Source organism: Falco peregrinus, chromosome 12 (genome assembly GCF_023634155.1).
Source record: "Falco peregrinus isolate bFalPer1 chromosome 12, bFalPer1.pri, whole genome shotgun sequence".
NCBI classification, from domain to species: Eukaryota; Metazoa; Chordata; class Aves; order Falconiformes; family Falconidae; genus Falco; species Falco peregrinus.
The window spans coordinates 17,656,418-17,725,881 of record NC_073732.1 but is presented as its reverse complement, the minus strand read 5'-3'; the positions used below and the strand labels follow the sequence as shown (position 1 = coordinate 17,725,881).

Genomic DNA, 69,464 nt, shown 5'->3' with positions numbered 1-69,464 from the left:
TTGTATTGGATAGAGTCATACCAGGAGAAGGGAGATGATAATCAGCTGTAACCCTAAAAGAGGTGGCCAGAAAAGCTTTACAGTTTTTTATGAAAAAAAGAGGCTATTTTAATTTAAATGAAAATCTTTTTCAAAACACAACAATTTCAGCATAATATTGTCTAGGAAAAAAAGGCTCAAATTATCCTGTATTCATATGCTGGCATTGGATGACTTCCGTTTTTCATCTGTTTTAATTCAAAAACAAACCCAGAGTTTGTAAGAGAGAGAGATATATCTATCTCATATAGCATTAAAGGTCAAAGCAAAACAAAGCTTGAATTCACTGAAACTGAACATTTCAATTAAAACAGTTTTTACAAGTTAATAACATTGTACAAGTTTAAAACTTTGGTGTTTTCTACTAGAGAACTGGAGAAAAAGAGAAGGATTTGTCAAATTTTAATGAAAAAACCAAGGGGTTCCCACCCCACTCTGCTACTGAGAAACTGACATGAGGAACGCAGGAAACTTGGGTTCACATCCCTCATCTGCTTGATTTGGACTAGAGACTTGGATGTGACTTTTCTACAAAAAAAGCCTTACTTATCTCTCATGGGCTTCTGTCATTGCCTGCCGCTCAAATTGTTCCACTTTTCCACAAGGTAAATAGAATAGACCTGTTAGGCTTTGCCTGGATTAGGGCAGCATCTCTCCATCAGTTTGTTTGCCTTGGCCTGACTCACTTTAAATACTCTGTGATGAAGATAGCATTGCTTTTTCTAGGTGAAGTTTGCTTGATCTTCCTGAAAAACAAACCCATTCCTTGATAAGTGGTTTCCTTCTCAGCCTCTGATCATTCCTCCTGTTGTGCCTGCCTTGGTGCCCCTTGCTTAGCAGAAAGTCTCTGCTTCCCAGCATTGCAAAGCCTGGCTCACAACTGCAGGCATCTGCTCTTTTCTCTTTTGTACCAAGATCTCAGTTACCTTAATGCCAGCTACTGAGGTTTTCCTGTGTTTATAGAAGATGGTGAAAGCTGTATGGTGTTGTTGAGAAAGCTTCAATTTCTCAGCCCAGGCAAATGCCCCCTTGACTTTTGCAATGGAGCAGAGACACGTTCTCTGCTGCACAATAAGCAGACAAATAATTCCCATGCAGTTTATTGCAGATCTCTTGATCCAGTCTTTGAGTTTGGGAGCCCTGTATCATGTAAATACATATGAAAGCCTATTAGCTCCTTTGATCATATTAACTTGCTGCTGTGCACAATTAGTTTGAAATCTTTGAAAAGCTCTGTATCAGTGTAAGAAGAGGTGCAGGGGAGGGATTCAGCATGTCAGAAGAAAACTATTGTTGAGAAGATGAAAATTGTGTACAGTTAGGTGATTCAAACATAGTTCTTTCTAGTCTAACATGAAAACCAAGTCCAGATTTATCATGAAGAGCTCTAGGATGCACTGATCCCTCTGCTAGGCTTGTGTTGGGGCAGACACCATCCCTGGCTGTAGGCGGACACAGCATATGAAATAGTGGGGTGACAAATGGTGACAGCACAGAAGAAAAGATGGTATCAGAGCCTTGATATTAAAGAATTTATGATCTAAATAGACACAGTGTTTTGGGGAAACAAGCATAATGTTGTTCCTATTTCAAAGATCTTATCTGTGGCTGGTATATATATATATATATATATATGTAAAAAAAAAAAAATCCAGATTAAATGCTGAGTTTCCAGTCCAATATATTCTCTTACCCGTGGGGTGATCAGTCCCTCTCTGGAGGGACCCAGTTTTCTGTTCTTTGAAAATGTGTTGATCAGCTCATGAGACAGAAGATTTTGCATCCTGCAGTTTCACCTTGACTGTTGACCGTATCAGTTTCATTCTCTTGAATACTCTTGTCCAGAAGGGATGTCCATCCTGTTTTCTCCAAAAATTGCCTGACATCATCATCCATTGAGTAAGCTGTTCAGGAAACTCGCTATCCTTGTGAGATCAGTCTGGCCTCTGCTGGAACCCATCCATCTCCTCTCTCCTACATGGGCTGTTCACCTGACAATTTGTCATTTTTAGCCTCTCCAATTAGCTGAAAGGATGAAGACAATGACAGCTTTGTTTCTCCTATACAAGGCATGGGAATTACTGCTTCTATTCATAGATTTCTGCCCCTGCCTTGGTCTTACAGCTCAAGGTGGCTGGACCTGCAGCCTCCCAAATGAGATACAACCTCCCTAAAAGCCACTTCTCCACCTGTGCGATAGCAGCAGTGTCTCTTATCTGCAAAGATCACATAAGCAGTAAAACACTCCATCCGAGCCAGGCACAGCCAGGTTTCCAGTGTAATTAAATATAAGGATCAGTTATAGGGGGAAGGGAAGAAGTCTAACCCTGTTCAATGAAGGTATTCCAGAGGGAGCTGGTTAAAGTAATCCATGAGGCTAATTAGCCACATTATTTTCTTGTTATTTCTGGGTCCCCTGCATGGTGTCAGATGCTTGATAGTGGCTATTCTCCAATCACCAGCAAAGGGAAACAAAGAGCATCCTCTAAACACTATGCTGGAAGAAAGTTCGCTATATCACGTCTTCATCTGTGCAAGACCCAGTGAGATCAGCATCTCTACCCAGCTCCTTGGTCTGTCAGTGCTACCAAAACACAGCGGTTCTCCTTGTTGCATGTGTCTGGCAGTGCTGGTATGCTCTGGTCTTCCTGGAAAAAGCCCACCCCACACTGCTTGAAAAATCTGCTAAGCTCCTTGCTTTGCAACTCACACTGCTGACATACTCTTTGCTGGAGTCACTCTACACAATTAGAGTTAAGTGCTTTGTTTTTCAAAAGGGAGACGGAGGCAGAGACGAAAGAGCTACACATGCCACATGTTTTATATTTGCACACATGCTGATTTAGCCTCTTGCAAAGGTTTAAGTGGAGCAGCAAAGAGGCTCTTCTGGCCACTGAAGGACCTTGTTGGTGAAGGGACCTGGGTCCTCCCGTTGCCTCACTGTGCCCTCTACGCATTTTGTGCGGCAGGAGTGCACCAAGTTGGTTAGAGGAGAATGTGAGTCCTCTTGCAAACCTAACTAGATTTTGGGAAATGTTCACCTGAATATGGCATCCTGGTTTGTGTCAGACAGCAAACTGTTGGCTTAAAATACCCCAGCCAAATGTTTTGGTGCGCAGAGCTAAACCTTCAGAAGAGGGAGGAACTGGGCATACAAAAGATGGTCATCAGTTACTTGGCACCTGCTCTTTCAGAGGATGTGAGACCTCACCTTAGTCAGAAAACATGCATATTACAGAATAAGCTCAATTTCAGACCTGTTATTGCCCTCCTAGACACAAATACAGTGTCACACCAGGCAGCGAGCAGCAGCGGGGAGACGGGGATTGCTCCTGTTCATAAAGGTACAGGAGGTGCTTCCCTAGTCGCACCCCCTTTCAACAAAATCATTGCAACTTTGGGTAGGCTGTAGGATAGCTGTATTCCTTGGGCAGTTTGAAGTGGGATGATACCAGGAATAATGATAACATCTAAGCATTGTCATGCTTGTCTTCTGATTGAGCTGGGTGACCCATATGCTTTTTGGCACTGTGGGGGAGTGTTTGCTAAATGAGATGACAGCTAGGCATTTCCAGGCTTGTGATAATTTGGGGAATTGTAAAGAAATAAATTGTTTACCAGTTGGATAGAGAAAAGAGAGGAAAATAGCAGGGAATGCAAATACTTGAGATATCTTTTCTCTGCTCCCCTCTTAGTAATGGTTCTCTGAGCAGTGATAATTCAGGAGCAGCCTTTTACCTCCACAGCCAGCTGAGATGATTTTCCAATTAGCCAAACTTTTAGGTTACCTCCCGTGAGCTCTGTGGAGAACTTGCTGATGCATTATGCAGCCCTGCTTGCCATTTCTACTCTTTCAGCTCACCTACCTACCTACCTAACTGTTCCTCCTTGCAAAAACCATGAAAGCCAGGCACAGGTTCGTACCTGTACATGTCCTTGTATCCAGGAAAATGCCAGAGAGCAGCTTTGCAACAGTTGTGGCAATGAAGAACAAACAAAGGGAGCTCTGCTTTTCTCCTCATCCCCCAGTGGGTTTTGGTTCAAGCCCTGCAGGTCACTTTGATGAAGAGACAGTGCTGCTCTGCAGACCCCAGAGAGTAAGTGGTTTCTCCAATGGACTATTTGCTGTGGTGGCATTTAGCCACATTTCTCACACTGGCAGAACGTTCAGCCTGACCTGATCAGGAACCTGTTTTGAAGAGCATCACTGCATACATACTGTAAATCACATTGTCCCCAGCAATGGGACTTGCATGGACAAGGATGGGTGTATGCTGTGGGAAGGCAGAGTTTGGGAGAAGCATTGGAAAGCCAGGCTGCAGGTACGCTGTAAGTCCCATTACTAAAGACTTTGCCTGAGTTTCTCGGCTGTAATGGCATGCTTCCCAGTCATGATGACTTCTTTCCATGGGTTCCCAGAGCTGTGAGCCATGCCAGGTACCTCAAATGCTCTCAGATCTGCATATTGAAGTTTCTCAGAGACGAATTACCATGTGTAATTGCCATGATGGATAACGCGACAAGGTATTGAACGGGGCCCTGGAGTTATTCGGGACCTACATTTGCCCATTTTGTTCAGATGGAAAATTAAATGATTCTTAAAATAATAAATGTGCACCCTGGAGAGAAGTACTCAGCTGCTCCCTCATGAGGTGCTGTGCTGTTCTTGTGTTGAGCAAGGAATAATGAAGGTAATTGAAAAGTTATTACTTTGGGGGCAAATTTATCTTGGCTTGTATAGCCTTGCAAATACACTTGGCTGGTGAAGCAATCCATGCCCTGCAACAGGGAGAACAGCCGTGTTTCAGGAAACCAGGCCATCAGTTCTGGGGTCAGATTCTGCGCTGCCTTGTTCTTTGTGTGCTCACAAAGGTCTTGAACGAATCCCATGCTAACCGGCTGCATGGTGCTGCCTGATGTGACCCAGGTGGGAGTGTGCAAGTTAATGTGTGTCACCCGGGCTGGGCAGGCTGAGACCTCCACCAGCCAGGCTGTGGTGCAGAACTCCCTAAGCTGCAGGATGCTGGGCAGGGAAACTCTGTGCTTGGATATAAACGGCAGCGTAAGTGCTGTATGGGAGAGGTTGGCCCTAGCCCGCCCATCGGCATTACTGAGTCACATCACAGCAGACCGCCAGGATTTGGCCATGATTCCTCTTGCTGGTATCAGCCATTTGGTCTCTTCCATATAATCTTATCTTCTCCATAGCCACATGACGGAGGGGGAAGTGGGATGGGAGAACCAGTGGGTGCAGGGAGGATTGGCTGGACCATCCAGCTTGAAGGACAGTTGGCTGGAGGAAGCCTGTGAGAAGCCACGGGGGTGGCGGGAGTGGATGTATGAGGTGAGGGGGAAGGGTTGGGTTTGTTTGAGCCTGAAGATGAGAAAGACAAGGAGGATCTCACTGCTGGCTTCATCTACTGGTGGGGGAACTGAGAGGCTGGAGCCAGACTGTCCTTAGAGATGCACAGCAAAAGGACAAGAGGCCACGGGCACAGGCTGCAGCAGGGGCAATGCCAACAAGGTGTAATAAGAATCACCTTTGTAACAAATGGTATGGTCCCAAGTCAGGGCAGTGGTGTGGGAATCTCTGTCCTTGGAGATACTAAAAAACCTCAGCAAGACAAGGCCTGGAACAACATGACCTAACTTTGAAGTTGCCCCCTTTGTGCTGGGGGAAGGACCAGAGACCTCCAGAGGTCCCATCCTGCCTCAGTTGTGCTGCTGCTTTGGTGCTGCTTTGAAAAAGAAGAGGAATTAAACCTTGTTAGTTCTGCAAAGGCAAGGGAGCTGTGGGAGCTGCACTGCCTCACCAGAGAGCTGCAGCTCAGATGAAGGAACAGCTGAGGGGGTTTTTGGATGTTTTAGACCAGGCAATGACAGTGTCCCCTGCAGCTCAGGGACGGGTGGCACGCTGCTACGAGGCAGTGCATTGATTCCTTGAGGTGTTTCCAGAGATGGTGTAGAGGAATTGCAGAGGAATGAAGGCAGGTTAACGAACATCGATAATATACAGCTGTGGGCTGGCTTCAGGGGCGGTGGGTTGGCTGATGTGGATAAGGTGCAGCTGTGGCTGGTTCCTGTTAAGTAGTTAAATAGCTCTAAGGGGAAGGGAAGAGAGGTACTGGATGAGGAAGGGCATAGGCTGGGGCAAGACCCAGAAGAAGCAGAGGGAGGAGAGAGAGTGTGCCCTGCATGTAAGAGAGGCCCTGGGGGAAGCAGGGGTCCTGGATGAAGAGGGGCTGGCTGGAAAAGGAGCTGGAGAAGGGAGAATCCAGACACAGTAGATGCAAGAAGCAGGGTGGACTGCTCTGAAGAGGATGAGGAACCATCATGGACAGTAGAATCTGACCAATGGTAAAAGCCTTGTTGCAGCCGTGCTAGTTTTGCTAGTGCTGTGACAGTGCAGGAGCATCCAGTGTGTGAGTGGTCCCCCCTGCCCCACACACGCTGAAGAGAGAAAAGCAAGAGGAAAACAAAAGGGAGAATTTGCTCCTCACTGCTTGCCTGGGACCTGGCCTGCCTGCCGTAAATTTCAAAGCAACACTTCAAAAAAGGGGTTCTGTTTCTTTTTTCTTCTGTTTGTTTTTATAAAACAAACTTAAATGAAATGAAAGTTTTCACATGTTTTTTTTTTCTTTTTAAAAGCTCTCAAATAATTAGAGTACTCAAAGTAAACAGGCTCTTCATGCTTTATTACCTGATGTGTATTATGGCTCCATTAATGCACTGTGGCACTTCTGCCATTTTCCATATTTCAAAATGTTTTAAAGACGGGGCTCAAATCATCAACATTAATTGCCAGCAAAACAGAAATGAACCTTCTAAAAGGGAAATAATTTTACAGCTCTAATTTGATTAAGTAGTAAAACTCATTGTTTCCATCTTAGGTGGACAGTAAAAACACAAGTAAAGTTAATATTTATTAATCTTAATGTGCAGGCCAGGTAATTACGTTGCCCATTGCGGCAGTGCGGACTGTGTGACTCTCACTTGCTCTCTCACTGTATGTTTGCACACCCTTCTGGTAAACAGAAAAGAAAGGAGGGTTTGGTGCTAATTAGATTAAATTCCCTTTCCGAAGGGCTCCTGATTTTAGTCATGTGCTCTGGACTATGGATGTAGGTAGATAACTGCGTGTGGTGACAGTGGCCAAAATCCATTTTTTTGGGTGGTGAGCAGCTCCGTAAAGAGCCGTGACTTACGCACGCAGAAGTACGTGTGCAGGCACGCACACACACAGTCACACATATGCTCTTGCTGCATGGCGTTAATTTCCTACACAGAAATCTTTCTACTTCCAAAACTACTTTTCTTGCAGATTTTTTTTTTCATCTTCTCTCTTTTCTTGCAGCCTAGAAGCAAATCCAGCTGAGATGTGGAGCATCCCAACGCTGTGAGCAGGACCCACACTGCTCTGTCACCAGCCTGAGCTGCAGAACTTGTGTCAGGGGCACCGCTGGAAGCAGAGTCTTGAGTTTAGAAACTTTTGGGGCAGTTTCTACCCAGCTGTGACTCTCCCTGTGTGGACTGTGACAAAGGGGCAGAGCAAAGGCAGGGGCAGGGCAGAGCTGAGCATGCTGGCTGGCAGGGAGGAGAGGGCTTCTGCAGCCAGTGAGGAATTGCCTCTCCTTGGCTGCTGGTTCAAACGCACCTCAGGAGAGCCATGTCTAGAAGGTTTTGCCTTCAACAGTTTTGCTTGCCATGTGTCTGTAAATCTGCTGGCTTCCGTCATTGCACTGAACACTTGTCAGCGTCTTGGCTGGTAGACGCTGGGCTCTTGTGCAGGAAAGATGCTTTTACAGGGCAGGTGTAGATACATATGTGGAAGAAAGATGACAGTTGCCCAGAGCGGATCAGACCCATCGCTTTGCTAAGTCAGACCCATGCCAGGTGCAGAGAGCTTTTGTGTCTCTGATTTGCCTGTGCCTGCGTCAAGCCCCCTCTAACCACGGGGGCTTCACATGGCAAGCTGAGCGCTGCCTTCAGCTACACCATGCCTGTTGGAGTGCCAAGCCTGGCTGGGACCTGCCCAGCCGAGGCAACATTGGCCCCACGGCTCTGCAGACGGCACTAGCTGGTGGTACTAAACCTGTAATATCTGGATCAGCACTGACCTGAATTAACATGAGCTACTTCTAAGGCCATTTGTGCTGGGCAGGAGCAGATGTAGAAATTTTCTAGCCTTGTCTCAATCAACCCAGTGAAGAAGAAAAGAGCCCCAGTGCATCACAAGTCTACCATTTGATTTCCCCACCAAGACTGCTCAGCATCTTGCAGGATTGGCCCTCCTGCATCCTGCCTTTTAATTGCTGACTGATTGTAATATAGGTTTTTATTTTCCCTATAATGACTCTTGGGGCCCCCAGATGTTCTCCTCAAGTGTGGTTGCGTCAGCACTAGAGAGTGAATGACTGATACCAGCAATTTTTACAGCTTGAAAGAGGAGAAATATGTGAAGGGGATTTAATTTAGCTCCAATATTGTGTCTTCATCTTCAAGACTCTACAAGAAAATGACACCAAAAGGTTATTTTACAATGAGAGGAGGGAGAATTAGCCTGAGAGAGGAAGAGATCACCAAGCTGGCTTTCTAATATCAGTTCATTACAGATAACACGTTTGCACAGCCACTTTGCTGCTGCTGTTAATTTAAACCTGGATGATTAAAAGCTGTAATTGCACCATTTTAAATAAATGTCCGCTATCTAGATTATTATATTTTTAATTAGTGTGGCTCTGTCAAATGTTTTTATCCCTCTGATTGATCTGTTTATACTGTATTTATTTATAATTCATTGATCTCCCTGACCCTGCTATCTCCTGAGCATGCAGTTTGGTCATGATTCCGGCAAATGGAAGAGGACTGAACCAGAAAAGAGCAAAAGGTACCACCAGGTCAGCTCTCCCTTATGAGCTCTTCGCTGCTCGCCACCTTCGCCTCGTGACCCAAGTGCTCTTTTGGTCTTTGCTTTTTCCCTCCTGTGAGGGAGAAAGAACAGCTTGGAGGACTGGCTGTCTGGGAGGCAGGATGGGGGAAAACTGAATTGCCATCCAGCAAACCTCAGGATGTGTTGCTGGTAGGAGCATCCCTGGACCCCAAAGTCTTATCATGTGTGTTAGGACCCATTTCTTAACCCTTGCTTCACAGGCAGGAACCTGCTCCTCTGTCTCTGGGGGACTCTCTAAAATTACAAAATGTCCCTGACGGAAGGCATGATTTCCTGGCAGGCTGGGTTACATGTGCTGGAAATGGGTCTTCCAGGACGCAGGCCTCCACCATCCAGATCTGAGTACAAAGCATATTTCTAAGCCTTGCTCTCTTTCTTAATACTACCCAAATGTAGCTGGTATTGGGAAAAATCCAGAACAAGCACCTAGATCCTTACTGGAGTATGATGCCCCATTGCATGCTGTTCTCTGCCAGGAGCAAGGAGATGCAAGCAAGAATAACTTGCAAATCATGATCTTCCTGTTCAGGGCACTCCTTATTGCTGCTCAGGGGCTGTGCTGAGTGGCACCTGTGAGAACACACTGAGAATATTCAAGAGGCCACTTGCTCCTGTAGGACTCCAGGACATCTCTGCTGATGCACTTACCTCCTATCACATGTAATATCTACAGGACAGGGACTATCACTTGCTCTGACTTTGTGCTGCACCCATTACAGGAGGTTTCTGCCTGCTGGCAAGGGCCCCGAGGCACTCTAAAAATGTGATGCATCATGATGAATAGTCTGCCTGCCTGGCAAATACCCCAAGGCTTCCAAACACATAACTTTCCCCCATTTCCTATAGTCTCTGGAATCCTTAAGGAATGTATTAGGCCTTCAGCATTATAGGAGAGGCGTCTGCCTGTGTCCTCTGACTACAACATAATGTGTGGCCTCACCATATCAGTGCTGTCTGATGGTCGGTGGCTTTTCCTCTAGCAGTGTGTCAGATGCAGCACTGCAGCTGCTGCATGGGTCAGGAGAACAGACTGGTGATAGCACCTTGCCAGAGAGGCTTTTGCAAGGGGAACACTATTATTGGGCAAGTTTGAGTGTGAACTGAGTGACAGGGCAATAAATGGACAGCCCTCCTAGGTAGCTGTGCTGGAATGATGTTTGTGCATCTGTACAGAACATTTCCAGGACTCGGTGGAGAGGAAGCTATAAAAGCAGCTGCTCATGGGGCACTGGCTACCAGAAAAAAGGGAGCACAGCCCTGAAGGAAACCTCCTGGAACAGCGTGTCCGGTCACCTGATCTCAGAGCTCAACATGGATATGAATTTACTTTTGGAAGACCACACAAATGACACCCAATTGCATTGCATGTAAGCTACACAGCTCCACTCCAGCCTCAAAGCTTGTGTCTAGCAAAAAAAAAGGGAGGGTGTCCCAAGGACAGAGCAGGAAGGAGTTGAAGAAAAGAAACTGCAGAGGTGTCAGCCATGTTCTCATTGTGAATCCTCCAGCTACCCAGTCAGAAAAAAGGGCAGAAACTAGATATGGATGTACCAGAGCATAATTTCATGGGTACTGGGGCAGCCTCTGGGCAGGTGCAACACTGGAAGAAAGGGGTAGGTGAGGGGGTGGCTGTGGCTTTGTAAGCAGCATTAGAGAGAATTATAGTGTGCAGCAAACTAATAATTTTGGCCACTCAGAAAGGGTAATTACACTTTGAGATCTCTGGGGTGTATTTTTCTTGTTGTCCAGTAATCAGACTGTGTATTCCTTTTTTCTTATTTTAATTAAAAATACTGCTTTTCCATGTTCACCAGGCAGCTAGTCACCCTGCCTGAGTATGAATGCTTAATAGCATTTTGTAATTGGCTGAATTGTCTATTATCAAGTAAGCCTTGCAATTTTGTGATCATCCTTGAAGTGCTTACTGTCGTACCTGACACAAAGCTGAGGACTCCTACCTTCAGGAACTTGCAGACAAGAGGAGTGTTAAAGACAAATCAAGGTGGTTTTACATGAGAATAACAGCGCGCTCCTATTTAAAACATGGGAGGGATGGGCTGGGATGAGGCACTGGCATTCTGCAGTTGTCCATAGCAACTCTGCTTTCCTGAACTCTTCCAGTTTGACAAGTGGAAATGGATTTGAAAGCCTATGTCTTACTGGTTTTACCTAACAGAAAACAGAAACTTCAGCCTTTGCCCTTGGTAGGCTCATTGGGCAGCTGATGGTCATTGTGCGGACAGGCAGAGATGCTGTTTGGAAGCCCAGATCTCTTCAGGCAGCTCCCAGCTGGGAGCCTGGGCACTGGTGGTCTGATACCTTACTGACCATGAATGTTTTGACTGCTAGAAAATCCCACATCAGAAGGACCCCTGTGGAGGTTGTCCAGGCAGGGTCAGCACCCTGGCTGGTTCTCTGCCCTGTGCACTGCCTGGATTTGTGTGCTCTGGGTTCAGTTTTCTCTTAAGGCATTGGTCTCACCCACTTACATTTTTTTAAAGACTAAAAAGGTGTACTGTGACATGGAAGCACGAAGACTGTGAGCTCTGGAAAAAAGCAAACCCTATAGCTGTTCCCTGAAATGCAGAGGGAACCTGGAAGACCCTCTTCCCTTTGCCTGGATTGCCCATCTCCTGGTCTTAAGACTTGTCTCCTCTTTGGAAAGAGCAACAATTTGCTCTTTTATTTACCTGCACCCCTGGGGAAGGGATCAGCCTCTGCAAGCGCACTCAAGGAGCCAGCCTGAGCTGGAGTGACATCTCCCTAGGTAAGCACATGCTTTTAACACGCTCCCCAGCTGAGTACCTGTGCCCCAGCACTACCTGCCCCACTCTCTTCTGAACGACAGCAACAGAGACATCAACCAGAAACCAGGACTGGCGCCGGGGGGCTGCAGCCCTGGGGTGCCAGCCCACAGATAACTCACCTGGTATTCATGCTGGAGATTTTTCTTTATTGATCCGTGGTTCGTGCCATCTGCCCATTGATGTGTGTGTGGAGGAGGGCTGGCTGGTTCTGAGGTCCCAGTGCTATTTCTGCTGGTGGTTCTTCATGTCCCTTGGGACATCACTGTTGTGCAGCCATGGAAAGAAGGGAGAAGCATGACATTGGCATCTTTCGAGGGGAGCTGGCTGGCGGGGAGCCTGCTGTGCGTTGCTTTTCTTTCAAGGCTGTGTTGCTGCTGCAGGTGAATGGCAGGTTTTCCAGCTGGCAGGATGGCATCACCTTCTTTCCCTTTATGGTCCCTCTTGGGATTCCTGTTGATCTAAGGGGAGATGCTTCCATTTCAGGGTACATCCCCAAGGGAGGAGGAAAACGCTCTCTGGTGTCCTGTTCTGCCTGGATGATGGCCAGGCTTTGCTTCACACAGCTCTGAAAGTAGAGTGAGAGGTTTTCTAGGAAAGATTCCAACTTCCCCTTGGACTGTTTTTTCTTGCATTCATATAACTCCTCTAAACCCTCCCTCAAACTCTCCTTGGAGCAAATTTTCTAGAAGATGCTCTCTAAAACCTGCTTTGTCCTTTGCAACCCTGCAAGTTGCCTAGGGGACCTCCTCCCCTGCTCCTACTTCGGTTTTGTTTGCCACGTGCTTGGCAGTAGGACTAACTGTCTTTTGGAGGTAAGCTTCCACCTCAGAGCCAGCTGTGTCCTCAATCAGGGTGAAGCGGTCCAGGATCCTCACTCCTTTCAGCCTGCAAAACTTTTACAGCAGAGTTTTCAGGGTCCACAGTGGAGTTTGTTTGTGTGCTGCCTCAGTTTTTCCTTTGCGAGAGCCTTCATGAGTACGCGGGCATCCAGAGGATTTCATCCAGGTTGATGGTGCTGATGGTGCCTGGGAGAAGCCTGGTGGTCCTCCTCTACAGGCAGTTGGCCAACAGGTCAGAAAATTTATCTGGGCTGCCCTCAGCAGTCAGGCTGCCTTGGAGCAGCTTCAGCAAGGCACAAAAAAAATCTGTGTCTGGTCAGATTTTTCCATCACCCTCTTCACCAAGACATTAATGGTCTGCATTCAGGATGTCTGGCTTTAAGGTAAAGAGATTGTTCGTTACATCCTTAAGCACTTCCACTGAGGCCTGCTGACCCAGTTCCTTCTCCTGGAAGACATAGTTACATCACAGAACAATTTGTTCCTTCCCCTATTTCTTATCTGCTTCCTGTTGCTGGTTGATAAATTTGAGTCATTGAAAGCTGGCTATAAGGAACTCATTAATGTGACCAGACATGGCTTCTACTTTGTTCTTCTGTCTCAGGATGTCCTCAGTTTCTGTCATTGCCTGGATGCTGGTGTCAGTATCACCACAGCTAATGTGACAAGTAAGGGAATTAATGGTGGAGGTGGTGTTATGACATGTGTCATCAGTGTCGGAGATAGGCAGGGTTTAGAATTCAGGGATCTTTTCTAACTGAATTATATCCCTCAGTCCAAAGTGATAGTATTTTCCGGAGACCAGGCTGTTCATTTTCTCACCTGCACGTGGGGGCAGCCTCTGGGGAGCCACATCCACCATGCTGAAGTTTCCTCCCGGAGAGCAGGTGGGCCCTAGCTTTGAGGGAGCATCTCCTGCACGCTGACAGGTGACTTCAGATCTTGTGTTTGAATCATGCTGAGGTTTCTTACTGAAACGCTTTCCTAAAGAAACTCTTGACCTGCCAGATTCCTGTTTTGTGATTTGTTTTGGGAGCAGTGAAGTTCCACTGCAGAACTTTGCTGCCTTTCTCATCCCTCATTCTCTGCTCTTTCCCCTTGGGGACAATGATGAAGATAGGTCCCAGTTTGCTGGCCCCATCCTCCAGAATGGAATTCATTTGTGCTTTTCCCTTGGCTGCACCTATGTCTTTCAGGACTGCTTCTCCTGACTTGAGTTCTCTGGGACGCTGCTTCTCATCTTCACTGGTTTTGGGTGCTGGCTCTTTAGCTGATGCTTGTGAAGACAAGGCTGTTGCTGCAAGTGGTGTGGTTAGAACAGAGGGGAAAGCAGCCATGGTGGTGACTCTAGGGTGTCTGGAAAGAGGTTTAGCAGCAGCAGTGGACTGGGCGGACAGATTGTCGTTGGCATTCTTTAGTATTGCAAGTACATGGTCCTTTGCAGCTGCCTTCAGCTCACTGGTGGCTTCTGTCATCCTCTCAAAGCCAAGGTGCATTATGAAGAAAGGCAGGGCTGCCTGCGAGGCTGGCTGCACGTCCCTGTTGCTGTCCTGTAGGGAAGAGCAGAGGCGAGGCACACACTGAAGCAGGTCTGAGGGAGCTGACTTGAGGGCTGGCAGCTGTTCAGCCAGCCACTGCATCAGTTCTTGCTTCTGTAATGGTATTTCTTCACCTAGATCTTCTGAAATGTCCTGCCTAGCCAGCTACTCCAATATGCTGATCTGTGCAGCCCAGGCGTTCACGGCAGCCGGGGCTGCAGCTCTCATGCTACTCTTGCTTTCCCTAAACAGAGCAATGAGGGGAAAGCCCAAGTCCTTCATGTGTTGTTTGGTGTTTGAACCCATGGCTGTGGACAGCTGCTGGAGGATCCTCAGGGTCATCTCTAACAGGGTGGGGTTTGGGTTGTGGAGACAAACCCTCAGGGCTCTTGGGAGCTCTCCTATGTTTGGCTGGATGAATCTGGCTTCCTGAAGGATGCCTGCAACCTCTTTCAGGTCCTCCTTCTGGATGGTCCAGTTCTTCTCCTGCAGCTTTGGTACCAGCTCTGGTGTGATCCTGTCACCAGTGTCTATGGCTTCAGTCCTTCTGTGATCCCCTGGGTCCTCCTGGGACCTGTCATCTAGGCATGGCTTGGGGTTGGCGTGACTGGGAATTGGTGGGACCTGTCCATGCAGCTTCTCCAGTTCAGCATCTATCTGGGGAAGAAGGGGCAGCTCTTCACTCTCAATCAGTGCTCTCAGTCAGCCATGGAAGTTGCAGTCTCCTGCAGCCTGGAGCTCTCACTTCTGGGAAACAATGACTGCCACACATTGTGACAAAGTGCTGCCACCACGGGCCATCTGATCCCCTGTCTTTAACTGGACATAGCCTTTCCTCCCTCTGCCCCTGCCATTGCTGCTTAGACTGTGAAGTTTCAGAAGAGCTGAGCGAATAAGGAATTGTTTGGATGCTGAAAAACAACAAAGAATGCCAGGGGAAAGAAGATGTGCATGGAAGCAGTTTCTTACAGGTTTGCCATTAGAACAAACGTCACTGCATTTAACCTTAGACCAGTTCACTTAGTTTCACATTATTTAACTTTCTTCTAATCCATTAAAAATTGGCATCTCTGACATGAAAAATGCCCTTTAGAAATGGAAAGCAGGCACTTAGGTTGGGGGGCGGGGAATCTTGGTCAGTGCAGCAGCACTGCCTGCAGCCTCTCACACACAACCCTGGCTCCCCAAGAGTGCCGCTCCATGGGGAGCCCCCCTCTCTGCAGGACTCCTGTCTCCAGCCCATCTGCTTGTGGTGAGGTCGTAGCCAGAGCCCAGGCAGCCCCTTGCACAGGGGACACCCACCCTAAGCACCTGCTCACAGATCCAGCCATCAAGAGGGCAATCTGCGCTCTTTGGCTCTCTCTGCTGGCTGCAGCGCACCCCGTCCCTGGGCTCGTGCTCAGCGATGTCCCCCCACATTGCACCCTTTGGGGAACAGGCTGGGGCACAGGGAAAGAAATACTGTATTTGAGCCTCTGGGAAGAATCACAAACCCTGACAGGCACAAGAAGTGAAACAGGGAAGAGAAGAGGTGGCAGCGAAGATTTACATAAAAGCCTTGCAAATGTGACAGCCAATTTCCAGGGGGTTCCTTTTTCTTCCTTAAACCTCAGTCCCGAGCAAGAGGAGAGATTTTCCTTGCAGGCAGAACACAGATCTGTGTAAGGGAGCAAACGCTCTGCCTCGGGGCATAGCAGCACCAGGCTTGTTGCCAGCCGGTGGGATTCAGTGCCTTCTGCTCTGTGCCCAGGGTGATCTAACAAGGGGTGAGGGACGAGCAAGGGAGGGCTCGGAGCGTCTCTCAGGTCCCCTCCTGGGAATGCTTTGCCAGGGCTGGAGGCCAGGAGCGCTTCCTTCCTCCGCACCACGGAGCACAGCAGGCTGCTGGCTGCAAGAGCCAGCTGCATGGGAGGGGGAGGCAAGCAGCAGAGAGCATCGGGAGGGATGCTCTGGCGTTGTGTGGAGGACCAAATCCCTCTCTCTCTGGTCCAACAGCCAACCCAGGTGATGAACACTGTCTGGGTTTGAGTGCATCATTTTATGCTTTCTCAGGGAACCTCTCCGTAGGAAATACTGGGGACCTTCATTAAACTGATGTTGTTAATTGAATGACCAGGTGGGTTTCGATGTCAGATGATGTTGGAAATACTAGTTCATGGCACAAACTGACATTTGTACTATACGTATGAGAAAAAAACTGAACATGGTGATTTTTTGTGACCTTGTTAATTTTATATTTTTTTGTGTGTGTTCTACAAGTCGTTTATGGGGTAAATCTCCAAAGGCTGGGATCCAAAACGGTCTTCTGAGGTACTCACAGCATCTGGCCAAACAGCTATTCTCCGAAGTGCAATTAGGTGTTGACAAAAACTAACAAATAATTGCCTAATAGAACAAAGACAAAGGAGAAGAAAATGCTCAGTGTAAGTGAGTTTTATTGCATTATTCTGGTAAGAGGCTGTCAAAGAGTCAGGAGGTATTCAGAGAGCAGAGTACAGTCTGTTCCTTTATCATAATAACTTTTATTACCTAGGTATAGCTTTTCTCACCCTGGTCAATAAACAAGCTGCTGCTTTGCTTTCAGAGAATTAGGACTCAGTTGCAGTAGCAAGTGCTTCTTTCCAGATGCCTGGTGCAGACCCATATGGGGGCTGGGGTTGCTCTGATGCTCCCCAGAGATGCTTGGAGCTGGCAGCGTGAAAGGGATGAAGTTCCTGTGGTGAGAGCAGAGGTCTGAGAATCTGAGATGCTCCCGGTGGCTGTGGATCAGTGTGATGGTGTAATGCTTTTTAAGAGCCACAGAGGCAGAGTAAAGGCAAAGGCAGCACAGAGCATCTTACAGGCTGTTCTGGGTGAAGAGTAGTTGTGCCCATGGGTCCAGGCTCTTGATCTTTTCTGCAGAGCCGAAAGGAGTTAGCGGGTGCAAGAATAGACTCAGGCTATGAAATCTGGATCCCGCAGGTATTTCCTCTGCACCACAGGTAGGATTGCTTCAAGCTATCTGTCACCAACAAGCCTGCTGGCCCAAGGAAGACTTGCCTTTTTTTACCAATTTGGGCTGCACGTAAAAAAAATCCCGTCCTGCTTGCTAGAGTGAATGAGTCCCCCTGGAATCGTTAGTTGGAGAGTTTGCTGCTGGGGATGGCTGAAAAGCTTGCCACTGACTTCCCATCAGGGGATGTGTGTTTCCAGGCCTATACAACCTTTTCTAGTTTTCATTAAAAGCAACTCTTCAGACAGCAGTTTCAATCCCTTTTATGTGGTTCCTCACAGACATTTCTCTGGACTGCCTCAGATGAATCACCAGGTTGAAGGCACCTGCTAGAATAGGGATTGCTCTGGGTCTGCCCGTGACACTGAGTTTAAAAGGGGAGATGAATCAGCTGCGTGTGGATCATCACAGCCCCTAACCTCCCTCAGGCCCATGCCGAGGCTGCTCCTCCATGGAGACTCGGCTCCGAGCTGCAGAGAACATCACTTGCAAACCTCTCACAATAACTGCTCTCCCCTTTTGGCAGCTCTGGCCCATGGGAGCTGACCTGCGTGCACATCCCAAATTCAGCCTTGCCCAGGAAGAGTCTTCCCAGCCTGGAACACTGTTTTGTAGCTGCGTGGCCAAGGACTAAATATAGTCATTTAATCTCTTTACCCCACAATGTTCACCTGTCAAAGAGAAACAATAAATATTTCTTTGTGTTTCTAGTCTTTTTAGCTCAGCAGGGCAAGATCGCCTCTTGCATTGTGTTTGTGTGGCTCCTAGCACCTGGGATTGCTGGCGCCGCTGCAGTGCAATTACATGTGGTGATGCTGTATTTAATGCCCTGGGACCCATCTCCCCAAACTCCAGGCGCTGCTGAGTTGATGGAAGGAGCAGGTTTGTCTTTCTGCCTCTGAACCGAGGATGTTCGCACATGCCTCCACCAGTATATCTTCATTAAGCTTTGCAGAAGCTGCCGTGCCGTGTCGCCAGCTGTATTGCTGAAACAGCCTGGTGTAGCAAGTGAATCACTCTGTCTTTAATTCCTGCTTGTGCTTGAGGATCATCTACATCCTTATTTGTGATGGCTTTCACTCCTGCAATTGGCAGGATTAAATGCCTTTCAGAAGCACTGGCTGAGCATAGTGACCAAGAGGAAAAACCTCAGGTGAGTAGTGATCTATTTATATCCCATGAAAGACAGACTCTGTGCATAAGAATATTCAAGCCCCTGGCACCTCCACCCCCTTTCTGTTCTTAGTTGCTGCCTTGAGACTGTCTCTGCACTGAAGAATTAGCTGCTTTTGGAAAGCTAAGTGGAAGCTCAGTCAAGACAGGAACGAGGAGCCAGGGGTAGGGAGGTCTTTGCTTTACTGAATTGCCTAAAACCCGGCTCCCTTGATGATGCATGGCACCAAAGGAATCAGATGTGAGCTAGGACTGTTGCTCTCTCTTCAGGGAGTTTGTCTCCACACTTTCAAATGGGGTCCCATTCTCACTCTGCTTTTAGGGCTGAGAAATGATCTACCTTACCTGTGTTTCTCAAAGGTCTTTTTGTTGGAGGCTCCCCCCCCCCAGCAGTGCCAGGCCTGCTCCTCTCCCAGGGGTGAGTTAATCCTGCACCTTCCACAGCTGCACCAGTCACAGAAAACCAGGGAATGAAAAAGGGTGCCCTGTGTGCCAGGGCCCCCCCTGTCCCCCGAAGCACCAGGAGGATCACCGTTCCCTGCCCAGTCTGCAATGCAGCCAGCTCGGGTAAGGAGGACAGAGCCCCTAACCCCACCGCACCACGTGGGGGACAGTAGGGGCCAGGGACCCCACATTTCCCCGGGTCACACCACGAAACCTATCCCTCTTACAAGGGAGAAGGAGGAGAGGCTCCCAGGGGCTGGGGACATGCAGCATCATGCCACTGCAAGGCTTCTGCAGTGGGTGCAGGATTCAGCTCCCTCGGCAGCAGCAGGCAGAGATCAGGCAGCACCCAGTCCTGCCTCTGGGATCGGAGGGGGTGATGCCAGCATCTCCCCTCCCCGTGCATGTCCCCGCTGCCCTTGCCTGTTGCCAGTTAGCTGTGGAGCAGCCCAGCCAAGCTCAGTTGTGAGGAGCGTGGCAGGGCTTGGATTTCACATGGGCACTGTCATAGTTCCCAGTGACAAGGAATTCACCTGCCCCCCATCGGAATCTAACAAAACCCTGCCCACAGGGAAAGCAGGGCAGGCACAGACCAAGAATAAAGGCAACGGCTCATGAGCCATCAAGGGTGATGTCTCACAGAGAGCTACACTCAGCGCAGACCAGAGGCAACTTAACATGCCCTCAGTTAGGGAATCCTCCTCCACTGGGGTCGTGCTCAGTCCTCCACCTATGAACATCTCTAAGATCCCCCATTTTTCACCTTTCCTCCACTTATGATGGCTACAAAATGTTGGTTAACCTTTAACCCTGAATAATGAATTTTGCATCAGTGATACCCACCCCCTATGCAGGATCCATACTCTTCGGCTCCAGCTCACCCACAACCGCATGTCACAAATCAGCACAGCCAGAAAAGGAAGAGACTCTGCAAAAGCATGAAGAATTTCCCTGCCATTGGGAGAAGCATGCCTTTTCCCCAATGCTGTCTCCTGCCCTACTGAACCTTTTAACATTGCCTTTAATGGTGATGTAGTGGGTAGAAAACCTGCTGTAACCAGTTTATTGGGTGGAGAGGGGCTGATGGCACGGGGTTAACGTCTCAGCTCTACAGGGATACAAACCTCCCCCTGCACAGCAAAACAAAGGAAAACTTCCAGAAGGAATCCCTGAAGCAGTGTTTGCCGGGGATGTTGCAAGAAGTAAAGTAAGACAGGTAAGAAAACCTTTTAGTGTTTGTGGCTGAGGAGAGAATGAGGTATGTGTAGGGTAAATTTGTACTGTGAGCCACTTTTATTATCCCCATCGCTTGGAATACACAGCTGTGATTTATAGTGATGCCTCTGGTGATGGGTGTAAATCCCCTAGACTGACTGAAGTGCCAGTGCTGTCAATTTGACTCAGCCACAATTACAGGGATTTGATATCTAAAATACCACTGCGTTTCTTGGTCCCTTAGAAAGCCCACAGCAAAAAAAAAACCACACTTGAAGAGATGGTGTGTGTGTGTGCATATGTGTGCATGCGCATGCTGTTTGCTGCTGCTGCCCTGAGATGAGTTGCATTTCAAAAAGAAGCAGCCAGAGAGGTGACTTAGGTTTTTCCATTGACCACCAAGTCTTAGCATCACTGTTTGAAACAAACTTTATTGCAACAAAGAATTAAAAATAGTACATCTGAAAGAGTCGCAGAGTGCATGTCATTAAAGAACTAGTCAGAAATCACAACTCAAGCAAATTGTGTACAATTGGAACAGAAAGTTTTATTAAAACAATTGGAAATCAAACTCAATTTTTCCTTGTTTGTTTAATTTTACCATAATCGCGGATTGTGTATTTACAGTCTTCGCCTCTTGTGGTGAAGGTTCTGCTCAGGGCGGGGGGCTAGGAAGAAGGCAGGGATGGGCAGGGAGGAGAGATGGGTTTCAAAAGCTAACAAGATGTGAAAGTTTTCCAGAAGAAGTTCTTGCAGCCCGCTTTGCGTTCCCGGGGCGCCAGAGCGGGGTTTGAGTTAGCCGAGCGCTCCAGCTCCAGTCTCACTTCATCCTGCTCAGCCCCTCGGGACAAGTCCTCAGACTCCAGGGCTTCATTTTCTGTCTGGCTTGGCTCTGAGAGCAGTTCTGCCAAAAAGTACTTGGCCAGTTCCTTGGGGGACAAGGGACAAAAAGAGAGAGAGAGAGACCACAATTACTCCTTGGCTTTTGGGGCTCACCACTCTGTTCCTCTAAGATACCTTTGTGCCCAGATTAGCGACATGCCAGGACTCTGGAGGAGAAGGGGAGCCCTGGCTTTCCAAAGAGCCCAGCCCAAGAGCTGCTGCGCAGCAGCTGTGCCTACGGCATAAAGGGGAGCAGAAGGGCACTGACATCTACCTGGTGTGGGGAAGAGATTGCTGTTGGCCGTGGCACAGAGCGAATTCACCCTAGCCCCGCACCGCCTTCCCTTCCCACTGCTCCAGCACACCGTGCCAGGCTCAGCAAGGCTGCTGCGAGGCTGCTGCTAAAGTGACACGGGAAAGGTCTTTGGGTGAGCTCACAGGGGAGGCTGAGGTGGGTCACCCTCTCACTGGGGGTCACTTTTTCTCTTGTCCCTCCAAGACCTGGCTGTCTCCTTGCATGGATGAGGACATCCTCCTGCTGCACCTGGGCAGCTGCCTTGGTTCAGTGCCCTGGATAAGCCCCAGAGAGCTTTGGTGGGGGCTCTGCCCTCTGCAGTGGCTGCTCCTCATCCCCTGCCAGCAAGCACCCAGCTGGGCTGGGCTGAGGGGTGTCTCCCCTTGCCACCCACAGCTGCCCAGCCTGTCACTGGTTCAGCCCTGGCAGGGAACTGGGGAATCCGTCAGGGAATCGGGGTCTGAAGCAAGCAACTGAGGGTCTGAAACAGGGACGCTGGGAAGGTCCAGTGAGAAACTGGTGCTCTATACTGAGGGTACTGGGGTGTCCAGCGGGGAACTGGAGTGATCTGCAGCAGGAAAGCTGGATGTATGCAGTAGGGGAGCCAGGGGCTCTTCTTGGCGAAATGGAGGGTCTGCAAGAGGAATTCAGGGGGATCTCTGGAGGAGGAAGGGGGGGTCTGCAGCAGAGAAGTGTGGGTCTGCAGCAGGATGGCCGGGGTACCCAGTGGGCTGCCCGAGGGGTGGCCGGGGCCGCCCCGTCGCGGGGCTCTCACCTGCTTCCCGGCGGCGGCAGCCAGAGACTTCTGCAGGAACTGCCGGAGCCGCGGGTCCGAGGGGGCGGCCGAGACGGTGCCGAGGGCCAGGGCGATGGAGAGCAGGGCCAGGGCGCACTGCAGGCGGCACGACAGCATCTCGCCGGCGGGTCGGGCACGGAGAAGCGGCGGCGGGGAGGCGCTGACGGCTCCGCTGCGGCTCGGCTCCGGCGTTGGGGATCTCCTCGCCGCCCTCCGCCTTTATAAACCCTTCTCCTGACGTCAAGGCGGGGGCGCCCCCCTCGCCCAGCGCCGCCGGGGGAGGGTCCCTGCCCGGGACCGGCGTGGGGGCCGGGACCGGGGATGCTCCGCTCTGCGCGGGGCCGGCCAAGCGTCTGCGGTGCCCCCCGAGTCCCCCCCTCCGGCCGCCCCCGGCCCCCGGCGCGTTTTGCCCCCAAATCCCCGCCCCTCCGGAGCTGCCCACCCTGCTCGTCGCTCTCTTCTCCGCAGCCGCAAGCCCCTCGGCGCGGCGATGGGGGGTCCCGGCTGTGCGCCGCCCGCCCCACGGGTCTGACCCACGCCGCAGGGCTAAGCCCCCCAGCAGTCCCGGTGCCTAAGCCCCTCGCCCTAGCGCGGCTTCCCGCCCCGTCGGGTAAGAGACGGCTGCAGAGTCCGGGGAGCTGGAAAGGGCCCTGTTAAGGGCGGATTCACCCCCGGCTCCTGCAGGGAGTGGGGAGCGGGGGATGCTGAATTGCCCCCGGGGGTCCTTTCTGCGTCCCCGGCCCCTGCGGGGCTCTCCGGCACTGGTCCTTGCCCAGACCCTCCCCACGGCCCCGGTCAGCTCCACCGGCCGTCGGGCCAGCTCCACCGGCAGCCGGCAGCCTCCGGGGAGAGCGGCCCCGCTCTGCGATAGCTTGGCAGCTCGGGGACAAGGTGACAAATCGGTGGCTCGGTCAGGGCTCACAGGTCCCTGGCTGAGCCTGCAGGGACCCGTCTCCGTCCCAGGGTCACTGGACCTGCTGGTCCCACGGGGGATGCCCCTGTCCCACAGGCATGGTCAGTCTCTCCCACTCCTCCAGCCTGTCGCCATGAGCTGGCTGATGCCCACGCCAGGCGAAGCTGCTGCAAGCCTCTGGCCCCTTCAGCCATCTCCCCGCTGGCAGGAGCAGGGCAGGGTGTGCAAGGGCTCTGCCGCTGCCCAGAAAAGGGGTATCAGAGTCTCTCCCCCATCTTAATTTCCAGCTGAGGAAAGTCAAAGACTTGTGGGAACAAGGACCCAAGTACTGCTCAAAGGTCTCCAGAAATCTTAAAAAGGATGTTTTATGTCAAATTAATGTGCCTTCACCCTTTTTAACCCTGATGCTTATGGCTGGGTTCTCTGAGGCTGGGCTGGGACCATGGACCAAGGTGTGGCTGCTCTGCTTTACAGTCCAGCAAGAGGAATCTTGCTGGTCACTCATTCCAGTCCAGGCAGACCTCTGGTTGAACTGGGACTGCCCTCCCTTCGTGGTGCCTCCCTTCCTTTGTGCAGACATTCACAGCCACACATAGCCTTCAACCTCTGTGTCCTCCCCAAATTATGGTGCAAAATTAATTACATCCATGAGAGAAGAAATCTTCATTTGTAGCCCAGGAGACCCTGTGGGTTGGGTTGACTTGTGCTGCTTTCACAGCCAGCTTTTCCTCAGCTGCCTGACCTGAACGAGGCCCAGCCCTGCACTCCTGGGACTCTATCTGCCTTCTAGCACTGGTGTTGCTATGGGGGAACTGGTAGAGAGGAGTCAGCCCCTGCTCTGGTTTAGACACATTCCCTTGTTTCAGGCACAGAACACAGCCTCCTGCCAAGGCCAACAGGAGTCATTTAGACCCAAAAAGAGCAGATTGGCTCCTTGACCACGACCCCTAGAGCTTCTCTCTCCACCATCTCTCTGTGCTATCGTCTGAACCAGCATCCCTCCTTCAATCAAAGAAACAAAGCTAGTCCTGGGCATGGCAAATGGCCAAGGCAGCAGATGCCAGGACATCAGACCTATCCTGGCCCTCTTGCCTGCCTTTAAGCGAGATTTCCCAGGGAGGGTTTCTCCCAGCAACAGTGATTTCCCCACTTCTCTGAGCTATGCCAGTAGCAGCGAGCTGGGCTCCCCCAGTTTACTTGCATTGGGAATAGACAGCTTTTGTAGCCCCCAGGCTCTCATCCCTGGCACAGCACAACCCAAAAGCAAGCAGCCGTCCAGCCCAGCACCCTTCTGTCACTGAGCTTGTCATCCCAAAGGGAAGGGGATGCTGGGAGCCCCCATCGCTCCTGAGCAGGGAGGAATGGCTACCAGCTCCCTGAGCTGCCACAGCTATGGATCTGTACTGATGTGCCACAGCAATCAGTTCAGCATCTATATTTCCCAGCATATAGCAATGGGCTGGAGTGCAGCCTTGGACTGCTGCATGGGATGGAAAACTGCTACATTTCGGCACTGTTAGGACCCATCTGTACACCAACACAGAGATGGGAACTGTAGGACCTGGCACAGTGCAGGAACAACCTCCTTGTTGTTGTTCCCCATCTTTCTTGTTTCCTGCCAACTTTATGTGGGGTCAGCAGGACCAAGACACATTTGATGGGATTTTGCAGAGGTGCAGAGCCTGGTCTGAGGTGGACGAGTTCTGGTTGGGCCAGTGGGGCTGTTTTTAGGAAGCCGATATGGTCATGCTGGCATAAAATGGAGGAAGATATTAGATTTGAGTCCTGAAGCGGTTTTGAGAGGCCATTCTTGATGCCTTGCTCAAATCCACACTGTTCAGCACCCCACTCTTTCCCAGCTACCTGCAGCACCTCTGTGTGCATGAGCCTAGCCCTGCTAAAGACTTTCAGCCCAGAGCTGTTCCTTGCTAGCCCCTGTCTTCACCCATCCTTCATTTTTCATTTTAAGATCTATCCACCTCAGCTCTGCCCTGTCAACCCTCCCTGGCCACCTAGCCGTGCAGGACATCCTGCTGCAGAGCAAAAATCCCCAGCTGGGCTTCAGTCTAGGAGCAACATTGCTGCAGTTGAAGACAGGCTCCCTACAGTCTAGTTCCAGGCAAGCACAGACGCCCAGTCACATTGGGAATCCCTGGTTTTGATGGTCACTTTGGCTACTGTTGCCCTTTCAGCCACATGGGGACAAGGTTTGGAAGACCAGGCTGGCTCTGACTCCATCTCTCTGTGCAGCACTGGAGCCGAGTGGCTGTCACCCTCTTCCCCTCTCTACCTGGTGGAGGCTGGAGGGAGTACACTGATGTCCTTTAGCAACAGAAAAAATCTTACTGCAGGGAAATGTCTTGGATCTGTTTCACTGAATTTCAGAAGCTTACCCGATGAAAGCAAGGGTGTGCTCATCTGCTCTCTGGTCTTGTGGCTCATCAGAACATGACTTGGCTCCTGAGGCAGAGTAGCCTCAGGAAGGCTCTGACGTCCACCTTGGCTGTTTTCCTCTCTTGGGATTTGGCTGAAATTGTGAGGCTAGTGGAGGCAGAACCAGAGCCAGGGCTTTGGTGAGAACATTCCCCTAAAACCATCTCAACCTGTTTAAAGGAAAGAAACTGAGTTCCCATCAGATCTGAGCTTTGTTGATAGATGGAGTGTTGAATAGACTGAAGTTCTTTGTAATCTCAGGTAGTATTTTGCAGAATCATTCTGGTGTTCTTCATCTGAAAAGTTTCGATATTTCATTTCAAGGAAAATCTAAAGGAAAATTACCATTTAAATGAAGATAAAAACATGTGCTTTGGCTCAGAAAACCATCTTGTGCTGACCTGAAGGAACCAGCAATAAGGGAGTCCATCTACTCTGTACATCTTCGAACTGTCTCCTACTGGGGGATCCTGGGGAAGGGATAATGGCAGACCTCCAGATGTCCTTATGACTCTGGCACAGGCATGGAAAGGCAAATAACTTGCAGATTGATTTACCAGTTCCCTCTCCCCCAGCTCCTCTATGGGATCAGTGTGCTCTGAATTTTTTTACGCTGATTCCCCAGCCAGAGAAATCCATCATCCGCTTGGCTGCGGTGAAGGCAATTCTGTTCCTTTCTTTCTGCCGCAGCGCTGCGGGGCATGTGGCTTTGCAGACGATTGAATTGCATTGAATTCCTGTGACTGCTTCCTTACCCCCACGTTTCCAGCTTGCTCCACAGATCCAGAGCAGTCCAGCAATGCCTGGGACTGTGCACAGGCTTCATGCTCAGCGCTGTACCAGCAAAGCGTGCCCTCTGCTGTCACCACGGCCGCAAGCCCGGCTCTCACTGCACCTTGCTTCCCTGGCCATCACCTACAAAATTCTCTCCATACTCTCTCTTTCATGAGCGGGACAGGTTTGCTATGTATGACTGCCTTGCCAGCAGAGAAAACCCCTTTTTCTTATATTCTAGCACTCAACCCGGTAGGTCCAAGCTGTGATCTGGGAGCCAGGGCCATGAAATCCCTCATCCTGGCTCTGGATATGCAGCTGGTGTTGCAGGGCAGTGAGGAAGCCGCCACAGCCGAGCAGCTCTTGCAGGTTGCTGAAAAGCTAATAGAGCAGGACCCTGCTTGCGGAGGGGTGGTGCTGCCCCAGGAGATACAGATGAGCGGAGGAACAGCAGTTGCTTATGCTTGAGTGATAATGAAAAACAAGAGCTCAACAAGGGAGAGAAACTCCTGCCGAAGGGTACCATGCATCCCTGGGACAGGCCATGAAGAGAGCGGTGGTGTCAGGATTGCACGTGGACTTGCCACAGACCTGAAAGGTTTCTGAATTAAACGCTGTTTCTATAGCAAAACTTGGGCACAAATCCAAAAGAATTGGACTCTCCATTAATTACAGGCCTCTGGGATTTCTGCTTCAGGTAACAAAGTCAGAGGGGAGCCAGGCTGTGGAGGTTCACAGAGGAGGGATTCTGCTACCTAATTTTTGTAATGTCTTTGTCTAAAAGCCCAAGCTATGTTCAGGAATTCTGGTGCTGCTACCTGAGATTCTTTCCTAGTTTCAGCCTCCTAGGGTGCTGCCATATCATCTGTAGGGCTGAAAGGAGATGCCTTGGAGTCAAACAGGGGACAGATCAGCACAAACCTGTGCAGGAGCAAGGGGGAACAGGATGAGGTAAGAGAGTACTGGGGTATTTGCCTCTACTGCTACAATGACTACTAGGAACCACGGATGGGGCAGTGTTAGGGACTGCACAAGCAGATGCTGGCCTGTGCTGTAAGGAGTTACTAGCATAAGGCAAAAGGTGATGGATACAGATGGGTGAGCACATGGAATTATGAAATAATGCAGGGCTCTGCTTTCCACTCTGTGTAACTCCCCTCTATAAACACCAGCTCCACAGCAAGAGCTTGGGCCTCCCTTCCTTCCAGCTGTGACACTGGCCCCCTCTCAGAGAGGCCAGGCCAGGAGGCTCCAGGTGGCCACAGGCAGTTGGGTCCCACCCCATGAACAGGCACGGTGCATCCCAGTGGCACAGGATCCCGCCCGTGGGATCACAGTGGCTCTCAGGCTGCTCCTGGCCAGCTGGGGCTGCAGCTGGTCCTTCCCCACAGCAGATCCACACCGGTGGGGACGGGCTGGGCCTGGGGACAAGCTTCAGCCAAGCACCTGCCTCTGCCTGCAAATCTTATGGAATCATGGAATCGTTTATGTTGGAAAAGACCTTTGAGATCATCGAGTCCAGCCGCTAACCCAGGACTACCCAGTTGACCTAAACCGTGTCCCTCAGCATTTCATCGACGTGTTTTTTAAACACCTCCAGGGACGGTGATTTCCACCACCTCCCTGGGCAGCCTGTTCCAATGGGACCATCCTTTCAGTGCAGAATTTTTTCCTAATATCCCACCTAACCTGGATTAGCCGGCACAACTTGGGGCCGTTTCCTCTTGTCCTGCCGCTTGTTACCTGGGAGAGGAGACAGGCACCCACCCGGCTACAGCCTCCTTTCGCCCAGATGTTCTGAGCGACAGATGTTACGCGTCGGGCTGCAGCAGCTGGGTTCGGCGCGGAGCGATGTTGCTCGCGGACTCCTCGCCCAAACCCCGTCTTCGCTCGCCCCCTGCTGGAGGCCCGGCAGAAGGCAGCGGCGCCCTGAGCGCTCCGCGGCCCGCGGCGGGGGGGGCTCGGCCCGGGGGCTGCTGCCGCCGAACCCTGCCTGGGCTGCCAGGACAAGCAAGAGCCGACCGTGCGGCTGAGCCCAGCCACGCACCCATCAAACCTCCACAACTTCGGGAAGTCACAGCCTCGGTGCCTGCATTTAAGCCTTCCACATTCCAGCGTCGTTTTCACTCCGCACAGGTTTGTCCGTACCAAAACCAGGCGCAAGGAGGATCGGTGGGTGCAGCAGAAGCTGGGTCCCGGTGGGTCACAGCATCACTGTGGGTATCCCCCATCTGCCCTCGTCCCGAGCCCTGCTCAGCCCCAGGAAACCTGAATCCCAGGCCGAGAAGTAAAATGGGGAAGGAGTGGGCACTGGGGCGAGGGTTGTTTTTTAGATTGCAGAAGAAATTTGAAGGACAGGAAAACTCGACAATATCCCCCATCATTGGGCAGGGTTTATGTGGGAGAAGGGGGAGATGGGTACCAAAAGAGCTGCTCAAACAAATTCGGGAAGCTTCCTGGGAACCAGCCAGTTTATCGGTTTGGTGGTGACCTTTCTTCTGAGTCTTGGCAAGAGTCAGACCCTGTACCTGGAGCCAGGTTTTGAAAGGGCAGATATCCCGGCGGTGCTGACACAGGCAGGCCTGGCCAGGTCAGGGTTTGTGGGCTCTGCAGCCATAAAACTCGGTAGGGCAGCTCTGTGTGTGCCTGCTCCCTTGCCTCTGCAAAGCACCATCCGTGCTGAGCAAAGCTCACTGGCAAGGGCTGGCTGTGCCAGATGCACGCAGACCTCTGCCCTGCCAACAGTAAGAGAGCAACTGCTAGTGCTTCAGCTGGATTGCCTGGAAAAGTTGTGACATCATTGTTTAAAAAAAAGTATCTGTCAGGAGGAGGAAACACAGCCATGATCCAGGAAAATACACTATTTATTTTGCAAATGCAGCTGAGCAAGTCAATGGGAAATAGAGGTCGTGGCTACGCAACCTGCTTGTCTGGGGCAAGCGGGGCTGTCAGCCCAGTCCACCCACTTCCAACAGTGACAACTGCAGTAATCAGAAAAGTAGCGAGCTCAAAGACAGGCAGCTCTGGTCAGAGAGGGGAGAGACCTATGTATGTGTGTCAAATGAGGACAGTATATATGTCAAAACACCATCATGAGTACAACCAGCTTTACTAAACATTAAAAACCCACCGGGGAGAGGTGGAGAGGGGAAGCAAGTGAGGCAGCAAAGTGGAAAAGCATGTTTTTGCTATTCCCAGAGCTCAGGCAATGCCCCAGTTGTTGTCATTTTTACCCTACCCTGTGCCCAACACGAGTAAGCTGGTGAGGGCTGGTGCTGGGTTCAGCCGGGCTGAGCAGTCAGTGGGATGCACCAGCTCTGCGGGGTAAGAAATCGGCTCCTGCCCCGGGAGGATGCAGGTGAGAGGACCTCACCCCACAGCCAGCCTGCCGGCTGCCAGGCAGCCCCCCCGGCTGCCTGAATCAAAGAGGAGGAGGAAGGGGAGACTAGCTCCAGCTCAGTGCTCAGCTCCTGCTTTTTGGGGGCTGCTTCATGTGCCAGGCGATCTGGTCCGCTGGGAGACAGGCCAGAGGAGCTGGGGGCCTGCAAAGCAGTACTGCAAATTGGCTCCCCCCTTCTTGGCGTTTCCCTCCCACGCAGGGCTGCTTTGGTTGTCCCGTGTCCACCTTTGTCCCGTGGTGCATTGAAAAGTCCATCCTCCTCTTCACCTTCAGCTCCTCCTTCCTGCAGCCTCTCCTGACCCTGCAAACAGCTAGGCTCTCCCCTTGCAGCTGGTGTTTCCTAGTCCCCTCACTGTGAATCACTCCCCAAGCTCTGCACCAAAATTATCCATGAGGTAATTTAACTAAAAATGAAACATACCCTGTACAGCTCAGACCCTACCTCGGGCCATGCTGAGCAGTGCCCGAGCTCCACACTGGTGCTGGTTGTAGCCAGTCCTGCCTGGGTAATTCAGAGCAGCTTTTTGAATGAGGCTCTTAGTTTTTTTGCAACCAGTGAGCCCTCACCAGCAATGAGCTGCTGGGTTGCTTGCACAGATCACGAGGCCTGATCACCCTATGGCTTCACCCCCCAGCTCTGCACAGCCACCCAAATGGACCAAAGCATCTCCTCTCACTGCCGCAGGAGAGCAGGGGGACTCCTCAGCTTTAGCCTGCAGCAAGCGTGCAATGGCTGGGAGGCCAGAGATGATGTTGGTCAGCGAGTTCCTGGAGGGGGTTACAGACCCTGCTCCACCAAACCATTGCACAAAGTGGTGGAACTGGCAGCTTCTTGCAGCCCGAGGCTCTGGAAAGTGAGAGGAACAGCAGGCAGCCTTCTTCCCTGAGTGATCCTGGCAATTGCATTGAGTTTCCAGGAAATATAAATAATCACCCGGCCATCTGGAACCGGCCCTGGGCTGGTCAGCAAAAGGTCCCTCCCAGGCTCTGCCCTATTTCCGCAGTGCGAGTGCATGAAGTATCAAGGAGGTGGCACGTGGGAGAGTCCCCACTGGGCTGCAGAGCAGGGAGCTTGAGGCTTGCTCCCACCTCAGACCAGGGACCATCTTCACTTGACCCTGGAAGAAGCACCTGCCCGGGTGCTCAGCCCCTTCCTAGGGCACCAACTGGCCTTCAAGGTGCTGAAGGACAGGCAAGAACAGACCCCTCTCACTCCATCATACTTCACTTTTCTTCATTTTATTCTTTTATTTGTACAGCTATATTTTACAGAACGCATTAATGCAGTTTAGACACAGCCCAAACCCTGTCTCCCGAGATTGTTTATAACACAAGCATGTAAAATAAGACAAAAAAAACCCCAAAACCAAAAAAATAAAAAGAAACATTCCCCGATAGAGAATTCCACCAAAACTTCTTTCGCAACATCAGGCTGTACCTTGAAGAAACTGAGCTCAATATAGTCCATACATTGAAAACTTCCATTGAAAAGAAAGGCACCGTGCGAAACCACATGTTACATATATACAGACTGAGAACTAGAACAAAAAAAATTACACTTTATTATTATTTTAAATTCCTTCTGCAGCTTTGTTGGTTTAATACACACTTTTTTGTAAATTGTAAACCTTCACTTGCAAAAAAATACAAATACACTGATGCATTTAGACAAAATATTTTCTTACTTGTACAGATGCAATACTTTAAAATATCTCCTTAAGTGCTCTATCATAATAAAGATTCTCAGAGTGGCTTCTGCCTGCAGAGTCCAACTGAGCCTTTAATGCATTTTATATATTTTTAATATAGCTTTTTTAAAGGTCTATATATATTTATTTTATATATATATTTATATATTTATATCTATATATATTTACAACTCTGCCATAGATTCCTTCACCTTTGGTTAAAAAAGTTAAAGCCCTCTCTTTAATAGCATACTTTCTTTTTAAAAGAACACACATTTTGCATACAAAAGAAAAAATCTGTTCCCATAAATCAACATTACATTCCTCATCTTCAAACGGCAAAGGCTGTGAAGGTTAGACTCCAGAGTTTATCAACACTCCACTGCACAGACATTTAAAATGACTATTTTTATTTTTTTATGTTTTATATACAGTAAGATCTGAATAATTTTATTTTTCTTTTTGTTTCACATAACTGGGAAAAATAAAACCCGTGTATTTGTAATTTTTTTTTTTAGGTTTCTAATGTTTTTCCACCTATCTGTACTATGGGTTTAGAGGCACTCCATCATGTGATGAATTTTTCTTTTTTTTTTTTTTCTTTTTTCTCTTTTTTTCCCCCCTCCTTTTTCTTTTAAAGTGTTGCAAGTATCCTTTGGACAGCTTCTCCCCTCTCCCGCCCCAAGGTGACCTCCTCCTGGGAAATCCTCTGCCTTCAGCAGGCCTTGGGGAGCTCCGGAGGCACCTCGCTCGCGGAGATACGGTACTGCACCTTGGTGTTGGTGATGGCCCCGTGCTTCTGCCGGAGGTGAAGCCGCAGCTGGCTTTTGTGGCGGAAATGCAGGTTGCACTTCTCACACTGTGGGGCGAGAGGCAAAGGCAGAGGGGGTGAAACACCATGGCAGGGGGCACATCCTTCCCTTCAGGGTGGGGGTCCTGCAGCAAATACCTGTCCTCTGCCCACTACCCCAGGATGCTGCGCCCATTGTATCAGTAGATGAGGGAAAAGTGGGAACGTGGTGGGAGAAGCAGCACCTGGGGGCACCCCATCCCAGGCTTTCAGCAGCACATTCCAGTTTATGGGATGCACAAAGGCTGAGGTCCCTTAGGAGAGGACCCTGGCTCCAATGGACATAGCACCAAGCTCCTTATCTAGATGCTCAAACCAGCTAAAGGGCTATTTTGGGAGCGGCTTTTGACCCCTGCCAAGCTGGATGGCTCCAGGGGGATGTTTGGATGAGAAGCTGTGCTCCAATTCCCTCTCTAGCAGACAGGGAAAGCCAGAAAACCCTCAGCAAGGAGCTGGGAGCCCCCAGGGCTGCAAGCAAGGCAGGGTAGGCTTCTTGCTGGGCACAGGTACCACTGACATGGAGAACCCCAGGCCAGGCTTTCTGCTCCTTTCTCCCATCCCTGCACACAGCGGGTGGCTGTAATTTAAGCCACAGCTATTTGGAGAAGTGTGACCTTCTTCCACATAGGGTGGAAGAAAAGAAGAGCAGCTAAGACGCACCCAGCCTGGGTTGCACGTCAGTGTTTCCAACGCAGCCGCTCATGACAAAATACATCAGCATCGGCTGATGCATGAGAGGGGGACCGGACACAAGGAGCAGGGATGTGACCTTGGTGTGGGGCATCACGAGGCTGGTGACAGGCACTGGGGTGCTGCAACCAGCCCATGAAAATGCCCCAGCGCCCTCCCAGCCGCCAGGTTTGGCAGCCTCTTCTTCCAGCCCTGGCTGAGAGCTCCCACCAAAAAAACCCCAAAAACCAACCAAACAAAAAAACCCCAAAAATCCCAGGGTCACTCACATGATACGGTTTCTCTCCTGTGTGGATTCGAAGGTGACTTTTGAGGGTCTGCAGGTGCCGGAAGCGTGTGCCACAGATCTCGCAGGGGTACGGCTTCTCACCAGTGTGAATGAGCACATGAGCACGGAGGTGGGCCACCTAGAGAGAGCAGCTCTGGGTGAGGACAGCCCCAGGGATGAGGGCATCCCACCGGGGCCAAGGACATCCCAGCAGGAGTGGGGTTCTGTCCAGATGTCTTTTTTTGTCTACTGGGTTATAGCTGGGAGTCAGGCCCACATGTGTCTGAGGTCTGATACCTCCAACCCTTCACAGCAAATTGAGGAGAGGAGCTTAAACCAGCCATCAGGCTTTCTACTAAGCCAAACTGGCCCACACAGACCTTAAGGCCCCTATTTACCCACACCACCACAGCAACAGCTGCCCAAGGCAGTGAGCGTGGCCCATCAGCCTCCTCCCTGCCATGAGGCATCACCAGTCTTGAGCAGGAGGTCCGGCCATGTCCCACCTCCCCAGGCACTGCAGGTCCCAGAGGCCACATGCACCTGGACAAATCTGGCCCCGCAGGTCTCGCACTTGTAGGGTTTCTCTCCGGAGTGGATGCGCGTGTGGGTTTTCAGGTTGGCCGGCCGGTTGAACTGTGCCCCACAGATGTTGCAGCGGTACGGCTTTTCTCCTGCAGAGCCCAAAAGAAAGGGAGAAGGGTTAGGTACAGGTGTGCTCAGCCCCCATGATCCGTTACATATACATATACATATATATATATATATGGCACTCCCCAAAGCTAAGTCTTCAGGTGCCAGACCCCATGGCATGGAGCACTAGCCCTGACTCCTGTCCCTTTTGGAGGTGGCTGCGGACATTGGTCAGGGCAGTTCAGGGTGTCCCCAAGAGCAGGGTGAGCTCAGGAGGGCCCTGGGCACTGTGGGTACCTTTGTCTTTCTTGGGTTGGGAGAGGCAGCCTTCAGGGCAAGAGAGAAATTTGGACATCTCTGCCAGTGAGGATTAACAGCAGCAGTCCTCCTGGTCCCAGGACAGCAGCTGGCACCTGCATCTCCCTAGAGCCGTCAGTGGGCCATGCAGGGCCACACAGGTGCCTTCAGGCTCCTCACGGTTCCCAGCATGTCCTGCCTCAGCCATTTGTCACCTCTTTAGAGGAGTAGAAAGAGCTGATAGAGCGGAAAGCTCTTTTTGGAAGACACTCAGTTTTTGGAGGTCTCCTGGAAAACACCCAGTAACCCAGCTCCCAGGTCAGCTACAATCACTGCTGCTGCTGGCTCCCGGTGATGTGGGGAGCTGCATAAAGGTTTCAACTAGTTTCTTCAGGCTTGTTGAAGATGGGCTCAATGGGGAGTGAGAAGCAGCCATACACCTTTCCCTTCTTGCCTTTTTCTTTTGTTTCCAGGCTTTGACCACATGCACCCTTGAACCCTGCCCTGGCACTTGTGTCATCTCGTTCACCTGTGCAGCCTTCCTGGAGCTCAGCTGAGAATGCAGGGAATTCATGTCTAATTCAGTGCAGCAGCACTGAGCTGTCAGCCCAGACTTCCCTTCCCCAGCTAGCGAACTGGCTGTTAACATGTTAAGCATCAATAAAAGCACGAAAAAAAAGTCCCTAGGTTTGTCAGCAAATGGCTAAACCCTTAATATCCCCTTCCTTTCTCAGCTTTCATTGTGCTGATTCAGAGTCCATCCATTCACAGATTTTCCCATCAGCAGAGTTTCTGCCAGGCTAGATATGATCTGGATTTCTAGGATGCAGGGGAAAAAATATCCCAGACTTCTCCCTAAATGTTCTGGTTATTTTTTTAAGTTTTCTTTTTTTTTTTTTTTTAAATCTATGACAAGGTAACCCGGAGGCCATGCACCTACTCCCAGCTGTGCATTTTTCAAGATGCCTTTAGAAACAGTGATGCCCAGCACCTGACAGCAAAGGAGCTTGAGCTCCATCCCTGCTGTGAGGCCAGGCAGCATCTCTTGCCATTCCCAGGTTTGGTGCTCTGCCCAAGGGCTCCCTGGCAGTGCCAAGAAAAGCACCTTGCTCTTCCCACCAGGGACAGCTTGTGTCACAGAACAGGGGATGCTACACCTGCAACAAAGCCAGCCACAAATGCTCACATGCCCAGCAACCCACAGCCTCCCCAGTAAGCTGTCCCGGTGGCCAACACTGTACCTGTGTGGACGGTTTTGTGGCTAGCAAGGTTGCCCTTGTAGCGGAAGGAGGCCTGGCAGCGGTCACACTTGTAGGGCTTGTCACTGTGGACTTGCAGAGAGTGTCTTTTGAGAGAGGCTTCCTCAGAGAACCGGCAGTCACACTCATTGCAGAAGAAGGCTCCATTCTCTGGCAGGGCAGAGAAGAGAGCAATGAGATGGGCAGTGCATGGGCCAGCTCCCCGATAGGCCATGGGATGGGTCTGGGATGGTGGAGAGGGGCAGCCAGAGCAAGTGGTGGAACAACAAGCTGAGTGCAGGTATTCATGGTCAGAGCTCCTGACCTTCACCTTCTTGTGCACACAGCAACAACATGCATGATTTGAGAGTGCAGTCACCATGAGCCATCCCTCCTTCAGTGCAACACAAGCTGCTTCCAACAAGCCAGCATCTCGTCCGGACATCTTTCAGAGAGGTCCATAAAAGCACCCAAGTTATCAGGCATCCTCCGAAAAATGGATGCTCTGCTCTGGAGCACCTCCAGAACCTTTAGAGGTCTCAAACCTTTACATGTACAGATGTCTTCCCTGACCATGGGAAGACCATCATCATCTGAAGCGCAAGGTAGGTCCCCCCAGTAGGAGGGTGTGTAACTCTTAAACACTGTATGCAGCTTTGAGCATCACCAGTGGGGTTCCCTCTGTGGATCTCTGCCCATACCACAGGTGACAATTCTGCATTCCCTCTCCCTGAGCTACAGGCAGATGGGTGCACAGATACTTGTCTCTGGGCTTGTAGAGTTTTGCAACAAGATTGCAAGCCTCATTATCTGCATTTCTCCAGATGTGTGCACTGGGCTCCCTGATAATGAAGATACCATGACGGATGCATGAGACACACCATCTTGCCTAATCCCCATTAGGGTCATTACATCTGCCAAGCTTGTTCTCCTGTGGTTCTGGTGGGGTGGGGTGCACTTTGTTTCCTGTCTTCAGCTGCCAAGTTTGCAGCCGGTGACTACCTCCCTGCACAAGGTATCTGGATGGTGCTGAGGAAGGGGAGGAAGGAAGCAATTCCCATGTGCGTGTGTCCCTCACATGCATGCACACAGCTGGTTAGCCAGTTAAGAGGGGACTGTAAAGCACCCTGGGATCCACCAGCATCAGGGACAAGTCTGAATTCCCGCTTGGACACTGGGTGGATGGGTGCCCAGACTGCAAAGCCCTCTTGCCTGCTATTTGAAAAAGGTGACCAGGGATGCAAGACTCACCGCAGCTGGAGTCAGAGTATTCAGACTGGGTTTCCCCCATCTCCTCTCCAAAGTTTGAGCCAGGGGTATGAAGGCACATCTCAGCATGTTGTGGGGACTGGCAGCCACAGGAGCTGCACTTCGACGAATGCATGTACAGCGGGGACTGCCCTTCGCTGCTCCGGGGGGACCCATCCCGGGACCTGTGGAAGGACAGCAACGCACACAGCCGTGAGAAGGCTCTTGCTGTGCTTGAGCTACTGAGCCCTTGGTTGCACCCTTCCAGACACGAGGGACAGCCATGTTTTATGGGGACACTTTTGTGGTGAGATGCACAGCATAGCCCTGATCAACAATAGGTCCCTGAGCCTCAATCCTTCAGGTGCCCATTCACCAAACAACCTCAAAGTTCTCTAGAAACATCCAGGTCCAGAGGCCAGCGTACTGTTCTCCGGTAGTTTGGCTGTTCCAGCGCTTACAGCCAAACAAAAGCCTGAAGCACAGGGAATCTGGTGAAAACCAGGGAGGGCAAATCCAGGCTCCAGAAACCTTCCAGAGCTGCCAAAGTGAGCCAGGGATTCCTGACTCAATGTTCCCAATTCCATTGCCAGTCCAGGCTGGAACCGCTACGGTGGGGACATCTGGCACCCAGTTGATGTCACTGGCAGTGCTCCACCAAATGCACAGGCTTCCATCTGCTCACGGCTGGAATCCCCAGCCCAACGCTACAGGTATTTCACACACTTCCAAACCCTCAGCAACAATGCAGGGAGTCCCGTCTCTCGGCGGGATGGGGGCGGGGGGTAGGGGGGTGCAGATCTTCTTACCTGTTAACGATATTGTTGAGCCTGCTGGCTTGTGGGATAGTAGAGTCTTCTCCATTCACGCTTATCTTGGTGGGGGATTGCACGTTGAGATGCTCCGGCTCCATGGACTGCTGGCAAGTGGACATGGGCACGTAGGTGCGAGGAGAGAGGGTTCCCATCTCATTCTGGTCAGCACTGTCTTGCTTGGTGTTCTGATTGAGAGAGTTGAGGACGATGAACTTGTACTTCTTCCAGTTGCAGGCTTTGGGGTCTGTGGGGCTCTTGGTGAAGAGGGAGCTGGAGTTCTGACTGATGCGGGCATTCTTGCTGCTGCTGGACTCGGTTGGTGAGTTGGGCTGACAGTCTGACTTCTGGGGGCTCTGGGGGCTGATGAGTCCCTTGCGGTCCAGGGGGGTGTTGGTAGGCTCAAAGTGCTGGCTGATCTCATCCTCTGAAGAGGTCCGCTCCTCCTCTTTGGCCACTTTGTCACAAGAGAAATAGGGATTGTTCCGGATCGAAGGGACAACAGGTTTGGGGCCAGAGGCTACGCTGTAGTGCATGTCGCTCCTGGCTTCTTCAGCAGCACCTTCTTTCGGAGCGTAGATGGTAGCATGGCACATGTTGGCCGAGATGTCGGTAATGGTTCTCATGTACTCGGTGGGGATTGTCCTGGAGCTGTCGCATGGCAGGATCCGCTCCTTGGGGAAGGAACCTGCCCTTGAGAGTTCAGAGAGAGGCATCCTCATCTCCCGCAACTCATCATCCACAAGGAAGCTATTTAGAGGGAGAGGGCTGTATCCATGGTAAGAAATGGGGGATCCAGACAAACTATTGATCAAACCGGGTGCAAAGGCCCTCCCATTGCAGAGGGACCCATTTTGGAGAGGCATGCCATTCTCCGAGACATCTCTGCTCCGATAAGCCATCACCTCTGGGTGGCTCAGCATCCGTCCAGCCAAAAACTCTTCCCTTGGGGTCTTCACAGCAGACACCATCTCCGCTTCACTGGAACCAGGCAAAAAGGAGGGAGATGCAGTCATTTTCAGCCCATAAGGATACATTTGCAGATACTTCGTCAGTTCTGCCCTCTCACCCCCCAAACACACCATCCCAGGCTCTCCAAAGTTCACTCACGGTGCTTACCTAGACTTGACAAACCTTCGGCAGGTATCAACCACATGCTCCATCTGCAGGTACAGTGCTGTGGCCATCACGGCCATGATATTGTTCTCCCTCAAGTTCAGGCGGGATGTATACATGAAATCCAGGAGGATGCAAAACCCCTCAGGGTTAATTTCAGGGTCCAGGTTGATGACATTCAAGTTGCACTTGAGCTGGTCAGTGAAGATGCTGTAGAAGAGGCCACTGCAGAGAGGAGACAGGAGAGAAGACAAGTGTTATGACAATTCAGAGGAAAAAAAGGAGAATTTGTCCAAAATCCCTTAGCGCAGAGGGGTTTGTGAATGGGAAGGGAGGAGGAGGCAATTAGAAAATTCCCGGAGCTTCCCCCTTATTATCAAGCTTGGTTTTGCAGCTTAGTAAGCGTCTTCTGCACTGCACTTTTCCCAACTGGAACAGCCTGCTTTTAGATGTCACCTGCTCAACAACTCCCCATTGCCTCCATTTAGAAATTCCCCTTCTTTTTTTTGTTGTTCTTACCACCACCCACCACCCCCTTCCCACTCTGATTCATGTCTTTCAGAAGCCTCTTGGTGCATCCACGCTTACTCTGTAACCGGGGCCTGGGGGGAGGGGGGGGCGGCGGGGAGAAAAAATGGAAATGTTGGCAAAACATTTTTCATATAGTCAAACCTCGGCTTTTTCAAATTTGTATATCTTGTCAGCAGGAGACTCTGGAAAGCATCTGCTGTAATTCAACTGGGCAATGGTGGGATGCTAATTAGTGTTCTCTAGGAAGCAATTCCAGCAATCCTAGGAGCTGGAAAGGGATTTTAGACCCCACCGTGTTTCGGAAAAAGAGCAACAAAGGTGGGTGCAGCCAGCAGCCTGGGAGCCAGGGAGGAATAGCTCTAAAAATAGCAGTGGCCAGGGACGCCGTGGTCACAGAGGGCTCACTCACCCTGGTGAGCACCCAGCCCTCCCTCCCCTGCCCTGTCCTGCCCCTGTGCAGCATTTGTGCTCTGCCTTCAGGGTGTGCCTCATGACTGCTATGCTCCTGTTTGTCTCTGTGGGCCGTGCGTGGGCAACGTGGGCATGCAAGGAGGAGAAAGGCATGGGCATGCAAGGAGAGAGGTGTGGGCACCGCACTGAAGGCAAAAGTTCTCAGCTCTAATCCTATTACAGTTGCAAATTTCTTGGCAGCCCCTTTCAGTTCTGCTTCTCTTTCTGTCTCCCTGTCTGTAAACCTCAGGAGCCTCCCTGGGGCTGCAGCAGCATTCTGGTGGCCAAAGGCAGAGGGAGCAGGGAAGGGAGGCAGGGACAGGACCCTGCTCTCACCTGCAGGCCATCAGGACTGTTTTGTGGGCTCTGAACTGCTCCCGGTTCACAATGATGACAACATCGGTCAGGATATCCCGGCTCCTAAGGCGGTTGAGATTGAGGAGGACATCGCTCGCATGGCGGGTGAACTGGATGCAGCTATCTGCTGGCGAGGCCATCTTGAGTCTGCTCAAAACAGAAGGAGGAGGAGAATGGGAATGGGAGCTGCTGCCCTGGGACGTGCTCAGATGGCCAGCTGCCACTGGTAGAGACAGCACCAACTCCTTGGTGCCCAGGCAAACCGCCCTGCACCACACCAAGCGCCTGCCAGGCTGCTCAGTGAGGCGTCTTGGCTGACGGTGAGACCTGGCGTGTCTCAGTCCCACGTAACAAGCTGGCGGGCAAAGGCAACCAGACCCTCCTGAAGATTAGCTAACAGGCTCCTCTTTCTCCCTGCCTCACCCACGGTGGCTCCGCCCCAGCCCACTCCTCCCACCACCGCTTGGGTTCATCTCCATGAAGCTCCACACACAGCTTCCTAAGCCTTCTGATCTTCTTCAGGAGCCATCCCCTCACCCGCCGGCTGGCTGGCTGTAAATCCAGCCACGGGAATCAGAACAAGCCTTAAGGTCCCAACTGAGGCTGAAGGATTTCAACACCTGGAAAATCCATCCCTCAGTGGAGCACCAACCTTCACCCACCAGCAAAATACCTTCCTGCTCCCGAGCGGTGGCCACTCTGGAGAAGACCTGTCCACAGTTTCCCAATAAATCGGTGGTGGCAATGAGGAGCAGAACTCATCTAACCTGCTGGGCTGCTACCCACACCACAGCCCAGTCTCTCCCCATGCGCAAGGCTTGGGTTAGTCGAAGAACATGAAGCCTTCCCCCAACACAACACCCGCTGACCCATCTCAGAGGTGTCCTCCCAACTAGCACCCAGGAGAGCCCACATCTCCCTGTGTCTGAAGTTTAGGCTGGAATGTGCATCCTCACTGTGAAATTCCTCCACAATCCACCCCCTCCCACAACCCTGACTCCTCCTTTTTCCCCAGCAGCATATGAACGTACGGTATTTTCTACAGAGCAGCTGCTCTCCTGAAAACAAATTCCAGCTGGGTCTAATGAAATATTTCATTCAATGTGGTAAAGGGAAGGGAGGGCTAGGAGGAAAAGCACAAAATTTAAATTTACATACCCAATGCCTCAATTCACAGTCCAAAAGTTTCTTTCAAACCTACAAATAAAGCACAAGAAAACAATCGCCACATTAGCTGGTAATTATGAATTGGCTGTGGCAGGACACAAGCCTGCTGTTTCACTCAAGTATCAGCTGGATAAAAGCTAAAGATAACAAACCTTCTACTCTCCAGTAAGGTTAACATTTGTTTCTTCCGGTACAGTACGTTCTTATCACAACCACAGGCTTTGAGAATCCAATCATAGCTTCTTCCACACCCTCTAGCCCAAACCATGGGCGGATGCCAAGGAGATTTTCATTTCCATGACTCAGGAACTTAAAGGCAGGTGGGGAAGGGAAGTCAAGCGAGAATTTTCTCACCACTTCTTTTGGAGGTAACTCTTCCCCTGCCAAGACTGAATTCCCGGCTGGTGCCACATTCAAGACCAATGCCATTATTCCCAGCACCTTGTTAACAGGTATGACTGACAGAAACATCTGCTGCTACTCTGCTCAGAAACCTGGAAAGAGCCTGAATCCAGTCCTCCAAAACAGTTACTGCCCTTCTATGAATATCTGTGCGCTCCAGGCACCGGTGAAAACGCCCTGGGACGGGACCGCTGAACAGACTCGGGAGGATATGGGCGTCAAGCACCAAAGTGACTTGGCTAGGATTGCATAGGAAGCCAGCGCGGAGACGGATGAAGACCCAGAACAAATGCCTTCCTCTGCCTGCTGTAAAAGCCTTCCCCTAAACCACAAGCTTTGTCTCCGTCTGCTGGCTTCACAGGCAACACTGCTGGGGCAGCATGGCAAGGAAACCCAGGAGTTAACTGCCTTCCAGAACTCACACCATTACTCCCTAATTTACCTAAAACCAACAAAGACAACTGGCCCAGAACCAACGCAGGAAGAAGGTTCCCAGGCAGCTGCCCCAGCAGGGAGAAGTACAATAAATAAGTGAACCCACAAACCCCAAGACCATCATCACATTATTATGAGGATGTCCCCTAAAAACTGGATGGAGTCAGTAAGACTGCCAGAGCTTGTAAAGCCCATTCAGCCCCCTTGAGGACAAGTGTCCCCTTCCCTCTCAGATGCTCGGATCTGGAGCCCAAGTTCCCCTCACACTCCCAGAGACACTGGGGTGGGATGAAGAGTGACGTTTAAGGCAAGGTATCACACACAAAACTCAGAAGGATGTCTTACAGCCCCTCCAGCCATCAAATGCAAATCTTCAGAGCCACTCTGAGCCTGGCTAGCTTAAAACTTTACGCACATACAAAAAGTGACTCATTTCCCAAATACTGCAGACTCTGACCTTTCTGTACGCACTTTCTGCCAGCTATCATCAATCGCCCAGCACACATCCGTGCGTCCAGATGAGCAAATATATGCATTTGGGGCAGCTGGGTGGCATCCCCACCTCGGCTGTGCCAGCAGACGCGCTGCACCGCGCTCCCGGGGCCTCACCCCGGTGTCACAGACACGGGGAGGTGACCCATCCATAAACCAACAAAGTTACAAACTGTGAGATGAACTCTGCGCCCATGAGCATCACGTGAGAAGCTGCTGCTGTCGCCAAATTCCCTTACTCACAGTGAGGCTGCAGCGCTGCCTGGGGAGACATCCAGCTCCTCTCCCACAGCTGGACCCCAGCACAGCACCCACCCCCCCCACCCCCCATCCCACTCCAAAATCACCCCTCCCCAGGCTGTGCTGCTGCAAAGCCCACAGCCCCAGAGCCCAGCAGGTGTATCCCCAACAGCTCCCAGCTGCAGGATGTGGGCATGCAAAAGGGAAAGGGACCTTCCTTCCCCTCACTCTGCAGAGCCAGGTTAACCCTGCCCTTCCCAGCCTCTGCACAGCACCAGCTCTGCACCCCAACATGGGAGGATGCTCTGACCAGAGAAGCAGACAACAAGGAGCAGAAACCAGCGATGGGGAGCAGAAAAGACCACCACAGCCGAGCATGGTCTTCACCATGCACACCCCCCTCCAAAGCCCATGAGGCTCCCCCAGGCTCAGCTGGGGCCAGAGCATCACCCCAAGCCCCTGTTCCCACCCACCGCGCCCCAGTTTTCCTGCCCAGTACCTCACTGGTGTGAGCTCTCCAGCAGCACTCAGGGCTGCGCACCAGGGCTTGCTGTGCCCAGAGATGAAGGTCTGGGTCAGACGCAGGGCACATTTCGGGGGTGGCCATACGGGACCGCCACTGCTGCTGCCTTCCAGGAAGGCAATGGGTCTGCCCCAGCGGTTCAGGGAATGGCCCTTCCCCGCCGGCACCTCCCCGAGAAAACCCATTCCTGGAAGGGAGCCCAGGGCTGGCTCTGCCTTCCCTGCAGCCGGCTCAGCAAGCACGGGGAGAGCGCACCTGCATGTGGGGACCCCCTCGCAGCTCCACCCCATGCAAAGGGAGGACCCCCACGGCTCCCCCACCGAAGGGCAGAGGGGAGAACCAGGGACTTGCCCACCCCCACCCTCCCAAATACATCTCTGCCACGCACAGGGAAACCCTGCCATCCATCCACTCCCCCATTTATAGGGAATCCCTTCTCATCCATCCTCCTCCCACTCTATGCACAGGGAGAACTCCTTGCTTCCCTGCCCCTCCATGCATGGGGGATACCCTGTGGTCTCTGCCCCCACCCATCCACAAATGCATAGTTTTGGGGAAGGCATCGATGACTCCCCCTCCCTGGGATCACTCCCCCTCCCTGTGCCCCCCTCTCCTACCCCTCCAGAGCCCGCAGCGCCGACTCCCTCACATCACCCTGGAGGGTTGGCTGGGTACAGTCTCCCTTCCCCACAGCCTCATCCCACACAGTGCTCTGAAACTGCCCGCCCAGGGGAAGCTCCATCCTCCCCTCCCTTTCCTCCCCACTCCCAGCACCCTGCAGGGTCCCAGCCCCACAGGAACATCCCATCTGCTGCCATGGCACACTGCCAGCTGCCTCCACCTTGCCAAGGGATGCCTGGTTTCTCCTGAACAGCGACCAGAGGGGACAACCAAGAAAATGGGGTGGTGTTGGGGTGGTGTTGGGGTGTCCCCCCCCCCCCCCCCCAGCACAGTCATTGGTGCTACAAGCCATGGTGAAGAGGATGCTTTTGACTGGGGGTGTGCAAGCACCCAGCTCAGCTTTCCCGATGTCATGCAATCAGGGGGCACTAAGCGTCCTTTAGCTGTCACAGCAGAGTTTTATTAATTTAGTAGCTTCTGGTTGGTGTCTAGGCCAAAACGTGGCTGGGTTAATAATAACCCCAGAAGAGACCAAGACAAGTCCTAGCGCACAGTGTCAGCACAGATCAAAAGCAGCATCGCTAGTGCAAGCCCTGTCGTATTTTCTGTCGTACCCTTCCGTGAGCGGACTGCACTCGTTCTATCGAGCGGTCTCTGCTAACTTTCAGTCTGATCCAATTTCCTGCCAGCAAACAAATGTTTCTAGGAAATGCAATACATTATCTGGACGGGTTTATTATCAGCATTTGGAACCAGGAAAACTGCATATTTTCTCAAGCGCTGCAGGGAACTTTATAGTTTGTACTTCAAAAGAGGGTTTAAAAGGATTGCCCTTGAAAGCTGGCCCGGCTCAAGTCTCCACATTATTTTGGTCTTTGCAGAAGAAAACGCAGAGGCGGGGGGGGAAGCACACTGAAACCGCCTCCAATGTTTTCCACTAAAGAGGACTCCCCTGACTGCGAGGCAGAGGCAGTGTGCGCCCTTGGGAAGAGAGGAGTCAAGCCTTCTTCAGCATTTCAAACGACGCCAAGCAATTTGGCACATTAATCTTTTAAGGGAAGGCAGGAACCGCATCCCAGCTGAAGTCAAGGGAGCTACTCCAGAGAACAAGGGACAGACACCGTACCCTGCCAACACCGAGCCCTGCACCGAGCTGCCAGCCCAACGGCAGGGGTACAGCTGGAGCTGGATGTCCCCAGCAGCTGAGCCAGGTCCCGAGTCCAGCCGGGCCAGGAGGAGGTGCCCAGTCATACCCACCCCACACCGGGGTGGCACATCACCAGCCGGCACCGACCCTCCCCTCCCTGTCTCTGTCCTCCTGGGGCTGAGGGTGGCACAGCTCCTTCTGGAAGTAAGGAACCACTTAGGCATCCCACCTGGATGGGACGAGACACACAGGCAGCTTGGGGTCCCTTGGCCAGGAGAAAGACAGCCCCTCAGCCCTACATTTAGCCAAACAGATTTAAGGAGACCCATTTCAGAGAGTACTACAGGACACGTTCTTCAGGACTCACTGTCCTGCAGTGTGCTTGTCCCAAGCTGTCCCCTCTGTAAACCAGGGTCCCATGTCCCTCGTGGGTACCTTCCATGTAGTCCCTAGGCAGCGCACTGACCAGGAGAAAGAGCGGGAGTAAAACAATATAGACCAAAATTTTCTCCCCTCTCCCAATGCCCTTAGTTCTCCCTGTGTTTCAGCTGTGAAGCTCTACTGAGATTACTGGAGTTTTAAAAACAGTCCTGAAGAATACACACTTGCTCTAATTTAGGGGTGTGTGTCTTTTGGCTGCCAGCATCCTGCAGCAATGAGAGCACACAAGATCTAGCATGGATTAAAAAAAAAAAATTAAAAAAGGAAAAAAAAAGCAGGGAGGACTACATTTGCAGTCTAAATTTGCAGTCTGAAGTAGTTTACTGGTCAGATGCTGACTTTTGGATACTCATCTAACCAAACTGCAAACTGTGAACTCCTGAGGTTTGCCAATGCCTGCTGTAAACATGGAAACCAAGTGTCACTTTTTGCCAAACAGAAGAATGGTTTAAAAATAGATCTAGAAAAGAATACAGGCACTCAGCATACAGGGCTCCCGTTTATAGACTCCCATGCTACTATAAAATGGAACAGGAGGTTATGAGCACGCAGGCAATTTTTAACCAAATTTAGATTTTACAAACTTCTCAGAAACCTGCAAACAACATTTCAGGCTCCAGCTGAATCAGTAAGAGCTCTCTGTGCAGAGTTCGCAGCCCAAATATTACAGCACATGGACTAAAACAGGCATGAAATGGTTCTTCAACCTCAGTGCCATAAATATGTGAATACCATACGCAAGCTGCACGCTGAGAAATGCACCTACGGGTTAGAGCCTCATTTTACTCCCCTATAGACTTTGTAACAAGATTTGATTTTCTTTTTAATGGAGTATTAATATAAAATGAGAGGACACCCACCCCTGCTCCTACAACACAGGACTTTCTCACAAAGTGTTACCATCTGTATTTGTAATGCGTTTTTGAGGACAACATCACTGTTTATTAAAAAAAGAAAAACACCATTCCTACAAATTAGTATTAAGTTGTTGCCATCTGGGGCTGAAAGCTGTCCCCCCCCCCAAAAAAAAAAGAAAAAACAAAAGAAAAAAGCATAGCTTTACAATACATCCTAAATTAGGCAGAAATTCAAGGGCAGATTAACACCACAACTTGGAAAGATTTTCACATGTGATTTCATGACCAGACCCGGAGAGAACTCCATATGGAAATGTCAGTGACTTTAGTAAGTGCTCGGTTGTTTCCAATTAGACTCCTTAAGCAAGTTCAGTGGCATCCAGAGTTTCCTCTGCCACCTTCCTCCTAGCTGGCAAGCAGTTTTGGTGTTGGCTTTTGGGTTTTTTTTTTTTCTCCCCCCCCCCCCCTTTTTTGTTTTAATGAGCAGTTAATAAATACGTCCCTACTCTCCCGAGGTTCTGGGCTCCGCCAGCCCCTGCCCTGGCCGGGCGGAGGGAGCAGACGTGACACTAGATGGCACCAGTCAGCTTTGCTGCAGGAGCGAATTTTCCCCTTGGAAAATAAAACACCCCAACCAAACCTGGAAAACATATAATTTTGTCGATGTAATTCTGTTTCTTTTAAAACGCGTCTGAGCAACATTACTTTTACGAGCTTTTCCAGCCTTGTTTTGAAAAACTTAATGTTTCTGCTAGGTTTATTTTTGTCTCATCAGACAGCAGGCTGAAGTCCTCCCAGCGCTGCAAACAGGGATGTCTAAAAAGTATTATAAAGACTTTTGACGGATTTTTTTTTTTTTTGGGGGGTGTGATTTGTAAGAATCACTTCTCGTTCCGACTTCTTCCTTTGCAATAATAACTAACCAGTTAACCTCCACTTCCTCTCCCAATATTGACTCAGACAGTCAGAACTGAGGGGGATTGAAAATTGGAATTGAAATGCATCCCCAGAGATCTTTGATCTGTTTTGCCAGTCAAAATTGAACGTTTGGAGATGAAGTCTTTTCTTACTGGAACAATGTAATAATCCATTCTTCTGGAAAATTGCTAGACATCCTTTGAATATTTTAATGGCTTGGTGACTTGTTTCATGGAGCAAAAAATGTCGTCTCTAAGTTTTAAACCTGGGATCCTCTCGTTAGGAGAAAAGAACAGAACATCAGGTTCTGCCTCTCCATGTCTATATAAAGAGAGGTTTCCCCTAAAATATTTTTAAAGCAATTTTTGAACTGTAACCCAAGGGCTGCAGGAGGAAGCCTGTATTTGCTCTTAAAGCACTTATCCTTTAAACCTTTGAAAGAATACAGCAAATAATAATTTGTAGCGCATTTAAAAGCTCAGGAGAGGAATCAATAAGCATCCTCAGATCGAACAAGGGCCTGAGCCCATACCCGGCCCTGCTGACACTTCTGCTGGCACAGGTAGGAATGTGGCCCCAGACAAACGTCAGACCAATGCAGCGCTTCTTTGCTGAGCCTCACCCGCCCGGCCCCAGCCTCCCTTCGCACTGATCCTGCGCCTACTGAAGTCAGTGGAAAAAACTAACCAGGGCCGGGTTTGTTTTTATTGTTTTTGACTCATGATTTTAAGCCCGGATTTGCTTCTTCCCTGGAAATGCAACAGGGGGGTCAAAGGCAGCTTTTTAGGCACATCTGAGAGGCCGCTGCAGATTTTTCTAAACAAACGCCTTGCTTTCTCTTTCCCTCCTTCCCAAGAGGCGATTTCATAACATTTCATACAGTGACTTTGCAAACTAAAGGCGGGGGGGCAGGATGGCGAGGCGGAGGGCCGGGGGGGGGGGGGGGAGGGGGCGGCCGGGAGAGGTCGCTGCCGCCCGACCACTAAAGTTTTCATAACAAAGTTGGGCTTTTTCAGTTTTGTTTTGCCTTTTTTTTTTTTTCAGGGGGGGTTTAAAACAAATAATATAGCTACACACACAAAACCACACACCTAAGTAAAAGGGGGAAAAAAAAAAAAAAAAAAAGAAGCCTTGTCCCCTTTCCCTACCCGGTTTTACTTTCCCGGGGAGAGGGGTGGGCCGGGGGGCGCGGTGCGCGGGGGTTGCGCGGCCGGCCGCGCCGCTCGCTCCAGGAATAGCGTGTGGCCGGGGGCCAGCCCCGCGGCTGCCGGCGGCAGATTTACGAGCGCCTGTCGCCGCGCCAAGTCCGCCGCGGTAGTAAACACAGGGGAAGGGCTGCGCTGGGGGCACCGGGCGGCTCCCCCGCGCCGCGCCCGGCACCCCGTCCCCTGCCCGGCTGCGCCCCGCTTCCCCCGCCGGCCGCCCTCCTCCCGGCGCAGGGTCCCTGCTCCTCCCGGCGCAGGTTGCGATTATTATTATTTTGAGCCCTGCGCGTAACACTCGGAGTTGCTCCGCACACTTTCTTCCCCCTTCGCGGGCTTCGCCTGGCGTTTTATTTTCCAGCCGGCGAAAGGCGGTCGCTGCCGCCCCGGCACACCCCGTCGAGGCGAGCGCGGCTCCCCCCTGCCCCGGGCTCCGCGGGGCTCGGGGGCCGGCAGCCGGCGCCGGCCGAGCCTCCCCGCGGGCTCCCCCCTTCCCCGGGCAGAGAAATGCCGCAAGTCTTCTCCATCACCGCCCGCTCTTAGCCCGGGGCTTGACAGACCGCGGCGCAGCCCCGCCACAGGTTGCAAAACGCACCACCAGCCGTTTCGCAGTTGCATCGGAGACGGAATAACGATAATGATTATATATTAAAATAATAATGAAAATGCGGGGGGGGGGGGGGGTAATGATGCGGAAAGGCCGGAGCGGCGGTGCCCGGTGCCGCCGAGCCCCCGCGCTGCCGCCAGCCCTGCTCCGCGGCGGCTTTGTGCGCTGGCGGCACGACAACAGCGACATAAGACGCACACAGAAAAAAAAATAAAAGGGAGGAAGGAGAGGGGGGGAGAAAAAAAAAAAAAAAAAAAAGGAGGGGGGTTAATAACACACCCCGACCGAGGGATCCAGCCATTGGGAGCCGACCCCGAGTCACGCAAAACGCCACCAGCCCGGCGGCCGCGCTCGCCGCCGTCCTGCGCCCGCGGGGCGGCTGCAGGTGCAGAGCGGAGCCGCCGCCGTCCTCCCCGTCCCCACCCGGCCGTCACGCGTGCGGGAAAGCCAATAATCCCAGATAACCGATAATCCCCGGGAGAGGACGGCGAGGGGAGACACCTCCCCCCCTCGCCGCCGCCGCCTCCCCTTATACACGGTCCCAGCGTTAAGACATGCAGGCACCCCTATTTTTCTCGCCTGACAGCGGGCAAGGAAAGAGGCGGTGTGCGTGTGTGTGTCTGTAGAATTAAATAAATGAAGCGGGGGAGGGGGGGAATAGGAGAGAATAAAAAAAAATATAATAAAGGGCTGCCGGGGCACCTGCAGCGGGAAAGGGGGGGAAGGAAAGAGGGGGGGAAAAAATGGGTAGAAATATATAGAGGCGGCTCCGCGCCAGGCGTCGGAGCGGGGCAGGGAGGGAAAGAGGAGGGAAAAAAAAAATGGAGAGAAAAAAAAAAAAAAAAAAAAAAAAAAAAGAGAGAGAGAGCGAGCAAGAGAGAATTAAAGGGTAAAATCGGCCGCGGCAATAGAAGCAGCAATCACCTGGTCTCCGGGCTTTCCTAGAAACTCCTTGCATCACCACTTCTAAGAACCCCAGTTCTAAGAATCAACAGAGCCCAATTCTCGGAATTTGAGCTGCAGACTCTACCATTGCGCCGAGCATGGGGAGGGCCGCGGACCTCCCCCTGCCGCTCCGCCGCCGCCGCCGCCGCCCTCCCGGGCCGCGGGCCCCCCCCGCGCCGCCCCCTGTGGGGGCGGCGCGGGGGGGGGGCGCGCTGCCCGGGAGGGCGACGGCGGCGGCGGGGGTCCCATCGAGTCGCCCTCCCTCCTTCACTCCCCCCCTCTCCCCGTTCCCAGTGGTCTCGCCCGGGCGGCGGGTCACGTGGCGGCGGGTGCTGTGTGTGACGTGGGGGCGCGGCGGGGTGGCGGCGCGCGGCCGCGGAGCAGCGCGCGCGGCGCGGAGCTGCAAGCGGCGGCGGCGGCGGCGGCGGCGGCGGCGGCGACGACGACGACGACGACGACGACGACGACGAACGGGGGGTCCCGGGTGCAACTCCGGGCGGTGCAAACACACATCCCACCCCTCCACCCCCCACGCCCCGTGCCTCTCCGAAAGAGAGGGAAAAGGAAGAGATCTGAAAAAAAAATTATTACGCCTTTTATTTTTTTTTTTATTTTTAATTATTTTTATATTTAATTTGGGGCGGGGGGTCACTTTCGCGTCTAAAAGCAACCCTCCCCCTGAAAAAAAAACAAAAAACAAACCAACCCAGCGAGCAAAGCCAGGATCCTGCTGCATTGCACTGGATTTTTACTTTCTTTTTTTTTTTTTTTTTTTTTGTAATTATTTTTCCCTCAATCAGCTTTTTTTATAATTTTTGCAAACAGCCACGTTCAGCTCACGGCCTCCGACGGGATTTACTCTCGGGGAAAGAAGCTTTTTCCTTAAAGACACCCACCCCCACCCCCACCCCCCCCCCCCATGTACTCCCTTCCCTTCTTCCTTTTTGTTTTGAATTTTTCTTTTTTTTTTTTTATGATTTTTGTATTTCTTTGCCAGGATTCTCCAGACAAAAAAAAAGATGATTTTTTTTTTTTTTTGATCCGTTTTCTCTTTTCCTTTCCAGGACTCTGGAGTGGTGGGTTAATTCTTTGTAGCTGTTGTTACTATTGTTGCAATATAACCTGTAAGTCTGTAAATACTCTGCTTGTATGGAAATGTCGGACTGTGCTGGGGATGCAAAACCGCGCTGGCTTTGCTGGAAGGGGTTTGATTTCGGCACTTTTTGCCTCTGGCTGGGCAGAGGCCTCTTTGCCGGTGGGCTGGGGCGGCGGGAGGGCAATAATGCAAAACCTTTGCAAGCCCTGGCTCGGCTGGGCTTTGCAAGGGGGTGCAGAGGGAGGGGGCCCATCACCCCGGCCTTCCCCCGGACCTCTATGGAAATGTATGACCCTGTATGTAAATCCGTCGAGATTTCTACCTCTCTGTCCCCCAGCCTTGAGTATTTATTCCGAGCGGGCCTGCTGCGCGGTTGCTCTCCGGAGGGGTGGCTCAGCACATCCAAGGCTCATTTGTCTTCCCCCGTCGGGTTTGGGGGCTGTGGGGTGCGGTGGCGGGGAGCAGGGGGAAGGCACGCTCCGCGATGCCATTCCCGGGCCGTTGCAATTAATAGAAATTTGTTTACGAGAATAACCACCGCAGGTCACGGTGCCCTCGGTCCACTAATGCAATTGCTCAGAGCTACTGATTCAGCTACCGCCGAGCCCCGCGGAGCGGCCACCTTGAACGCAAAGTCCCCAGGTGCTGCTTTTATTTTGATTTCTTAGCTGAGCTCTTGAACCGAAATGCTTTGAAGCAAGGAAGGGTGGTAGTAGTGGGGGGGATGAAAAATTAGGAAGAAAGCCCATCTGCTAATCCGACTCATCATTAAAAATAGCCCGGTGGCAAGACAGGGATGGTGCTCCAGAGACACTTAAGATGGAACAGATATGCTGGAGACGGCTTTCCTGTAGTTAAAAAGCAATATTTAATTCCCAGCGAGCGAGCCCAGCCTGAGCTGTGCGACTCCGGTGTCGTCCCCGGGCAGGGAGAGGACCCCGGCCGTCCGCGAGCGGCCGGAGGAGCAACGGGCACAATAATATAAATTCAGCTCCGGGATTTTTTTGAAGTTTGGGGTTTTTTGGGGGTTTGTTTTGGGTTTGGTTTTTTTTTTTTTTCTTTTTTTTTACAGCAATGAAATTAAAAGGAAGGAGGTTGCTGGTGGTGATGGTGGCGGGGGGGAAGACCTTTTCTGTTTGTCATTTCTCTGCAGCTTGTGACGCTGTCGCTGCAGCCGGAGCGGGTGCCCAGCGGAGCCCGGTGCCCGCGGGACGGCCGGTAGCAGCGAGGGGGCTGCTGCTCGGGGTTGTGATTTGGCAGAGACCCGAGGTCGAGCACGGCTTCTGTTCAAGTAGCACTTTTATGGGGGAGATGTCTCGCTCTGCCCGGCCACCGCCAAGCCGGGCTTGCATCAGAGTTTCCATCCTCTCCCCCCTCCTTACAGGGACGTAGAGAGCAGCCACCAGCAGCCCCTCTGGGCTGGGAACTGGGCGGCCTGGGTGCCTCTGTGGCGTTTTTGGCCTTTCTGCTCTGGTTCTGTACCTTCTCTTCCCTGCTCTCCATCACCCAGGGCCCGGCCACAGCTCTCTGGTGGCTCCTGCCACCCACTCCCACCTCCCACTGCTTCCTGCTGTCCCCCAAAGCAGCCCAGGTCCCTGCAGTGCCTCACAGGGGGCTTCGGGGTGCCGGGGATAGGGTTGTCTCCCTGGGACCCCTCTCCCCCCATTGGCCAGCAGGGTCAGGGCCAAGCGAGGCCTTGTCACCCTCTCCCCTCGCCTGTCCCATCTGGGTCGCAGCTCTGGGGACCAGCGTGGCAGGCGGTGGTGGTGGCTGCCAGGCGGGTAGGGTGGCGATGCCCCACGGGATGGCCTCCCTCGCCTCTGCTGGCCCGCAGCAAGCGGCTTGGCTGTGCAGGGGGAAGGTGGAAGGGGGAAGGAAGCCCCCGTGTTGGCTGCGGGACGCTCCCCACCAGCCTTGGGGCAGCTCCCGTGCACCCACGAGGTGCCTGTGCGGCACCAGGAGGGGCAGCAGCTCGGCCCCACCAGTGGGGAGCTGCAGTCACCCCGCTGTGGGGGGCCAGCCTCATGCATCCCCCTCTCGAAAACACCCTTCTCCCTGGAGAGACCCCCTCACCCAGGCAGGGGTTTGAACCCTGATGCGCTGCCTGGCGGTGCTGGGACAAGGACGATGCTGCTGGAGAACTCCCCTTGGAGTTGGCAGGGGTATTTCTGGACACACTCCGAGGAGTGGGAGCGGAGTCAGGAGCAGCACTGGGCATCGCTACAGGTGCCTCAAACCGCTCTGTGGGCATCCTGCTCCAGCCTCTCCATTGTCCCCCTGGCAAAGCTCCTCGGATGGAAAGCAGCCCCTCTGCCTGCATGTTGGCGTGTGGGGCACAAAACGGTGTGAAATTATTTAGCCCTCCCTGAGAGCTGCAGTTTGCTGGTGGAGGCCCTTGGAGCTGGAGGGGCACCTCTGCCGTGATGGGAGCCCCCGGGGCTGGGGTCGTCCCCCCCCAGGGAACACAGAGCGGGTTTTTAAGCAGCGTTGAGGCCAGTGCGTATTTTTCCCAGGTGAACTGCACTTCTGGAAAGAAGTGCTGCTGCTTCTACAAAATACTGCTTAAATAAACAGTGCCCCACTATAATTTTTCTTTCGAAATTAACTCCTTCAGGCCATGAGGCTTACCCATCACTGTACAAAATAGCTGCCAGGACTTTTAAAGAAAACAAAAATCGTGTCTGGGAGAGAAAAGTTTAGCCTGACAGAAGAGAGCCGGTAAATCTCTCCCCTTCCCCGTGGCAGTTGAGGATGGGTTGCGGGAGCAGCCTGACCATTTTGGAGCCGGGTGCCGCTGCACAAACGTTACTTAAAAGGAGTTTTGTGCATATTAATGTGCGTGCACTGAGGCCAGGCTGCACGCTGCGCAGGGACAGCCTATTCCCTGGCTGTATTGAACTATCTTGTTTTCTAATCTAACCTACTTTTTTTCTTTTTCTTTTTTTCTTTTTTTCTTTTTTTTTGTCAGAGGTTGGTGCTTTGCAGGAACCTGTTCTTAGTGCAATCTCAGAGCTTTTTGTGGGTGTCTGATTTCTGTAACACGTTTTGGTTTCCAGTATGAATGTAACGTACAGAGAATATCATGACACTGCTCTAGGTGTATGTGATCTTATCTACCTGACATTTAGGGTTTTTTTAACCGTCCAATTCTCCTGATTTGCATAAAAATCACATGATTTTTCTTTTTTCCTTCTTTTTTTCATGCATCATCATAACAAACTACTCAGGTTTACCAGGCTGTTTTCTGCCTGTCAGCATGAATGCAGGGCCTGTCTCTCTCCCCCTCCTTCCTCCCCAGTGAAGGCTGGGGATGTGGAAGGTGGCACTTGGAGGGGACCTGTGATCCCTGCCAGCCACTGAGATCCTTAATAAGTGAACGTGTACCGTTTAACTTCCAGGAAAACAAAGCAGCTCAGCACACATTCCATCCGATTCTTGTTAATTTAAACAGATGAGACTCCTTTTTATTGATAAGGAAACTCCCCCGGAACAGCCCCCTGCATCCCAGAAGGCTCCCCCTGCCGTGGCCGTCCTCATTACAAAACAAGGCCGCAATTAAAATAAACTCCAAGAGCTAAACAAACTGCTGCCTCTCGCTGGTCATGTGTTAGCTTTAGCCTTTAATGCAGAACAAAATGTTTTCCTGGGTATCGGAAGAGGCATGGGCTCTGGCTGGGGAGAGAAGAGGGAGCAGCAGCCGGGCGTATGGAAATGTGGAAATGGCAGAGAGTGGAGTACTGTGATGCTCATCGGGGCTCCTTTTTCTTGCTTTCTTTTCCTTTTTTATTTTATTTTTTGTTTTGTTTTGTTTTAATTGGCGTGTTTGTGATCTGTCTCAGTCCTTACTGTGAGGGGAAGGACTGGAAGTGGAAAAACTTGAATGTCGTGGTAAAGCCTGGCTGTTCCAGCACGCCCTGGGTACACCTGACCGTCCCTTGCTGCCGCCCAGCCCAGCTCTGAGTCAGCCCACCGACCGCTTGCCCACCTGCAAGCCCCTGGCCCAGTTTGCTCCCATCACACCTCCTGCAGAGGCTTTAGACGGCCATAGGTACCACTTGGCATCTGCTGGCATCTGGAGCCGGACTGGTATGTGGGGGGGGAGGGGGCGGGGCAGGCACGGGGCACCCCAGAGGACAGGACCAGAGGGATGGTGAGATGGATGGAGGGAGCGATAGCCAAAGGCTGCGAAGGGGCATGCGGCTGGCTGGCCCGCAGTGCTTCTGTGACAAGACATGGCTCTCCCCACCACCTTGCTGCCTTTGTGCCATGTACAGACACCCTGCTTGGGGTGACAAATTGTGCTCGGACCAGTACCCTGCAAGGAGAGCCGCTCTGATGACGGAGGGCTGTGTGCCCGTGCTGCACTCAAATAAAACCCCAGGATAATATTCCTGCAAAATTGCCGAAATAACTGGCATATCTGCTTGGCTGTTGCTGCCAGGAGACAGTGCAGACTTGCCTGTCAAAAATTACTTTCCTCCCACATAAGCAAAGGAGTGAGATATCTGCCCGTCTGCCTGCCTAATCTCCCAAACACTGAGTATGAGTAAACATCAGTTACCAGGAGGTGTGTAAGGAGTGTCCCCGTCCCACTGAGCACCTACAGCCCCGTGCCATCTCTGCCCCATCTTCGATTTAAAAAGGAAACTTCATCCAGAGGTTTTCCAGCCACAGATAATTATCTCCCACCCCTCCCCGGTCCCAATCAATTTTTAACCAGTTATGGACCAAAGCCTGGCAATGCCTTGGTGGGTCTGTGCTCAGAGAGGACCCTCCGGGCAGGGCACGTGGTGGGCGAGCCTTTGCCCGGCCAGCATCCCCAGCAATGCCTTGCTTGTCCCCAAATCTTGTCACCCATGAAAATATGAAGTGTGTGACCTGTGGAAACTGAAAATGCCTGGCCCGTGGCTGAGTGGCACCGCTGACCTCTTTCCTTTTCAGCAGATCTGTCAGCTCTCAGCTGTCAAGATTAAGAAATCCTCACTAATCCCTACAGATACTTTCCTGATAAGGAGTTATGCTGAGGTGGTTCAAGCTGAATGCAAAAGTGGTTGCTTTGTTGGGGAAAAAAAAATAATGAAAAGAATAAAGGCAGTGCTTACTTTGGATGGTTAGTAGTATTATTTATTACTCTTATGCCTCGGACAATCTTGCAGATCCCTGATGTTAAAAAGCAGAAGACAGGCTAAGAAGAAGGATGATGCCTCCAAGTTTTGCAGGCACAAACACATTGAAATTAAAAAAGGGGTTTGCATCGATCCTGGACATTTTGAAACAGGCCTCTCAAGTTCAGGCTAAACCAGCCTGTTGTTTTTGTTTTGTTTTTGTTTTTGTTTTTTAATAAATCCTCGGACATCTCGGCCAGTAGAGTGCTACATGAATTTCAATTTCTCTCTTCAAATAAAACATAGACGTAATTTTTTTATTCTTTGAAATTATCTGTACAATTTTGTTCACTGAAACCCTCTGATTTAGACTTAAAGGATTTAGTGACTGGATGGCAGGGTATCTGGAAGTAATGGTGAAAATGGTAATTATTTGTTTTACTGCCTCCTGAAATTCTTTTATTTCTCTGTGCTATCTGTAAAAGCATGCCTGGCAATAGCAAACTGTCTCTGAAAAGAGTTCAATTAAATGTATTGCCAACAGAATATTTTAAAATTTTTTATACCAGTAGTTAGAGTGTTAAATAATATATTAGTAGATTTATAGACTACATTTAGGTACAACTATGAATAGCTACAGTAAAACCCCAGAATATTCATGTAAAAAGGGAGGGGGGAAAGTTTGGTTTCTGGGTTTTAAGATTTTTTTCTCCTCGTCCTTCTTATTTGAGTTTCAGTTTTAAGACTTAAAAAAAAATTAGATTTTCTCGTATTTTTCTGTTATTCTCAAATGACAAGAATAAGCCAGCTATTTTTTGAGATGAAAATCCCCGTGGGATTTCTCCTTGTTTTAAATAATTAAATATTAAAGGAATAAGAAAGAAGCAGGCAGATTCTACGATATGGACATGAATCGAATGGGATATTTATTTGCATAGGTACATGGCAAACAGGGAAGGATTGATCCCGAAGCTGTATGAAATTGCCAGTTACTCCATTACAGTGTTAGAAATAGATTATTACCCATAAGATCGTAACTCTTAATGTCCTAAAAATAATTTAACTCTAGGATTATTTTTATTTGATCTGGTAAATGACAAATATTTTTTTAATTCCTATAAAGCAGAAATAAAATGTCTCCCAGGAGCTGAAAACTAAATCCAGCTGCTCCCCCCTACCCCTCCTATTTTTTTATGGACATTTATTTCCTTTTTTTTTTCTCCCCCCTTCTTTTTCTTTTTGAAGTCTCCTCAGGTCTTCTGAATTTTGCAATTCATTTCTCTTTCCTTCTCCCCCAAGAAAAACACTTTTCATCAGAAAACATGATACATTTTTTCTTCTTAGCCTCCCTGCAAATTGCCTCGCTCTCTCCAGACAAGTTTCTAGGATCAACAAGTTAACCTTCAGAAAGATTACAAAGGTACAAGTGGGCTGCTTAAGAGGTGAATCATTAAACATAAGGTGAAGTATACGACTGCAGAAGGTTTCAATTAAAGTGACAGTTCAGGCAGCCTTTGCCTGCCCGGGAAAGGTATGCTTTTATTGTCGGTGCCGCGTTGGGAGCTGCATCCATCCCAGGCAGGGAGGGTTTGTTCTCCCCGGCCGTGTTCTGCACTGCCAGGGCTGCTGCTGCTGCTGCGGTCCTCACTTCTGCAAACAGCTCCGCCGGTATCAGCGTGATAAATTCAACTGTGACAGCATTAAATACGGGAAAGGGGCCAGATCTCCTTTCTGACCCACTCAGGCTGGAATGAAGGAGCCCATCTTGGACCTGCCTTCCCAGAGGCTTCACCCGATGCTCCTCATTTCCCCGGCCCAAGGGAGAGCAGGATCAGGCCCGCAGCCTACCCCATTACTTCCCTGAATCCTGCTTGCTTCTATATTCTATTATTTTTTAAAGTAGTTTTGTTTTAATATGACAGCATATTTAATAAGCAGCCCCGAGGTGGAGGGAGGAATGTGAGATCCCTGCCGAGTTGTGGAAATCTTGCACTTGTGCTGCCTCGTCCCCAAACCCCTGCAGCTGCACGGAGTGGGGCTGGCACACCAGCACCTCTGGTCTCCTTGCCAAATTTTCTGTGGGTGCCCAGGGACTGTCTGCCCCGGCACAGAGCCTGTATCTATGCACAGAGGGCAATGCATGGATGGGCAGTCACAGGCAGCTGCAGCTGCTCTGCCTGCCCTGCATGGAGATCCTGCGTGCTTGGAAGGGGTACGTGCAGCCTTGGCTTTGGGGAGTGCAGGCAGCTCGGTGCTGAGGGAGGAGGTAGAGAGCGGTCAGGTCAGCTGTTCCCCCCACCTGGAGCAATGCTGTGACTTTTTCTGGCACTTCCCCAATTTAAATTTTAAGTATTTCTGGGTTTTGTATTTCACTCCAGCATGTTCCTGTACGGCAGCCCCAAGCGTGAATGATATCTTCTCCACAAGGATGCTCCAGCAATTGGGTTAATTCCCTCCTACTAATTCCTTACATAATCATGTGGGCTCAGATCCTCAAAAGTATTTGTGTGCCTGCCTCCCTTGGAAATCAGGGAGTTTAATTGTCTGCTAAAATCATTGTGTTTTGTTTTGAAAGCAGAACAGGAAATAACAAACTTGGGTTTTATGAGATTTGTTTGTCTCTCTGTGGTCACAGAGCATTTTATCCACCTTTGCAAATAAATTCATAGCTAAATAGTGTAGTGCCCCGATTACAGATGGATTTTTTGACCGTGACCTGTGGGAACTGGGTGCCGCCATATGTTAGGAGAGCTGGGTCTTGGCTGGTTGGTGCTTTTGGTCCCAGTTGGTAAAATGCGTATAGGACAATGGCACAATCTTGCAAAGATGCTGGAGGGAAGAATCCATTAAAGACTATGAGATGCTGAGATAGGAGGATAATAGAGATCACGTCAGTGAGAGATGCCATCTATTACAGATAACTATTGCACAGCTGACTGCATCTCCCACTCTGGAAATGGCTCCTTTCTTAGTTTCATTTTTGGCTATACGACCCGAAAGAATTCTTCGCAGTCCTTGGCGTTTGTCTCCTTCAGATATTGCACGCAATATGGAAGAAGGAGGAATCAAAATGCCATGACATTGAAGTTTATTGCTGATTCTGCTCACGTCGGTTGAAATCAGTCACTAAAACCTCAGCCTGCAGGACCCCGTGCTCTGTATTTTTCTTGTCTAGGTAATCGCAATGGCAGCAGGGGGAGGTAAGTAGAAGGGAAAAGGACTGATTTTATTAGGTGTTAGAAGAGCTTATTAGAAAACAGGGGGGGGAAAAGCAATAAAATTATAAAGACAGGAATTAAAACAAGTGATGAAATCCAGTCCCTGCTAACTGCAAGGGGACACTTCTCTCTTCACGCACCCTTTCTCAGTTTGGAAGATGCCCAGGCATTGATAAACATTTTACAAGAGCCCGACTCCACAGCAGCAAGCGGTGGTGAATACCAGGAGAAAAAACCACTCGGGTGCCAGGATCAGCCCGACAGCTTCAGAGGCAGCATTTAACCTGCTGTCTTGCAGCCTGTGGGCCCTGTTTGGGTCTGTTGTCAGCCAGCTATTTGGATCTGCAGTATACCTAGGCTATATTTAGGCCAATTAAATTAATTGCTGGAACAGACTACCCTTTTTAGACCCAAGGCACTTTTTGCCCCCCTTTTCGATCTGTAGGACTGATGTAGTGATTCTGGGGCTTTGGTTTGGCAGTCAGAGCATGTGTGTATTTTACGTAAGAAACAGCAGCAGGAATGGATGCTGCTAGACAAATATTTGGTTAATTTTTGTAATTATTAGTAATAACAATACTCTGCTCTCCCAAGCACCTTTCATCTCCGAGTGTTTTCGAAACATGAGTAAAGCCAAGCCACGCAGCTCTGCTCTAGGGGCTGTAATTAGCTTTAGTTCCACGTTGTAGATGTGGAAAGTGAGGCGGAGGGAGGCGAGCGGACTGGAGGTGCAGCAGAGCCGGGGAGCGGTGCCCCAAGCAGCAGCCAGCAAGGCCTGCCTGAAGCGAAGCTCTGGCCACTGCTGGGCTCTTGGTGGACCTGCCCTGTGAGGCAGGCTCGTCTCACCCTGTTGTGCTGCTGCTTGGGCCAGCGCGTGAGCCAGGAGTCTGAACTTTCCCTCCTGGGATGGGGAGGTTCAAACGTACCCTGGCCAGAAGGGTATCCCTTGGCCACCAGCCCATGTCATCTCCCCTCAGTGTCAGAAGTGATGGGACAAGACAGTTTAATGTAGTTCCCTTTCCCAGCCCTCCCAGTGCCCAAGCTCCACGTGCCAGAATCACATGAGATGACGACAGTCCCTCAGTGACCAAGAACAGGAGGGACCTGGTGGCTTTAGAGCCCGGTCCCCACAGCTCTGGGACACCACATCCTCTTTGGCAGCTACAAACTCACCAGGTTGGCTTTTTGCCTCTGGCTGCCTGTTGCAGGACCATTTTCCCCACGTGATCAGGGCACTTCTTCCAATTTCCACCCCATGTTTGTTCATAGACTGTAGGTCAATTCTATACCAGCTTTGCCTCCCTGCTCCTGTATACTCTAGGTCTCTTGGACATCTGTGACCAGGCTGTGTTTGCCTTGCTTCAAAATGGGTAGAAAACTCAAGAATTTGAGATTATGCCTTAGGAAATTCAGTATCTCATTCCAAAGTGATTTAATAGACCTCTGCCCATTTCTGACTGACTGATTCCTGCCCCTCTTTTTGGCCCTGGAGCGGAGATAGCAGAATGCACCGTGTGGCCTACAACCTGGCCACCAACCTGGCAGTCTGCCCTGTGCCCTTATCACCTCATCCTCCTGCAGTTAGTATGTGGGGCTTTGGTCCATGACTCTTGTTGGATTCAGCTGTGGTGGCTGAAGAGGTTGCCATTCCACACTGTGACTCACGGATGCATGTGGAGGACACAGATCTCTCAGGAGCGAACCCTCTGAGATTTCAGGACATGGATAAGGTGATTCGCATGGGCTTTTCCAGTCTGCACCTTCCTTTAGTAGGGTCACGCCATGTTAGTGAGGAGCTAGGTATAAAATTAAGTTGGGTAAGTTTGTTCCAGATCTAATATTGAAAAAAAAAAAATACAACCCCCACCTTAATAATATATTATTTCTATTGTATTCTATTCTGTTCCATTCCATTCTGATGCATCACAAATGTGTGTTCCCAGCAAGTTTCCTGGTTTAAACCATAAGTACCAGCACAGAGATCCTGGCTCTAACGCTGAAATTAGTTGAACCCAGCAGATCATCAGAGCTTCGACCCAACACAAGGATTCAATCATCTAAATGTACTTCAGATCCCAATTGACCCGGTACTTCTCTCTTTTATTATCCGTGCACAATCTCTCCTGCTGTGCCAAGATTTCTGTGTTCTTCATTTCTCTTCCGTCTCTGATGCCACAAAGTCAAGTGAATGTCTTCAAGGAAATCTCTGTAATAAAACTTATTTCCTCCTCCCTGCTGCAAAGAGAAAGCAGAGTAATAGTTTCTTTATCCATCAGGGACCAGTTAATGCCTTGCTCCTCATCATCACCAAATGCAACTAATAAAGGAGTAAAGGAGATTTGGCAGTTTAATGCAGCAGCTAATTTTGTGCCTGCTGCCCTGCCAGAAAGTATTTTCACTTTTGGGTGATGCCAGAATAGCAGAGCTGATTAATTAGTCTACTTTTGAGCAGGGAGAGCTGAGCTAAGATGCCTGCAGCCCCCAGATATCCCAGGTATTGGTCAACCTTGTTAGTAGCTGGCATTCTCCGTATCTCAGGGGTTCATTGGTTTGTCTGTCTGGGTGAGGCAAAAAGATGAAGGTGCAGAGCTTCCTCTTGGGAGGGAGCAAGTCTATTATACAGATTAGGTCTAGCTCTGTCATTGAGACAGCTGGCTAGAGAAAGCTCCTAACATGTAGATGCTGGCCAGGCACCACCGATGTGGTGGCTCTCAGTGGGTCACTACAGATCCCAGCTCTGCATTTAACAGTGGCAGTGCACAGACTTTCAAGTCCCTCTGCAGATCCAGCTTTGGAGGGGTCAGCACAGCAGCCGTCACATACAGGTGTGGGAGTCTATGCAAGATGGCTCTCAGGAGTAGTAAATACATTTATGCAATGAATAGAAATGCAAAACAAGGGAACTCCAGCTTTGAGAGTCTCTCAGCAGAGACGTTCAGACTCATTCATTGACTGCAAATAGTCAAATGCACAGGATACACCAGGCACACGCGATGACAGCCCCCCAGAGCAGCAGGTGCCCACGGGACCCTGACAAACAGAGCCCCCATGCTGGCTCAGTAGTCTCTCTATGGGTCGCTAACTTCTTGTGAGCTCTCCCTGCCCTGCCTTTGTCTTCTGCAAGGTGTTTCAGAACAGCTTAAGCCTGTGGACAGATTAATTAAACTCAGAGACAGGAACAGACAGTTTCTGTAGGGCCTGGTCATTTTCCTTTCCATGTAATTTTCTCAGAGGTTTTATGGTAATGCCTGTAAGAGTTTGCAAGACCAGGAACTTAGTGAGTATGTTCGTAGGCAGAGAAACTCCCTCCAAGCATGTGATGTGTAGGATGCAGCAAAACAAGTCCTTTGGTCTTGGTTGGGTCCTTCTAGATGCTGTGACAGTAATGGTAATACTGAGAATTTCAGTCTGGAGGCTTGAACAGCTTCTGCTGTCTGAGAGCTGGTGAGGAGACAAGTGGCTGTGAAGAGGGGGGAGCAGGCAGATTCCACGGTGGGCTTCTCCTCTGGACTTGCTGCTGGGCTGCAGTGTGAACCTGGGCTGGTACCCCAGCGTGAGCATCTTCACTGGGGCTGGCTAGCTGTGCTGCTTTTGTAATGGGTACTGAAAACCAGATGCTCTGAAGAGGTCCTTCATCCCATCCCGAAGGAGCAGTCCATGGTAGGCTGGTTGTGCCCTACAAGCACCTCTACAGACTGTCCAGATGGCTACCTCAGATGCAAGCACCAGCCTTACAGATGTTCAAACACAAGCCCCGTTTGTGGTTCCCTGCTGGTTCCCAGCAGCTGGGGCTGTGGGGCTGGTGCTCAGCCTGGCAGAGCACTGGCTGTGCCCTGGCTCAGGGACAGGCTGTGCCCATGCTGCTTCTGCATGGCCAGGGTTACAACAGAGGATGGAAACTCAGGAGAGGCTTTGGGAAATATGAATCTCCATCTCTCCTCTTTCCTGACCCTACAGCAGAAGGTGGATAACTGTTTTTTATGATCTAGGGAGGACAGATGAGTTAATTAAAGTCACAGGGCCCTCCAGATGGGAGGCCACTACAAGTGCACGGTGTTATTATAGTGAACGTTATTTTATGATCTTTACACCGTGTCATTACTCTATTTGAGATGTTGCTGTGGGGAGCAGCACCTGCACTGTACCGTCTATGGGCAGAGGAGAAGACCCCTTCGATCCCACCTCCCCAAATCCGCTCTCCTGGGAGCTATACTCAGGCACAGCTGTGCTTCACCAGGCTCACCCCGACAGACCCAGTTTTCAGGTTTTTGTTGCTTGCAGCACACCCTGCTTACCTCAGGCAGGGTACAAGGGCCTGTTGTCCATCCCGCTCTGCCTTCGCCTCTTAGATGCCGCTGTGTCAGGCTGGGCATCCAAACTTGCCCATGTGCTCTTCTGGCTCTGAAGTGGAGGGATTTCTGCCCCAACAAGTGGATATCATCCCCATCCTGGAGGTATCATGGGACCCCCAGGCTATTCCCACCTCCTTGGGCTTTCTGAGCATCACTTCAGCCAGTCCCATGTGTCAAGCTGAATTTCTCCACTTGGGCACTTATTCAGAGAGGCACAGGCTTAACTCCATCCTTATTCATCAGAGAGCTTGAACGCATCCTTAGTAGGAAGCAAGGGCTATACCCTGTTGCAGGTACGTGAGGTTCAAGCCAGTCTGTAAAGCAATCAGGTCAGAGGGAGACATGGTGCCTCTTGCGCAGAAGAGCTGGCGATAGCTGAAACTTGCCATTTCAACATGCCAGACTGCTAAACTGCAACAGAGAGGGGAGACCTTGATCCAGCAAAGGAGATAAGGTGTTTCAACTGGTAAAAAGTAGACAGTACAAAACTGGACTAAAACCAAGAGAAGGTTGCATCTATGGGGTGGTGCAGCCTGGTGATGGGGCGGTAGCCTTCAGGCCCAGTGCTCCACGATGTAATGCAGAGATAAGAGACAACAAGCACACGGTCAGAAAGTGTAAGAGGATCAGTTTTGCATTTTTCTGGACCAAAATATTTTTCCATGTAAAACGTATTGTGCAGGCATTTCCATCACACTGTATCCAGCTTCACGGTGTGGTGGAAAAAGTTGCTTTAGTTCCACCGATCAGTTTTTACATGGCTGCTCCAGTTGGTACAAGACCCTTGGGATTGCTTGTGGGATGCAATGGCAAAGCATTTAGGAAGGGTGGCCTTGGCCTTTTCCAGGCATGGTGGTGTGAGTGCATGATGAGAGCTAGATGAGGCTATGGCATCCCCCTGACCTTGCAAAGCAGTCCCCCTGTTTCTGGAGAGCGGTATGCCCAGGTCTGGTTGTGCGGGGGTAGGTGGGTTCCCCAGTGCACTGTGAAGGTGCAGACAGAGCTGTGGGGGCAATGCACTGGCTGCATGCTTTACGGTGTGTGGCAGAGACTGACAAATCAACTCACCTGGATTTGTCTTGCTTTCCCAGATGATATCTTGAAATGTCTCAATCCCATTGCTCCAGCCCGACTGGCCAGATAGGAGACAGCTTGTGCATGGCTGGGACAGGGTTTAGGCAGCGAGCGAGTCCAGCTGGCAGGAAGCGCGTCGCCTGGCTGCAAGGGGACAGATCTTTCTGCTGTGGCAGTCACGAGATCAAGAAATACTTTTTCTTCAGAAGAACTTGTTGATTTTAAAAATAAAGCAGCCACAGCCTATGCTCCCAGGAATGTCTGGGATCAGGAGCATGGAAAGACTTTTTTCCGTTCCTAGTGCAATTTGTGCTGTAAAACCTAAACAGTGTTTGTCCTTCTGGACCTCCTCAGCTCCACACTTCTGCAGCATTTATCAACACCACGTTTTGGTGAGTGACCTTCCTCCAAATCACTAACATGGCTGAAGTGATGCTGTGATAGTGCCAAATTCCTGGTATCTGACAGCTTCCCCCTTCCTACCCACAGAAGCCAAGTGGGTCAGGGGAGTGCTCCACTCATGGAGCAAACAGCCTGATCCGAAGGTATCTTTAGATCAGACCAAGGCCCAAACCTGTAAAAACTTGTGCACCTGCTCAGCTCTGACAGCATGAGTAATCACAGAGACTGAACATATTATTTCTATCATTTATTCATATGCACTATTTCTATGGCTCTCTTCCCCTATTATCTCAGTGTCTCATAAACATTAACGAATGGTTCTCAGGTCCCAGCACACTGCTTCATTGTTTGGGTTGCAGGCCACAGGGAATGATTAAAGTGATGGGAATAAATGGGGGGTTGGATTTAAAAATGCCTGGTTTTATTAAAGTTTCTTTGCCTAGCTTCTGGAGCATAGGAAACGCAGGTTACACTAATTGTGTTTTTTTGAGCCATTTCAGAAAATAGAAACCATTGCCCCAGCTGCCCTGTTTCATCCTGCTCTGAAAGATTCATGAAAGCTGTTAGAGGTGTCTCCAAACCTTGCTGTCACTAAAGAGTTAATGCACGTGGCTATAAATCAGACTTCAGGGTCATTTTGGATGAAAAACCATTTCCTCTCACTTAACTTACTTCTGAGAAAAATGTTGCTCCTAACCTTGGGTGCCTGATTTTATTAGCTACTGTCATTTTCACCAGGACCTCAGAAAGATGGGGCTGGCTGAGGTCCATTTGGGCTGGGCTGGGTGACCCCTGCCCTCATCCCCTGGGAGGCTGCTTGTCCCCTCCAGCCCTGGGTGCTGGTGCAGGGAAGCGGCTCCCGTGTCTCCCATCAGGAAGACAAATTTCATCAGGGAGCAGAGCCCTGAAGGGTTGGTTTTTCTGCAGCCATGCAGCTGAGGCAACCTCATGTTGGGTGCTTGGGAGTGATATTTTTGTTTCTTGATCGATGACCGGGTTGCTGTAGCATTGGGAAAGGTTGTGTTGGTGTGAGATCAGGATTTGGGATGGGTTCCCTGGCCTTCAGACTGGGGACTGGCCTCATGTTCTCTGCTGTCATGGGAAGGAGAGCGACCCACACAAACTCAGCCAGGAGCTGAAGGACCCCCATGTGCCATTTGATCCCTCTCTGTATGACACCACATTGGGAGGAAACCTTGCCAAAATGTTAAAAGGACAGAGCTGCCCAAATACAGTATGCAAAGCCTGGTCTGGAGATGTACCCTCAGCAGTGAGATGTTGGGTGCAAATGACCGGTTGAGTCAATTCACACAATGGCAAGGGCTGGAAGATACCCTCAGTTCCCAGGCTCAGAGCTGGAGATGGGTGAAATTCTTTCACCTGAAACTTCCCTTGTGTGAAAAATGCAAATTTGGTGACAAATACTTTTGAGCATTAGGGCTGGTTGTACTAAATTGTTTGTCCTGAGAAAAAAATTCCAAGAAAGTGCATTTGCAATGTTTATTTCAGTTTGAAATTCCCCTCCATTTTACTTGTAAATTGCTCCAAATCAAAGTGCAGCATTTTATCCTCACCTTTCACGTTTGCTGTAATTTAAATAAATAGTCCTAGTTGCAATCTGAACTAATTCCCTCCTTCCTGAATTTTCAGAACTACTCATGAAACAAAACAACTCCAAATTCATTTTTTCAGACAGCTCTCCTCAGAACTATTAGGCACATTAACATCCACCACATAAATGAAACCACAGGCTATCAATGTTTTGAGGCAGCTGTATTTCCCACCAGAAATTTGCATAGCATCACCTTTGTAGCACTCTGACTTACTCCACCGATATTTTTTTTGCAGGAAAATGCAAGTTACTGGTAACAGATCTAGAATTAGGAGACTAAAAGTCCCCAAGCAAAATCCCAGCTGTGCTCTTATCCACCAGTCCTAGGTCACTCCTCCTATGTGCTAGCACCGAGCCATCTTCATTCCTTACCCCATCTCTCCTTACTGTTTCTGTCCCTAAGAATGTGGCGTCATCCCATTTTCATAAACCACTGGCAAAGCCATCCTGCTAAAAAATCTGGTGCAAAGGTTTAAAATGCCTTTACAGCAGCAAAGCATGACCTCTCTGAGGGTTCCAGCAGCTCTCTCTGCAAAAATTTTCATTTTTGCCACCACTTAAGGTTTTCATCAAACTCCCATCTAACAAAGTGTAGTTCTCAGCAACTGGAAGCAGAAGCAATTCAGCCCTCTGGGCAGTGATATTTGTCTGCATCAAGAAAATTCTCCCGATTAGACAGAAAATGGATATTTTTTTCCCTGTAGTATATACTTCTAGTGAAATCTCCCAGCTCAGTTCCCCTCCCCCCTCTGAAAAATATTAAGAGCAGAAAGAGAAAATAATGAAACCAAAAAACGGTTTTCCTGCAGAAAGCACCATTTCCTGGTGAGCTCTGCCACCAGCGTGCTCCTGCTGTGTCCTTTGGGAGGCACAAGCTGGGAAGGTGCAGGAAGGCAGCAGCTTGCCTTGGTACCTGTGTGCTGTTCCTGCCCGTTTTCTGTCTCCCCCACTCCCAGGTGACCAGCCCCGTGGAAACACAAGGTTTTGCTCTCCCCGCAGTGGGGAACGTGGGAAGATGAGCCTTTTTGGAAGGGACCAGCTTCGCACAGCTGAGTGGAGATGAGGAGCATGTGAGCCGTGTCTTCTCATCAGGGATGCTGATGGAAGTGGCTCAGCTTGCTCCATGCAGTGTTCTGCTGGGATATGCAGTGGGGCCAGCAGCTGAGGATTGTGCCACTGGGTGGAGGGGCTCAGTGTGGACCCTGAGGGCCACAGGAGGCTGGCTCTGTGTGGCCCCCGGGCTGGCATGCAGCACTCAGCACTGTGTGCCCACCCCACTGCCTGCACCCGTGTGGAAATCAGGCAATGTTTAAGGAAAAAATGAAGGAGGTGGAAAAAGGGAAATGAGAAAGAAACACGAAGGAGATGATGAAATATTTGCCCTGCCTGGAAAACTGCCTTAGCAGGGCAGGGGCAACGCGAGCAGCACTAGCAAAACATGCTGACGCTGCCCCAGAAGCAGCCTGCGGAAAGATGTGGGTCAGTTAAGATGGGTGTACTCGGAGGCCCGTGCCCAGAAATGCCAGCTGTAGGAGCCCTGCTAGGCACATGCCAGGGTGCTGTCGTTACATGGCCATTGCAGAGAGGTGCTGCCAGGGCTGGAGAGGAGGAAGAAGGGGGAAGGAAGGTTTGGGGAGTCTCTCATGTCAATGCCACAGGTTCTGGCAGCCCAGCTCAGCTCTGTTTGCCCTGGGAAGTTTGAGTCTTGTCTTGCCAGGTTGTGCTGGAGCAACTTGGCTGAGTGAAGAAGGTCCGGAGCAAGAGAGCCCAGGCTGGGCATCGTCCACTGCTCCACCTCTTCCTCTTGCCTGTGGGTCTGGGGGCTAGAGCTGCTCAGTAGTTTAACAGTTAACCTCTGACCTGTCTCCCTAGGCTTCCCCGCAAGGAGTTTGGGCCTTTTTCAGCCCATGTACTCTGAAGTGTTGCCCAGGAGAGCTTGGTCCTTGCAGAGCTCATTTACAAACCCTCACGGCACGTTACTTTGCAGAGTAATCCTCTGCAGAGCTCCTTCTTCTGGGAACAAAATTCCTCCTGAGGACAGGTCTCCTGAGAGGGCCTTGAGCTGGTACCAGATTGTCATACCCAAGCAGGGACAATAGTTTGTGTGGAAAAACTTCCTCTAAGAGGATTCAGACTTTCTCTGTGTCCGGCAGCATCTCCCAAAAGTGTGCAGGCTCTGCTTTACCACATACCCTGGGTCAGATGCTGCCAGTGGGGGAGTCTCCATCCAGTCCCACGTGCAGCACCACAGCAAATCCAGCGCAAACAGCTAGAGAGGGTGTTCGGGAATGTGCCTGTCTCTCTTACAGCAGCAGAGCAGGGAGCTGGCGATGGTTTGGCTGGCCCTGCCAGGCACTGCTTGCTCCCTCCACAGCTGGCAAATGCTTTGGCACCTGCAGCTGCTCCCCGAGAGATGTCTAGGAACGGAGGAGCTGTCTCCTGCTTGCAAAGCTTGGCATGGAAGATCTGTGGAACAAATCAGGATGAAAGCACTGCATGTGACTAACTGAGTTTTAGAGATGCGGCTGAAGAAGCTGTGTAGCCACCGTTGGGTATTACCTGTTATTTCTTTCCCCAGGCCATTTGTTTGGGCTCCACAGAGATGTGCCGGATTCTTAGAAACTCTCAGGTTCTGAAACTTTCTGCCCATATCACGGGAATAATGAAAACCCAGCTCTAGTCATCAGGTTATCAAATTTAATCATTCTAAACCATGACAGCTTTAATCCCAGCCCCCATGAATACTTTATGACATCGACTATGTGTTGACACTCTGAAACCAGGTATTTTTCAAGGGATTGTTCAGATCTTTTATAATTAAAAGGATTTAAAAACATAGAAATGTATTAATTTTTCTCTCTCTGGTTTCTGTCTCTTCCTCTTCTGAACAAGCCGATGAAGTCATAAAAAGCAGGTGTAACGGAAAACAAACCCAGAAAT

At 50.8% G+C, this 69,464-nt stretch overlaps 2 protein-coding genes, 1 long non-coding RNA gene and 1 pseudogene across 6 annotated transcripts; 1 reads left to right on the top strand and 3 right to left on the bottom strand.

The window, feature by feature from the left end:
• Positions 1 to 12,055: 12,055 nt before the first annotated feature.
• Positions 12,056 to 15,592, bottom strand: LOC101914398 (cytoskeleton-associated protein 5-like; annotated as a pseudogene).
• Positions 15,593 to 20,408: 4,816 nt separating this feature from the next.
• On the bottom strand, positions 20,409 to 22,150 carry SST (somatostatin). Its single transcript, XM_005237747.2, has 2 exons — positions 21,950 to 22,150; positions 20,409 to 20,926 (listed from the first exon to the last, which is right to left on the bottom strand). The coding sequence occupies exons 1-2, from the start codon at positions 22,085 to 22,087 to the stop codon at positions 20,714 to 20,716; spliced, it is 351 nt and encodes a 116-aa protein (XP_005237804.1). The 5' UTR covers positions 22,088 to 22,150; the 3' UTR covers positions 20,409 to 20,713.
• An 8,560-nt stretch (positions 22,151 to 30,710) lies between these two features.
• On the bottom strand, positions 30,711 to 49,758 carry BCL6 (BCL6 transcription repressor). Of its 4 annotated transcripts, none has more exons than XM_055817316.1 (10): positions 49,645 to 49,758; positions 40,827 to 40,865; positions 39,648 to 39,815; positions 38,334 to 38,555; positions 37,212 to 38,195; positions 36,406 to 36,587; positions 35,158 to 35,325; positions 33,530 to 33,660; positions 32,988 to 33,125; positions 30,711 to 32,037 (listed from the first exon to the last, which is right to left on the bottom strand). In XM_055817316.1, exons 3-10 carry the CDS (start codon positions 39,806 to 39,808, stop codon positions 31,894 to 31,896), a joined length of 2,130 nt encoding a protein of 709 aa, XP_055673291.1. In that variant the 5' UTR covers positions 39,809 to 39,815; positions 40,827 to 40,865; positions 49,645 to 49,758; the 3' UTR covers positions 30,711 to 31,893. The 4 variants fall into 4 exon arrangements, with proteins under 4 accessions (XP_055673291.1, XP_055673292.1, XP_013154849.1 ...); XM_055817317.1 differs by lacking the exon at positions 49,645 to 49,758 and adding an exon at positions 43,545 to 43,598; XM_013299395.3 differs by lacking the exon at positions 49,645 to 49,758 and adding an exon at positions 42,904 to 43,167.
• Positions 49,759 to 50,034: 276 nt separating this feature from the next.
• On the top strand, positions 50,035 to 54,344 carry LOC114012251 (uncharacterized). The gene is made up of 2 exons (XR_003554609.2): positions 50,035 to 51,403; positions 51,915 to 54,344. It is a non-coding gene; the product is annotated as an uncharacterized LOC114012251 (long non-coding RNA).
• Positions 54,345 to 69,464: the final 15,120 nt, after the last annotated feature.

Excerpts from the sequence above, each read along its gene's own strand:
- SST (XM_005237747.2), bottom strand. The coding sequence starts at position 22,087 with ATGCTGTCGTGCCGCCTGCAGTGCGCCCTGGCCCTGCTCTCCATCGCC. Across the intron at positions 20,927-21,949 it reads CTGCCGCCGCCGGGAAGCAG|GAACTGGCCAAGTACTTTTT; the intron begins GTGAGAGCCCCG and ends TTGTCCCCCAAG.
- BCL6 (XM_055817316.1), bottom strand. The coding sequence starts at position 39,808 with ATGGCCTCGCCAGCAGATAGCTGCATCCAGTTCACCCGCCATGCGAGC. Across the intron at positions 35,326-36,405 it reads ATACTCTGACTCCAGCTGCG|AGAATGGAGCCTTCTTCTGC; the intron begins GTGAGTCTTGCA and ends CTGCCCTGCCAG. Across the intron at positions 33,126-33,529 it reads GCGGGGCCAGATTTGTCCAG|GTGGCCCACCTCCGTGCTCA; the intron begins GTGCATGTGGCC and ends TGCTCTCTCTAG.